The sequence below is a fragment of the Oryza brachyantha genome, chromosome 9, assembly GCF_000231095.2.
Source record: "Oryza brachyantha chromosome 9, ObraRS2, whole genome shotgun sequence".
Classification (NCBI taxonomy): Eukaryota; Viridiplantae; Streptophyta; class Magnoliopsida; order Poales; family Poaceae; genus Oryza; species Oryza brachyantha.
In genome coordinates, this window is record NC_023171.2 from 9,884,312 (window position 1) to 9,945,259 (window position 60,948).

Here is a 60,948-nt window from a genome sequence, read left to right on the forward strand (position 1 = left end):
CGATGGATTAATTAGGCTCAAAAAATTATCTCGTAGTTTCCATGCGAGCTATGAAATAACCTTTTTGCTAAAAACAAAACAAGGCCTCTATGCGCAGCGCGGCAGTTCCGGGCAAACGAAAACCGTTGTCCGGCGCACGACGAAACGCGCGTGAGGTCTCGACAGCGCGAACGGCAAAAGCGAACATGAGTGGGCCGGTCGAAATCGGCGGCCCAGCCGCCGCTACTGCTGTGCCTTTCCAATGGCGTGGCATACTCCCAGATCTTTTTACTACTATTTGCCAAACACATGCAGCAGTGCCAACTAAAGAAAAATTAAAATTAAAATTTCAATATTAAATTTAAAATTGATTTTAGGGTTTTTATCGTAGTTTATTTTTTAATACTGACTTTTAAATCTCAAAAGAATATATGTACAAAAATTTTATTTATAAATTACTTATTATTTACAAATATATCGTTTGACATTTTCGGATAAAACCAAATGATCGGGCCACACCCGCACGTTGGTTACTCCGACTCCGAGGCTGTGCCGTGTGTAGTGGAGTAACAACAACGGGGGTGCAAAGAAAATCAGCATGGACTTGTGACAATCGTCCAAATGATCTAGTAATGTATAAGAGCAAGGTTAATAATATAGCCACAAGCTGGCTATAAGACTTTTTATAGTCTTTTCTTAGCCCACCCATATACTAGTTAGCTCTTCATCGTTAATGCAGGATCCACATGTCACTCTCACAGAGTTTCTTGGTTCCTGTGTCTGAGCTGGCTACAAGCTTACGGTCTGTTTATACTCTCTCTCATCCACATAAGCATATAGCCAGCTTATAGCCTGCTATTATACTTTGCTCTAGCCTTTCAGCTGCTGCAGATGATGTTACTGGCCTACTATTATAACAAGGCTCCGAGATTCCTTCTGCAATCCTGCGATTTGGCAGGCAGTATCCAAAGAACACATGGGCACCACACAGAAATCATCTACAAATAAACCACGAGGAAATAAAGAAGGGAATGTTGCTCACAGAACATGCTTAGATTCCTTTTGGAAGACATCAGATCGCTTCTTTGGCCCCTATGCTCAGATCATTAAATTTGTAGTGTTATAATATTATCTTTTTGCAATACGATACTTCACCTTAAATATATAATTTTATGATAAAGTTAGTGCTAAATGTATATTTTTATAATATAACATCTGAAATATACATTATTATAATGATTCAGTGAAAATACCTATAGTTTTTTAAAAAAAATACTCATATATATATATATATATAATTAGTTTTATTTGTGCTGTCAGTTATGTAGAGGTCGAAAATATTAAGTATCATCTGGCTATACTTGGCTGAGATTAATAAAGATTATATTATTGTTTTAAAACAAAAATTTATAGCTAGAAATATTTATATTTTTTGTGCAGTTTTCACGCGTGCGAGATCTAGCAGAAGCTACACAACAATCATATGCAATGCAGCAAACAACATCTCTACGGGACGGGGGCCCAAACCAAGACACGCACATCACACACACACGAGACAGTCGTTTTCTGGCTCCCTCCGTCGTGCAGCCGAGAGGACGGCTTTGCGTTGAAAACGAACAGCCGCAGGCACACACAGCACATGATCCAACCCCCAGTTTGGAGTGGGCAGCGAACGAGCAGTACAGTACGACACAACGACGGGCAAACAGACAGACACGCAGCTTCTCCCGGCTCCCAAGTGCTTGATTGATAAGATTAGGTACATTAGCAGCCTATAAATATATTTTAAGATGATAAAAAAGCAGTGAGAAAAACAACGGACTATAGATTTATAACCAGCTGTAGCACAGATTCTAAGACACGTATATGTATGATGGGTTTTGCTGAATATTAATTGTGTAGTATATGACTATATTATAAATTGGCTATTAAGTTAGCTATAGACTGCTCTAAGTATATAAACGCTTTTGCCAAAATGCTTGCCGGATTTTGATGCCATTGGATGGCACTCGGCATCCAAAGAACAAATCAAGTAGCATATTAGCAGGAGCATCCAATTTCAGAGCTGAGCTGTGAACTATATACTTCCTCCCCTATTTGATACATTTGATCATTAGATCTATAAATAGGTTGACACATTTGATCGTTAGATTTATGCATGTTTCACCATTTATTTTAATTTTAAAAATATATTATAAAATTATGTTATTATGATTTGATTTATCGCGAGAAATAAGAACACTTTAACATGACTTATGACCGAGGCATAGAATCTAAATGCCAATCACATTTGAATAAAAAAAGGTGCAGTATAATTCACTTGTCCACTTGTAGACTCCCCAACAACTCCGCCGGCTTGCCTCCAAGAGATATCATCGAAAAAAGATATGTTACCTTTTGTACAAGTAAACAAACAAAATATATATCCTTGTTCCCCTGCTTTCAAATACATGTCGGGCACTCGGGCAATGTTAGCATTTTCTGTTTCTTCTCTTAATTACAATTTGTAACAGAATTTATACACACATTTCTTACACGATAATTAAGGATAACACCGATATATCTGTAGACACCCGGATTTTAACACCATTTAATATTTTTCACTGTATGCTTTTATTCTAGTAAAAGAAGTTATACTTTCTCCTTTCTCTCTTAGTCATTATGTAGATATATTTAAAATTACTCTATACATTGAACTAGTCAATTATCAAGAGAATCAGCATGTTTTTTATAGTTTATATATTTAAAAGTTATTTTAAAAAAATAAAATTAATCCATTTTTATAGTTTATAATAGCTAATACTTAATTAATTATATGCTAATAATATTTCTCGTTTTACGTGCACCATTAATTCCAAACCCAACACCTCCTTCCGTACGCGCCCACATTCTTCCTAGCCAAAAAAAAAAGCACATTCTCACTAGGACATTCCTGATAGGATCATGTCAGGAGTATATTAACCAACAGTGCTATCTCTCACTTGATTTCAGGAACAAAATCCTTATTGCCGGAGAAAAATAGCTCAAGAGGAGGCACCTGTTACTAATAAAGCCTAAAGCTAATGCAGGCATCAGGAGGGATAATCAAGGACATAAAAATGAAGACAAAGGGAAAAAGAATTCTTTTTTGTGAGAAAGCTCCTTTCTTGCATTGCATCATCCCCTGTGAAAAGTGCCATGGAGATGTCAGCAAACAGGGGAAAAATTTTGAACATTTTCTCGCTTCCCTCCCCCTCGCTTCACCGGCTTGCTTTTGGTCACAGCTGCTTCTTGGCCTCCGTCTCCTCGTCGTCCTCTCCGGCCATGCCGCCGCCCTGCTGCTCCTTGCCTTCCTTGGGGCTCTCCAGTGCCCTCTTCTCTTCCTCTTCTTCTTCCTCTTCATCATCGTTGTTGTTGTTGTCGCTGGTCACCTTCACAGCCGTGGATGGGCCGCTCTCCCGCCGCCGCTTCTCGGCGCGGGCCTTGAACACACGGAGGAGCTGCTCCATCGCCTCTTTGCTCCCGCTCCGGCGGTTCTTGATCAGCACCTCGCTGACGTCCGCCGGCGTGATCTCCGCCGCGTCGATCCACGACTCGAGGCCGGCCATGACGGCGCCGGTGTCGGGGTCGGGGTCGGAGAAGCCGAGGTAGTTGCGGAGGAGGATCTTGAGAGCCGGGAAGGAGCAGTAGCTCATGAAGATGTGCATGTCCATCCGGCCGGAGCGGAGCAGGGCCGGGTCGAGCTTCTCGATGTGGTTGGTGGTGAAGACGAAGATGCGCTCCGAGCCGCAGCACGACCAGAGGCCGTCGGTGAAGTTGAGCAGGCCGGAGAGCGTGATCGACCGCGCCGCCCCGGCCGACGCGTCCTGGTCGATGGCGCCGTCGATGCTCGGCCGCGGCTTCGGCGCCGGCGCCGCGGCGGCTCGGTTGGTGAGGTCGACGGAGCAATCGATGTCCTCGATCACTATGATGGACTTGGAGGTCGTTTTCATGAGCAGCTTCCGCAGGTCGGCGTTGCTGCCGACCTCGGTGAGCTCGAGGTCGTACACGTCGTAGCCGAGGAAGTTCGCCATGGCGGCGATCATGCTCGACTTGCCTGTTCCCGGCGGGCCGTACAGGAGGTACCCGCGCTTCCAGGCGCGGCCGGTGCGCTCGTAGAACGCGCTCCCGTCGGCGAAGTCGCGGAGGTCGGCCATGATGGCCGCCTTGCGGTCGGGATCCATGGCGAGCGTGTCGAACGTGCTGGGGTGCTTGAATGGCACCGGGTCCCACGGCAGGCCACGCGCGTCCATGGCGCCGCCACGCGCGTTGGTGTAGAGCAGCCGGTCCTGGCTCCGGCGGCGGATGTCCGCCGCCGAGGCGAGGATGTGGTCGAGGTAGGCCGGGAGCAGCTTGTCCCGGTCGCCGCGGCGGATCCGGAGCGTGAACCGGCGCTTCTCCTCGGGGAGCGGGCGCCAGGAGAACCCCTGCGACTGGCGCGGCGCGACCACGTGCTCCCACGCGACGGCAGCGCCGCGGAAGCCGTCGAGCACGCGGTCGCTGGCGGCGAGGCCGAAGGTGAAGGACGACGCGTTGTGCGGCCGCGACAGGCTGAGCCTCGCGCCCGCCGCCGGCGCCGCGGTGCTGCTGAGGTACAGCTGCACGGCGTCGTAGATCTCGTTGGTGCTCATCCCCTCCGTCTCCGTCACGTCGAAGTAGCAGTAGGGCGAGAAGGCCCGCGTCGCCCGCCCCAGCAGCCTCGCCACCGCCGCCCGCAGCTCCGCCGGGAACACCGCGTGCAGCACCCCCTGCAAGAACGCCAGCGCGCCCATCAGCGACGCCAGCGCCGTCCAGTACTCCCTCATCCCCTCTCCCTCTTCCTTGCAAGAACAAGAAAAGCTCGCAACTTTGGACACAAACGAGCCTTTCTTGGATGATTCCCACAAGAGATGAGGAGGCGGATGATTTATAGGCGAAGAAGCCGGAGAAGCTGAGTTGTGACAATGCAGTTGCAGAGCAAGAGGCCTGCAAGGCAAGGTCGCTATCAATGGAGGAGTGAGAGAGACATGCCACAGTTTGTTTGCCTTTTTTTTTTGCCCTGAAATTATTAGCAAGGGGATTCAGGGATTGGATATCGTATCGGACGTTTCACAATATTGTAAAGGATTTTTATACACGAATGAAAAATCGAATTTCATGGCTCGGTTAGAAATCCCGAGAAGAATCTTTTGAGCCTAATTAATTCGTCATTAGTGTATATGGGTTTATGTAACACTTATGATTAATTATTAACTAATTAGGCTTAAAAAATTCGTCTCAAGATTTCTTCCAGGACTATATAATTAGTTTTTTATTTCATCTATATTTAATACTCTATTTACATATCCAAAGATTCGATATTTTTAGAGGAAAATTTTTGGAACTAAAAGTAGCCTCAATGCATGGAGGGAATCCTATTATCCACGGCCATCCATGCATCAGTGCAGGAGATGGACGGAGACAAAGATGCAGATACAGATTAAGGGGGTGTTTCGATCCTAAGATTTTTTTAAGTCACTGTCACATCGAATGTTTAGACACTAATTAGAAGTATTAAATATAGACTATTAATAAAATCTATCTCATACTCTGGATTATTTCACGAGACGAATCTATTGAGCCTAATTAGTCCATGATTAGCGAACATGATGCTACAGTAAACATTTGCTAATCGTGGTTTAATTAGGCTTAAAAAATTTGTCTAATGAAATAGCATTTATTTATGCAATTAGTTTTGTTATCAGTCTATATTTAATACTCCTAATTAACGTCGAAACATCCGATGTGACAAAGGACTAAAAAAATCTCTGGATCCAAACAGCCCTTAAGGAGATGTTTAGATGAGGTTAAACTTTTTAGCCACATGTCACATCGGATGTTTGGACACTAATTTGAAGTATTAAATATAGACTAATTAAAAAACTAATTTTATAAATGAGTGGTAATCCGCAAGACGAATTTTATAAGCCTAATTAATCCATAATTAGAGTATGTTTACTATAGCATCACATAGGCTAATCATGAATTAATTAGACTCAATAGATTCGTCTTGCGAATTAGTCCAAGATTATAGATGAGTTTTATTAATAATCTATGTTTATTATTTATAATAAACATCAAAACATTCTATAGACAAAGGACAAAAATAAATCCTTGTCCCAAACACCAAACACCATGTAACATATGCTAGCAGTACCAAGAGAGATCTCCTCGAGTTGAGAGAGAGAGAGAGCGGGGAGATCTTCTTCCTAGCTGTAGACTTGGGAAGGAGATACGCTGATATGAACCGGTACAGTGTTGTCATGATCTACTGTGGGTAGGCTGCGTGTGGGCAGGTTGAGACCCGGAAGCCAGATGTAAACACAAAGAGATACAACGAATAAAAGAAGAGACTAAGGTACTAATTTATATCTAGCTACAGCATAGACTCTAAGACGTCATATGTGTATGATATATATGACCATATATTAATATTTTGTAACCAACTATTATATCAATTGGCTATTAGATTGACTATAGATAAATTAGAGATAGTAATTGGTTATACTCCTATTGAACTTGCTCTAAGAGCAAGTATAATAACAGATTGTAGGCAAGCTAAATGCTCATGTGAATGAGAGGTGAAAAAAAGTGGATTGTAAGCTTATGTGATTTTCAATATAAGTTTCATGGAGATGATTACTTAGAGTGACATGTTATCTACAAATATTTAAAACAAGGATAAAACATCCCTCTCTAAATGCATAGTTTCATTTATTGTTGTTTACTAGGTTATATGCAAGACACAAGCTGTCTAGTTAACTGTGCATACAGGGTTCATCTTCATAAAATTCATTTTATCTCACTCTTCATTAATACGTTGTCACATCATCAAAAATGTCTACATGAACCCTATTTATTGTCTATAAAACTTTCATTGGGACTGGCCTTACAGCCAGCTTAGGCACAAACCAAGAAGCTCTTATAGAGAGACAATTAAGTCCTGCATTAATGATTAAGAGCTAAACTATTATATGAATACACTAAGAAAAGACTAAAAAAAATCTTATAACGAGCTTGTTGGCTTTCTCTATCCTTTTCGTACACGGGGCATTGCTGCTGACACTCGGATTTTTTCCCCCAAGGTAACTGGGTCACACGTGGCCATGAGTTGTTTTTCTCGGATGAAAGATAAAAACAAAAGATTCAATTCCTAAGAGCAGCTACAATAGCAGGCTATAAGCCAATTATAAGTATATTTTAAAGAGATAAAAGGAAAGAGAGAAGAGAGGTGTGCTACTGATTTGTAGCCACCTGCACACGGACTTCAAGACAAAATGTGTATATGACATGTGAGATCATGTATTAATGTTTTGTAGGTAACTATTGTATGAATTGTCTATTAGTTTGGCTGTAGATAAATTGAAGCTAGTAGTTGGCTATACTATTGAACTTGCTCTAAGAATTGGAGGTTGCTAAAGAATGAAATAGAGAAAAAATAAAGAAAAATTTGCTATTCCCACTAGTTACATAGAGAAAACATATGAAAAATTTTCATTATGGTTTGTTTTACCGCTTTTATTTTTGAGTTGCTATATATATATGTGAAAAAATTTCCTTCCCTTTTTCTTCTAAAAATCAAAATAAAGAAAAAAAATAAATTTTAGTTTTTTTTCTTATTCTTAGGGGAACTTTCATGTATGTTCTCGTTATGAATACAGGAGAGAGAAATAAGTGGAGAAAGATGCCATAAATTAGAGAAAGAATGTTATGCTACAACTTCTAAGTATTTGTGGCTCAATTAGGTAACTGTTATCTAGATTAAAAAAATTTAGCTTAAAATAGGGAAAGTTAGGAAAGATGAGACTTATGTACCATAGTAGGATAAACCGTAGTATAAGTTATATAAGTCTAAATATTATGCCACATTTAGCTTAATCTTATGATATGTGTAGCCTTACACTTTCCTAAGAAATAGGAGTACAAATTAAAGATGCTCTTGTACTAGTAAGCTACCATTTGAATTTTAAAACATAAATTGGTAGTTGATTTTGAGATTTTTTTTCATAATTTATTTTTCACCCTTTGCTTTTAAATCAGGAAGAACATGTATCTAAAAATTTTTCATGTAAATTAATCTCATCCTTTTGCTTTTGCTTATGCTTGTAAGCTAAAATTTGAATTTCAATCTTACATTTAGAGTTGATTTTGAAGTTTCTTATTGTAGCTTTTTTTCAGTCTTGTCTATTTGTTCGCTAAGAATACGTATATGAAAGTTCTATTCCTAAGTTATTTTTTATTCGCAAATATGTCAGTTTGGCTTTTTCATTCGAGAAGCAAAAAAGATGACCCCTTAGTTTTTAATCATTAATAAATTGGTATCCTTATGCTTAATTTTAGTGAAACAATTGTCGTGTTTAGAGTTATTGAAATAAAGGATTGAATCATAAATTTATTTGGAACTTCTATATAATGGATGATCCTCACTCTTTTCTCTTATTATGCTATGGCTTTTTCCGTTGTTACAAAGTTGGCGTGTGGGTAATTTAGTGTAAGGCCTCCCATAAGATATAACGATTCTGACAAAACAAAATCAAGTTACACATCGAAATGGTGCAAAAAAAAACTCAGTTTAACAATTGGAAAGCTTATGCATACCTTCTTGGGAGCATAATATAAATTTTCGTGCATACCTTGCTCGGGAGAATAATTCAAATACTCCCTCCATATTTTTTTATGACGTCGTTGATTTTTAGGTCTACGTTTGACCATTCGTCTTATTCAAAAAATTATATAATTATTAATTATTTTGTTATAATATGATTTATAATAATAGAAACTTTAATTATGCATTATAATTTTGCATATTTGGGTATAAATTTTGAATAAGACGAATAATCAAACGTGATTCTAAAAGTCAACGGTGTCATACATAAAAATATGGAGGGAGTATGTTTTACTACTATATGCTACTACCTCCTTATTTTCATACACGGCCGTTTAGGATAAACTAATTAAGTACAAAATTTTAATTGTCTTTTCTTAAATGTTACTCTATCCATCCCAAAAGTATATTCTTGTAGTTATAAAATATAAACATTTCTATGCGAGTTTCAACATGTACATGAATGGGGAGATGTCTAGATTTATTTTGTAAGTTGCACAAAAAAAATACGTATATTTGATTACAGTGGATGGTTATTTCTAGCTCTAAAATTTTCTGGCAAACTTTAGCTAATTTTCCACTTACCTCCGTATCTTATCGAATCATAACTATACTCACCCTCAGAATCTTCCCTAATATAATCCATCTATTTTAGTACATATATGTGATAATGTGAATAAGTCTAAAACTAAATATACTTATATTTTAGAACAAAGTAAGTATTAAAATGTTGAGGTACTAAGATTGCTCTCTCTTCATTCTACCGCTCTGAATTGCAATGTTCTCATAAGCACACTTGTATAAACTTTCCAGCTGTACATTTCGAAACAGAAAGAGAGAGAGTGTGTGTTTCTTCACCATTTGAGCAAGTTCAATCCTATAGCTAGCTGTTGGCTATTAATTGTATATAGCTAACTTAATAGTCAATTGATACAACAGTTATCTATAAACATATATTACACAATTAATATTCGGTCTCACCTGTCATATACACATGTGTATTAAAGTCCGTGCTGTAGCTCGATATAAATTTATAGCCCACTGCTTTTCTCTCCTCTATTATATCGCTAAAATCTGCTATTTTGTACAAGTTCTAAAGGAGCTAGCACAACTAGAATGGTTGATTTGTCTTGTTTTGAGAAAATTATACTACTACTCGTGGTTGAAATAGCATGTCTCAACTGCACCACGAAAAACTGAATTTTTTTCACAAACCGTGTATGCAGTCAATTACTACTGGGCGATAAAAGACGACCTTGACGACAATAATTCAATATCATTAAATCGTCGTTGTGGACTGTAAACCGAAAGGAACTGGCCTCCTACAGTTTGGCGTGTTCCATTTCGCCAATGTTACTCCATTTCGGATTGCAACTCACGCCAATGGTTAAAAACGATGTTCTTTTCGCTTTTGTTTATATTTGTAAACCAAAATTTAAACTTTTAACTTTAAATTTACAGTCAATTTTAAGGTTTTTATATCATATTTTATTTTTCAATCTTAGCTTTTAGATCAATAAAAACACACGTATAAAATTTTTATTAAAAACATTTTTGTTTATAAATATATTGTTTGGCTTTTTCCTATTCTACGGCACACCTTACAAACGTACTGTTCAGTCAGAAAAGAGGAAGAAAATACGAGCGACGTGCCTGTGTGTAGGTACACATAAAAGCCATGTATACTTTTCAAATCCACAAGTAGGGTAATAAGCCAAAAAGAAAAAAAAGGTTTCTAGCAGCACGAAGCGATTTCATTTTGACGTTCCTGCAACTCGGAAGATCAGAGTGACCGTACCCAATAATGCAAAGGTGCATACACACATCGGTATCAGTCAGCAACCATGGACACATCAACAAGTTGCAAGTGCGACGTTTGTCGTACCAAGTAGCTCATGTAGCAACATCAAGAGAAGATCACTCATAAGGACATACAAAGATCACTCGAGGAAAAAAACGCAATAATATATTTGGGAAAAAAATAATATATATATATATATATATATATATATATTCTTACTGACCCGAAAGCAAGTAATGAAATAAACTACGATAGAAAACTCCCTAAAATCAACTTTATATTTAAAATTTGAAATTTAACTTCTGGATTTTAAGAATAAACAGAAGCGAAATAATTAGACTGCAGATCTGTGGTGTAGCACGGTAGTTTGAACAGTCACCCAAATTGTTTTCACGTAAAGTCCTCTGCCTATCCTCTTTCTGTAGTATGTACTCCCCTTGTTCCCTAATTAAATATATTCCTAGCATCCCAATGCAATTTTAATCTTAGAGATAAAATACTCCTTCCATCCTAAAATTTTAATTTTGGGGGATGGAGGGAGTAGGAACTTTTGCATTTAAAATTTGTTTCAAATACTCTTGCTCCATAATTATTTTTATTTGTAGCGATCTAAACTTATCCCACAAGGATTTCATTTATATAGGGATATCGTCAATTTAGCCAAAGCAGGCACAATTAACCAGAGTCTAGAAAATACGACCAAGAATACTAATAAAGGGCACCATAGTTATTTTTGCTCTACTTATATTCTCCCCTTCGTTTTGCGTAAAGTTAACTTTTAGGATTTTGACTAATAATCAAGCTAACAATATAGGAGTACATGGTTTTTGGCATGCATGCAGTACCATTGGATTCGTCTAAAATATTTTCTTATGATATTAATTTTATAATTTTTCATCTGCGTATTTGCAATACAACACTAGCATTGATTTCTACATTCTCTACTGACAAGAGACATTACTCTTTCAATACAAACATGATTAATTCATATCTAAATTTAATATTTTATCAGTTCCCATCAAGTTTTAGAAGTAGCATAGAAAATATGACTCAGGCAAGACCAATTATTATACTCTTTATTTATTTACTCATTTGTCATATTACTTTTTTCCTATACGACATCATTTAGTTCTACACACATATAGCCATAATCCTATTCATTGCATTTGTAAACGATTAGGTCACAGTGAATGTAAAAAAGCTAATGTGTCTTATATAATGGAGAAAGTATTTTTTTGTCAAAAATGATTATAAATGAATTATCCTTGGAATGGTGGGAATGTAGAAAGTTCTATAAATTAAATAGACCCGACTCCATATGTAATTAATGCAATAAGCTATGAGAACCATGATTCACTTTTCAACCAAGTAGAAGTTTCCACTACTGAAATTTCCTACATATTTTCCACGCTTAGGATGTCTAAGTGGAGTTTAATTTGCATTTAATAGGGCGTCACGCTTAGGATGTCTAAGTGGAGTTTAATTTGCATTTAATAGGGCGTCAGATCAGCTAAACGAATAATATTGTAACGAAATTAATATGAGAGAAGATTTGTTCATGGGGTTTTATCAGGATAAAGCAAACCCAACCGCTCATCCAAATTCTCTCATCCATATTATCATTTGGATGACCATTTAAGATAGATTCTCTATTCATATCATGTATCACAGAACATCCATATTATATCATCCATATATATTTTGTTAACATTTTACAGCCAACTTATCTCATATTAATATTGTTCTCTACCCTTGTGATTGGATGTGTTGAGATATAGATGGAGAATAGAGAATATTCCTATTTAGATGTTCCCTTTTTAATATGGATGATGGGTAGATGATCTGCTGAAACATTTTTTACTATGACATCATCTATTTTTAGGATGGATGATAGAATAGATAATTTGTTGGGTTTGCTAAGCATGGTGGGCATTGTTTTGAAGCCGATGAAACATAAATGAAACAACACTGACAGCGAAAAGTTCCATCTAAACATGATTTTTGTGATCCCGTGCGGAGAAGCTGAACATATACCATGTTTTTAGAAGCTAGGACATGTTATATACAAGTGAATGCATAATTTATATGACACACTTTTATAGTCGTATGGAAAGATTTATTGCTGTGACTAAGCTATAAAACTGTAAGATGACACTATGCGCTGAGAGAGATTGTTTTATCCATCAAACAAAAAAAATCTGACGTGACAATCATGGAAGTGGGAGATGAAATTGCGCATTAAGATTGACCTAAACTAATAATAATATCCCCTGTTTAAATGTACCCACCTTTTCTAATCCACGTGTCTTAGGTCTCAAATTCTTATATTCAGAATCTAATGGAGTAGTAATTATTTTAAGAAAAATTGTACTACTAACGAGCAGCGATGTTTTTCAGTTGATCCGTCGGTTCCGTTGTAGATTAGTGAAAAGGGCAGGACGTCTTTTCAATTCCACGTGACAGCATAGCACAGTTAGATGGTTCGGGAAAAAAAAAGACTTATTTTAAATCCATCTCACATCGAATATTTTGATACTAATTTAAAATATTAAATAGATTAATTATAAAACTCATTCCATAAACTTGGGGTTGTTTAGATGGGGCTAAACTTTTTAGCCCCATGTCACATCGGATGTTTGGACACTAATTTAAAGTATTAAATATAGACTAATCAAAAAAATAATTTCATAAATGAGAGCTAATCCGTGAGACGAATTTTTTGAGCCTAATTAATCCATAATTAGCAAATATTTACTGTAGCATCACATAGGCTAATTATGGATTAATTAGGCTCATTAGATTCGTCTCGTAAATTAGTTCAAGATTATGCATGGGTTTTATTTATAGATTACGTTTACTATTTATAATAAATGTCCAAACATCCGATATGACTAGGGGCTAAAGTTTAGCCCCTAGAAACAAACACCCCCTTAGACTAATTCACGAGACGAATCTATTGAGCCTAATTATTACATAATTAACCTATGTGATGCTACAGTAAATATTTGCTAATTATGGATTAATTAGGCTTAGAAAATTCGTCTCGTGAATTAACTCTCATTTATAAAATTAGTTTTTTTATTAGTTGATGCTTAATACTTTAAATTTTAGTATCCAAACATCCAATATAATATGGGCTAAAAAATTTTAGCTCCAACTAAACACCCCTTAATACTGAAACGGCTGCTTCGTCGCTCGTCAGCGGATACATGGATGGATGCACGTACTTCCGTTTTGAAGAACGTGGGCATGCACACACCACTGCCCCAGAAAACAAACGACATTTTTGTCACATGTTTAGCGGTATTCCCACCGTAGAGAAACATTAAAACGTCGTATTTATAAATAAAAAATCAATTATAAATAAATTTTTATATATGTGTTAGCGATTTAAAATCAGAGACTGAAAATAAACTACCACGAAAAACTACTAATATCATATCCTCAAATTTAAGGTAAAAGAATACTACGTATAAATTTTGGCTTAGAACGTACACTAATTATGATCGAAAGATGATCCGGCGAATCAAAAGAACTGACACGGCAGGACTGCGTGCATGCATGCACATGCACAGGGCTAAAGCCATCAAAGCATGTACAAACTATATTTTATAGAGATAAGAGAGTAGCAGTGAGCTATAAATTTATAGTCAGCTGTAGCACGAGCTTCATAGGTGACAAGTTACTACTCCCTCCGTCTCAAAACAAATCAACTTTTCAGGTTTTAGATGATCTTATTAAAAAAATTTACAATTTAATAATTTTATTTTTTATTAGATGATAAAACATGAATAGTATTTTATGTGTGACTAATTTTTTAAAAATTTCTTGAAAATTTTTTAAATAAGATGGATAGTCAAATGCTCGACACAAAAACACAAAAACCGAAAAGTTAATTTTTATGAGACGGAGGGAATATATGTTTTATAAATAAGTATCGTATAAATCAACTATTAGATTGACTATAGATGATTTAGGACTAGCAGTCAGTTAACTTGCTCAGAGAGGTCGTTCTCTATATATTCTCATGGTGGCCAAGCTTGCCAATGAACCACAAGTGTTTACTTCTAGAGGGTGGAGAGTAGGACGATGATTGATGAGAGAAGGGCATCCAATCCAAACCAACAGGCACAACAGTGCAGTGCAGACGACCGAATCTCTCGGAGCAGAGACACCACACCTCTATGCATACTGCTTGCTGCGGCGTAGCAGCGTCGAGACATAGGATCCCTTTAGGCATTCATGGGGGCTCTGGCCGGCCGGCAGGCAGGCAGGCCGGATGGACCACCTGCACGGCCGGCTGCTTTCCCGGCCACGACCGCCTTCTTGCGTCTGTACTACTGCGGCGCGCTGCCGTGGCCGCGCGGTGGCCCGTGACCGAGGAAGACGACGACGCAGGCAGCTCGCTCGCGCGCCTACACACGTACTCCACTATTCTTTCATCTGGCAGGTGGGTATACCCGTATGTATGGTGGTAGTACCTTGTACGGTCGCAGTAGACGTGCATTGCGACTGGTTCGTCGTCGTCGTCGTCTTCACCGAAGCGGCGCTATAGCTATGGCGATCGAGGCGCGTTGTGCATGCATGCCGCTCTCTGCCGCGGCGTGGTCCATCCCTCCTCTGCGCGTGCGGCGGGGCTCAGCTGCGCCCTGGCGGTGGCCTGGTGATGCGTGGAATTTTTTTAAGAATTAATATTATTTTAATAAAAAATCGTAAAAGTAAATGAAATCATAAATTTACGAGAATATCTAACAGCGAGTTCGACAGACCCACCATCCGTTCGACTGCTGAGCTAGCCGAGCCTATCGAACTGCCGCAGTTCGATAGGGGGCCAACCAAACAGGGGTTGTCGAACTGCAGCGCTGTCGATCTAGTCCGATCCCCTCCCTAATCGACTACTGATCGTTTGATAGAGTCATATCAAACTACGGCAATTCGACGGGACCTAAATTTACGATTTTTCACATATGACCTCTAATTTTACAATATTCTATTAAAATAATATTAATTCTCAAAAAATATTCGCTCGCTGCTCCCACCCTTCCACGGCTCCACATCGTCGCTCATCGAATCATGGATACATCTCTGAAGCAGGCTGCAGTGAGCACTACAGTGAATCGGTGGTCCAGGCAGCTACTACTAGCCAGCAGCTTCAGCCGATCGAGGATTAATCATGGCCCTACATATAACCCAGAGCTAGCTGTATCCGGCTGCTCTCCTCCAGCCGGTCGCTCTCGTTCACAGTGCGCGTCAGGACACGGCCGTCTCACACAATGATTGGCTGCTCCCGTTTATCCTTTCTTTTGTTCGCATCTGCGCAGTGCCGTGGTGGGCGTCTATTGTCTCCGTTCAAAGATTGATACTCCCTCCGTTCCCTAATAACTTCATTTTTCATTTTTACGTGTTCAACTTTGATCATTCGTTTTATTTGAAAATTTTGTTAAAAAACTAAATTTTGTTAAAAAACTTAAAAAATTAGTCATGTATAAAGTACTATTTATGTTTTATCATCTAGTAACAATAAAAACATTAATCGTAAAAAAATTAAATAAGACGAAGAATTAAAACATTGTATCAAAAAATAGAAAAAATGATCTTATTTCACGACGGAGGTAGTATAGTAGTAGGTTGTTTAACCGGGGTTGGAGTAATAATATACTAGCTATGTCCCATAATATATGAGATTTTGACTATTCACTTATAATTTTTGATCATTCGCCTTATTCTAAAATTTAGTGCAAATATAAAAATTTATAAGTAATACTTAAACTACTTTTAATAATAATAAATATAAACAAAAAAATAATACTATCAATTTTTTTAATAGATGAAGTGTACGTGGGGATGAAATGGGAGTACTTTTGAATATAAAGTAATTGATGTAATCTATGAATAATACTACAAGATATAAATATTATAATGTTTACATTTTGAAATGGACAGTAACGGGGTGATTGTTTTTTTGTTATTTCACAGAAAAAAGAAAATGACATATTTACAAACGAAAAATAGTTTTTAAATAAAACTTTTATATATGTATTCTTAACGATCTAAAATCTAAAACTGGAAAAGAAACATCGATGAGAAAAACCCAAAAATGGTTAAAAATTTAAATTTTATCTTATAAGCATAACCATAAATATATAAGCACAAAGATAGGGGTGTAAGCTTTTCCCACTAGCATTTAACTATTTGTGCCCATATATATATATATATATATATATATATATATATATATATATATATATATATATATATATATATATATATATATATATATATATATATATATATATATATATATATATATATATATATAACATATGGATTTGTAACTCACATATCAAAGATGAAGGCAATCGTTAAACAAGAACCATATGTAATATTACCCTATTTTAAATTATAAGCATTTCTATATTGTTTATGTAGATTAAGAAAACGTTAAAATATTTTATTTTTAGTTATTTCAGTGGTTATTTTTTGGATTTTGAATTGATTAGATTTTCTTTCTAAGCATCTGGTTGACTCTGAAATCTTTGTAACGACGAAAATCATATGAATTTTGTATTGTGGTATAAAATTTAAATCATATAAATGATTAAATTTTAAAACATACTGCCTCCACCTCATAATAACTTTATTTTTTGTTTTTCCGTGCAAAAAATTAAAAAAAATAAGTCACCCATAAAGTATTATTTATGTTTTATCATCTAGTAAAATAAAAATATTAATCGCGAAAAAATTTCAAATGAGACGAAGAGTAAAATATTGTATGAAAATACTGAAAAATGATGTTATTTCAGGACGGTGGTGTTAGGAATTAACACTAAGACACACGAGGTCTCTCCACTTTTAAAACTGTGATCCTTAATATTTGGTACCGTGAAATCATGAGAGATCCACCACTGAGATCATTGAGATCATTGCTGCACCATGGATGATCGAATGCATATCCGTCCAGTGTGGCAGTATCGGGACTGTGGATCGATCGATTGGGTGCTGCGCGGCAGGGCTTGGTGCCGGCCGGGCCGGCTGATGATGATGGATTCCTCGTGGATCGATGCCAAATCGATCATCCGCGCGCTGCGACGCACGAAGCGAGATTGTGCGCCGGAAGATGAAATGATTCGCCTGCACCTGCGCGCAGCACGGCAGAGGCGCCAGCAGCAACGGACCAGAGGATCATCAGAGGGGCAGAGCAGAGGAGGAGCACTACTACGAGCCGGAGGGTCGACCGGAGCCGGGTACGTAGCGGAGCCGGAGCAGGATGAGTCGCCATGGATTCGTGTGATGGGGGCATCCGAGGAACGGGCGCGCCGCCGCGTCGCGTGACCGGGTCCGTCGCGGCCACGCGGCGGCGGGAACAGATGGGAAGTCCAAGAAAGAAATGGCACACTTTAAAGTCCTCCGACTATCAGTCGAATTTCACTTGCGTACCGTAAAAATGGATATATGTCGTTGTCTATACGTCTATTGTCCTATGTTGTGCTACCCCGTCCCAAAATAACTTTAATTTTTTACTTATTACATAACTACCAGCCCAAAAGTCAAAAACTAAGATATCAACACTTTGTCAAACACAATTCAATTATCTCTTAGTACTTTATCTACTTCTAAAGCATGTATTCCATGTTTTAAAAATAAAACCAATACAATAATTACTCAGAAATAAATTTATTTTGAAATAAATTAAAATGACTAAAAATGACCTTATTGTAGGATGAATGCAATAGATGATTTTGACTAATGTGACGCCTACGTGTGTTGTTTAATGGTTTCCTAGCTCGAAAAAAAGTTAAAGCGACGAAGAAATAGGTAGGTCCTACATGTAATACTCTAAAAGAAAATATAATGGGGACCACATGTCATCATCTGTCCTCCCACTTCTCTCTTCTTTTATCCCTCGTCTTCTTTTCACTGGACAAGGGCACTGTATAGGTGAAACGCGCGCCAGCTATGGAGCGCACGGTGGGGCAGCAGCCAGTGAGACCTAAGCAAAGGGAGGCAAAGGTGGGACGGCAAGTGGCGACTTCCACATAAGCGCACGAATGAGAGCAGCAGCCATCGGTGAGCGCAAGCGTCGTCGTCCCCTCGGCTGTTGCTTATCATGTCGGTTGCTTATGCATCGTCGTGCCGAAGCCGAAACGAGCTACCGTTTAGAGCTCAAGCTCATCCAGCCTAGGAGAAGACACTGCCGCCTCCTCCTATTCCCATCTTCGTCTTCCACTGCGTCTGGTGAGGAGAAGAACGACGATACCGCAATGCGGTCAAGCTCGACGTCCTTCCCCTGTCACCGCCTCCTCGCCTTGTCTTGTGCCTCAGTTGGTGTCGTAAGTAGGGCTTTCAACAAACCGAGCTTGAGCGACCCCGCTTGTCTAGGCTTAAGCTCGACACAAGCTCGAGCCGAGTTCAAATCAAGCCTATCAAACCTTTGAGCTCTTAGATAGGCTCGACTCGAGCTCGGTTTTAGTATATAGTATAGCATATTTTGATGATATTCTTTGATAAAATCAATAATTTTAAATCAATCATATCAAATAAATTATAAATAAGATTAAAATTAATATATTATACCAATACATCTTAATTTATTATTTAAACATATAATAATTTATTCTTAACCTACTTAGCTCATCAAATAAAAACTAAAAGTAGCATATATGTAAGGTCGTAAAAAGCTCAAGCTAAGCCATCAAGCTTTGGATCAGGCTCAGGCTCAACACGTTAGGAGCTTGGGTCAAGCCCAAAACAAGTTTGAGAAGAGCCTAGCTCGAGCAGAGCTTCGAGCCTTTTGGACAGCGGAGGCGTAAGCCGCCGCCTCCAGCGGCTCCACATCGCCCTCTCGGCACCTGCGGCACCGTTGCAGGTCCAGGTCCAACCACCTATGATCGTTGCTTGCAGCATCTCCAACTATTCCGTTTGCGTCAAATGAATCGAAGCGTTTGTCCAATGAACTTTTTCCGTCCAGGAAATTCCTTCGCTGTTCCGGGCCGTGTTTTGTGGGCTAAATAAAGCCTGGGCCGGTTTGGAGGGAGGTGGAGACGGTGGTTCGCCGGACGCATAAGCTGGGCCAGATGGGTAGGCAGAGAGGGGAGAAACGGTGGGCTAGTCGCTTTCATCCGCTTTCCTTTTACTACGGTGGCGACAGGCAACGGGACAGCAAACCAAGCTGCAAGAGGACAAAAGTCAAAACATGGACGATTTGTCACTCACAAAGTTCGGATGAAACAAAGTGTTTCGTATTTGGAAGGAGTTTTTCAAAATTGTGATTTTAGTGTCCCAAAAAGCTTCGATTATGGTTTAGATATACGACGTATTTCAAATTCGAAAGGTCCTGGTGATTTGAAACTTTTATATTAGCTAATGTTGAAGAAGCTTGTTCATCCGCTTGCTACATGATGTGACACGTGTGCAATCGTTGTAACCGTTTGCCTTGGCTCAGCCCCGCTGTCAGTTCGCAATCAGATAATATACCCAAATACTAATAACAAATCCCAGAGAAAGAATGTGGATTGCGTACGCTACCATACATAGCGCAATCAACCAACGTCGCCTCAACAATATTGAAGAAAAGAAAAAACAAAGAGAATATACAAAAAGAAAAAAGAAAAGAAGAAGAAGAATCGATATGATCGATCATGGCAAGTGGTAGAGGACGGATGGCTGGAGGCCGGCGGTGACGTTGAAGTAGCGGAAGGCGGCGGCCCACCGGCGGTTGTCCTTGAGCATGTGCACCAGCACGGTGTCCGGGCGGAAGTTGTCCATGTCCCAGTTGAGGTCGTACATCCGCGGCCGGAGGCTGTAGCGGTTGGTGCCCCGGCGGCCGATGTTGAGCCACTTTCCGACGAGGAGGTCCTCGGGGCCGTGCGTGTCGTTGTGGCGGAGGATGTCCTCGTTAGTGGACACCCAGGCGGCGACGTCCCAAGAGACGACGTAGCCCATGCCGTGCATGAACTGCATCGGGTCGTCGCCGACGGCGAAGCCGTAGCCGAGGTAGACGTCGTCGCGGGGCTTGGAGCGGAGCTCGCCGACGAGCGCCGCCACGCGGAGGTACGTGTCGTCGTCGGTCTTCATGACGTAGTCGTAGGGGTTGGCCGCGAAGAGGCGCGGCACGGAGGAGAGGTACTCGTGCGTCTTGCCGTCGTTCATGTTCTCGGTGCAGTTGAGCACGAGGATGTCGCCGTGGCGCATCGCCTCCAGCGCCACCAGCTGCGCGTCCACCGGGTCGGCCACCGCGCAGAACACGAAGCGGACGTCCACCTGCGCGACGCCCGCGGGCACCGCCGGCTGCAGCGCGTACGCCAGCCGCACGATGTTCCGCCGCTCGTACCGCTTCGGCGTCGTCAGCACCCCCACCAGCAGCCGGAGCTCCGGCCGCGAGACTACCTTCTTCGTCTCAGCAGCAGCCCCTCCCGGCGTGACAAGGTAGCCGCCGCCGCCGCGGCAGAGCACGCCGAGGGCGTCGTCGGAGCGGAAGTGGGAGGAACCGAGGCTCGGAATGACGAGCACCATGGCGAGGAGGCCGAGCGGCACCAGCAGGAGATACGGGGTGCAGAGCAAGGCGGTGGTCGGGAACGCATGCGACGACGACGACGACGAAGCGGTCTTCATCATCAAAAACCTCGCGGGCGCGGAAACAAAAAAGAAAACGAGGAAAAGGCACGTGCCCCACTCCCCGCGTCAGTCGAGTTATAAACCGGCGCGAACGCGCACTCGCTTGGCGAGGTGGGACTATTTCTCACAACTTCTATTCCACTCTCGTGCCAAAAGAAAGCGTCGGTGGAAGGAAGGAAAGGAGCCAAACCATGAATCTTCGTGAATGAACGGATAGGTGCCGGGGCGGAGACGGGAACTCGTCGTGGCATCATTGGGAATAATTCTTTGAAATTTTTTAATAGAACAAAACCAAACAACATATTTATAGTTGTAAAATAACCTGTGAATAAACTTTTACATACGTAGGCATAACGATCTAATAGTCAGAGCTAAAAAATAAACTTTGATTAAAAAAAACCTCAAAATTAGCTTCAAATTTTAGTTTAAAATTTTAAATTTTAATACATAAATGAAAAGATACTTAGTCGAGGCTGCAGTCATCAACGGCGACAAGGAACCCTTGCTCCATAAGTTTATTACTGGATAGTTTGGGGCTTGTCTGGTGCCACATGACAGGGGATGTTTCAACGGCCAACGCCGTGGTAGGTGGCAGACGGCCGGAGCAAACAGGGATGGCCTTCGTTGCCATGGAAGATTGGAAGGACAGATCAGGGGTACATCGAGAATTCGCAAGGGATCCGACTAAAATACCAAAGTACAGCGAAGAGCAATCGATCAATCATTCATGCAGATTCGAGGCATCCATGACCGTCCAGCAATGCATTGGCGTGCTTCATTTTGGGTTCAGGGGCGGCTGCGAACTACAGGAAGGCTTGTCGGCTACTACTACTTGCGTGATAGATATGCCCGGTGTTTGACTGTTCGTCACATGTGTTGGCTGTATGATCGAAACTGAGATCTCACCAAATTATTATACTATGGTGCTTATCTTTGGTTTTTTTTAAAAAACAAAATGATATATTTATAAACGCAAAAATTTGTAAATAAAATTTCTATGTATGTGTGCTTAACGAACTAAAAGCACCAGCTAAAAAATAAAATATAACAAAAAATTTAAGGCTGAATATAAATTTTGGGCTTACAGACGTAAGAAAAAAAAGATAAGGGTGCACATAGGGAGGTCATCTGGCGGGTGCTTTGGCTACGGTCTGTTTGTTTGGATAGATTAATGTTTTTGGGACAAGTATTGAATGTTACAAATGAATAAATTAAATATTATAAAATAGTATTAAAAAAAAGATAAATGTAGAAAGTTTTTACGGAAATCACATTGTTTATAATTATATGCCGCTGAATAGAATGATCATGTTGAGCAATATTTTCTTTAGGGACCGTCTTCTCTAAAATTGGACAGAAAATCCTTCTAAAAATATGTCAAATATAATTGCAATGTAACTAGGGAATAATATGGTATGTTAGTGAAACTTCGTCCCCCCCCCCCCTCCTCTTGATCTCAGGACACATCAAACTGTAATAGATTGACAGGTTTACCCCTCTAAAACAAGTTAATAAAGGTTATTTAGCACTTCCATTTTCTTTAGTGATTTTTTTTTATTCCATGCAACCTCAAAATGTTGAGGGTTAATTCGCAGCATATTACTGCACTGCTTCTATTGAACGGTTCAAAATAAATTTTCCGGCAGATACGGTGTTGACCTTGTCTCTCTATTTTCCAATCATAAAATTTAGACCTTTTCGACATTGAAAAAAAAATTAAGACCATTTCTTGGTACGGGGTGTGTTAAGTATGGCAAAGCCGGTCAAACATATACAGTGAAACCACCTTGTCTAGGCTTTTGTTGCCAGGATAAAACCTGAATATACGCTTGACAAAATCTACTTCAGTTACGTTGTCGGTCTCAATGCATAGTTTTATGGTATAGTTATTAAGACTATAAACTAGATAACCGAGCCTGAGAAGTTTCGTGTGGATGACTCTCATCTCATAAAACTCCCTCATTTAATGACCCTGCCAAGTTAACAATTTTGCTAATGTGACATCCTATTTAATGTGTATGACACCGTATAAAATATGTATTGAGACTGGCCCTATAGACTTACTGGTTTAGTTTTGTACCAATGACAACAAATCCTTCGCCTAATTAAGCTAGGCCATGAGCGATGGCACCTGGGGAGCTAAATGCATGAGGTCGTCGATTGTGATATATGTCCAGGCTTAATTCTTGTGAGCTCAGCGGACATTGGCCCAGTCAATTAAGGTTAAGCACATCTTTCACTATTTTTATGTACTTTTCTCTTCCCTATTGAAAACCACTGGTTGAGTGAGACCACCAGAAGCAATCGACCTGGGAAACCCAAAATCTCAAAAATTGTTAAGGCACCCTCTAAAATACTTCATCACCTTCTTCATTTCTGATTTTTATCCAAAATGAGTTAAACCAAAAGAAACCATCCAAGTTTGCAACCTTTTAAAATTTTATTTGAGAGGTTACAACTTGGAAGCATTCATTTCCACGAGGAGTACAAGCACATTACAGAGCTTAACAAGCAGAGCAAGCCGATTCCAATTTGGAGGCTACTCGCGAAAACTGTTTTTAGCACTCGGATGATACATCTCAAACAGACCACTTGCCTCAACCCTAATCGTAAATCATATTGGCAGTTTTGATAAATTTAATCATAAATCCTTCACGCACGGACTCGCAATGTGCAGTAAGTTATCAATCATGTAATGCACCTATCACTATTATGACGCGATCAACGGCAGGTCCACCCCTGGTGATCATCACCAAGAAATCGAGCAGCAGCCGAAAGCGAATTAATTTGATCGAGTCAACCGAGGCTCGCGCGCGGTGTTCGTCGATCGATGATCCGTTCGTGCACCGCACGACCAACGCACGAATCGAGTAACTCTCCAGAGAATTGGGGAACAATTAATTAGCTGACATTAATCGAACAACAGAGAGAAAAAGAAAAAAAACAAACAATTGTGGATGCAGAGGTGAGACTTGACAGCGATCATGGTAAGTGGTGCGGCTTGATCCCGGCCGTGACGTTGAAGTAGCTGAACGCCGCCGCCCACCGGCGGTTGTCCTTGAGCGTGTGGACGGCGATGGTGTCCGGCCGGAAGTTGTCCATGTCCCAGCTGAGGTCGTACATCCGCGGCTTGAGGTCGTAGCGGTTCCGGCCGCGTCCGGCGAGGTTGAGCCACTTGCCGACCATGAGGTCCTCGGGCCCCTCCGTATCGTTGCGCGCGAGGATCTCCTCCGCCGTCGACACCCAGCTCGCGACGTCCCAGGAGACGACGTAGCCCATGCCGTGCATGAACGGCATCGGCTGCCCGCCCATGGCGTAGCCGTAGCCGAGGTAGACGTCGTCGCGGGGCTTGCGGCGGAGCTCGTCGACGAGCGCCGCCACGCGGAGGTACGTGTCGTCGTCGGTCTTCATGACGTAGTCGTAGGGGTCGGCCGCGAAGAGGCGCGGCACGGAGGAGAGGTACGCGTGCGTCTTGCCGTGGTTCATGTTCTCCTCGCAGGCGAGCTCCACCACGTCGCCGTGGCGCATGGCCTCAAGCGCCACCAGCTGCCTGTCCACCGGGTCCTCCACCCGGCAGAACACGAACCGGACGTCCACCCGCGCCCGCGCCGCCGCCGGCTGCAGCGTGTACGCCAGCCGCACGATGTCCCGCCGCTCGTACCGCTTCGGCGTCGTCAGGACGCCGACGAGCAGGCTCAGCTCAGGCTTCTCCTTCTCCTCCTCCTCCTCCTTCGCCAAGACGGTGTAGCCCTCGGCGCCGGCGCCGGCGCTGCGGCGGGCGCAGAGGTCGACGCCGAGTCCGTCGGAGCCGACGTGCGCGCCGTTGAGGGACGGGAGCAGGAACACGACGGCGGCGACGAGGAGCAGCGCGAGCGGGGCGAGGAGGACGTACGAGCTGGACGCCGGCGCCTTCATCGCCATGGCTGCATGCAATGCGCGTCGCGGCAATGCACACACAACACAACTAGCTAAGCTGTTATACGCACTAAGATAATCTTGAGCCGGCTTGCGTAATCAAGAATTCCATATGAAATCCCAACGACCCGCTTGATTAAGTAAACAAATCGTCGAACAGCTGAGAAGACAAGAGTTCCTCTCCTTCAGTTCTAGCTTGACGTGATGTTCCGGCCAGTCAGGACTCGCCACGTGCAGTAATAAATATTTCTCTCTCTCTGTTTTGCTTTTTAAATTTCGACAGAGACGGCTGCTCTGTCTCGTAATTGACACAAAGGTTAAGTATATCGTGAAACGAGCCCGTATATTCCATAGAGGATTAAGAGCAGTTACAATAGCAGACTATAAGAGCAAGTATTATGGTAGACTATAAGTTGGCTATAAACTGATGTGTAGGAAAGAGATAATGAAAAAGAAGTGGGGTTGGTTCATGCAAGAGCTAGCTATACACTAACTCTTAAAAAAATGCATTAAATGCAAATGTAAGAGAAAGAAATAAGAGATAAAAATTATAGCAAACCTTATAGCCAATCTATTATGTGTTAACTATAATATAAATTTATAGTTAGTAAGTTGGCTTTATTATTAAACTTACTCTAAGACTATAAGCCAGCTGTAAACATATTTTAAAAAGATAAGAGGAAAGAGAGAAGAGAGGTGGGCTACTAATTTGTAGCCAACTGTACACGGGCTCTAAGACAAAATGTGTGTATGACATGTGGGACCATGTATTGATGTTTTGTAAATATCTATTGTATGAATTGACTATTAGATTGACTATATATAAAATTGAAGCTACTGATTGGCTATACTATTGAACTTGCTCTTAGAGGTTTTGCAATGGCACGTCGAGCTGTCGATGGTTCAATAATGGTAGCTGAGGTCAAAGGAAGCGTGAAGTGCCTGCGAAATGCACGCCTCGCCTCTTCTCACCGGTGAATGATCGGAGAAGACGATCAAGCTCTGACCTAGAACAATAATAATGCAAGGCCGTTCTGAATAAACGACCTAGTAGCGTCCAAAGATAATTTTACGGGTAAAAAATTTATAATTCTAAAATAAATGTTATAAAATAAATCATGATAAAAATATCACAAAATCAACTTCAAAATTAAAATATGATATTCAAATTTTAGTTTATATACATATGAAAACGACGGGAGCGTGTATCTATTTAATTTTGGTCGCTGAGTTGCCGTGCTCGCACATGCTGATGACATGCTTTGATCGATGGTTCATGCCGGCTGAAAGGCACGGCCTACCAACACTGATTCCAGTCCATTCCATCGATCGGTATCAACCACGGAGACATCCTTGTTTCGTCTGTGAGGCGTGTGATCGAGTCCCGAGCTCTTTCGCTTTTATTTATGCTTATAAATTATTTTTTATCGTAGTTTATTTTTTTAACCTTAGTTTTTAAATCGCTAAAAATACGTGTATAAAAATTTTATCCATAAATTATTTTTCGTTCCTAAATATGTCATTTGGAATCATTTTTATTATTTTCTGCCGGTTCAACCGGGTGTCGCTTCGATCGGTTTCTTCCGGCTGCTCGTCGTCGCTGCTTCTCTTCTCGGCTAAGTAACCCGTACTGCTGAGGAACAGAATTATTCCACGGAGAGGAGCCCGTTTTCAGGAGCGTTTGTGGAATTGAAAGCAATTTAGCTGCTGCGGTGCGGATAGCTGCCGTGGAACATTCAGAGACAATGGAGGGATCGCTTTTGAAGTTGCTCGTGTAAATGCGTTTGCGTAACTGCGTTCGCGGACCGAAGTCCATTCAGCGCGAGCGATTTTGCCGGTTTTCACGATAACCAGTTGGTTACCGACAAAAATAGGTGGAATTCGGGGAAATGTTTTTACCGACTTTGAAAATTTTCTAGCTTGGCTCGATACTGGAGAGGTTTCTCTATTCGATTATTGAAAATCACCTAAAAAGGTTGATAAGGCAATTAGTGTCATATTTTTAAACCCTGGTTATCAATAGGATTCACAAAAAACAACCGATACTGCTAGGGGAAGCAGGGTGTTGCTATCTCAAACATCGGTATAGTAAAATCTCTTTTCTTGACCCTCTTCCTCCATAGATAAGACGACTTTGGCCGCGTTCGTGCGAGCCACTAAGATATCTTACCCTTCTCGTTTTTCACGTTCGTGCGAACTGCTAAATGGTGTAAAAATTTTATATAGAAAAGTTGTTTTAAAAAATCATATTAATATATTTTATATTTTTTAATAATTAATAATTAATTAATCATGTATTAATTTATTACTATGTTTTTCGTGCCGAATAAGTTAACTTAGCCCCTCCTCTCACGAATGTGGCCTTCGTTGTCTTAGGTGGGAGGAAGAGGGGTTAGACATCTCCAGTTCCCTTAGTAGTACTAGTTTAATTGGACTAGTTTCATAGTAGGGTCCATTCCATTCTTTTTTAGATTTCATTAATTTATTGGTCAATAGTTTTTAAAGCACTTAGGTGGTGTTTAGATTGAGAAAATTTTTGGGAGAAGTGTCACGTCAAATGTTTGACCGGATGTCGGAAGGGGTTTTCGGATACGAATGAAAAAACGAATTTCACGGCTAGCCTAGAAACCGCGAGACGAATATTTTAAGCCTAATTAATCCGTCATTAGCATATGTTGGTTACTGTAGCACTTATGACTAATCATGGACTAATTAGACTCAAAATATTCGTCTCAAGATTTCTTCCCTAACTATGCAGTTTTTTGGTTCATCTATATTTAATGCTTTATTTAGGTGTCTAAAAATTTGATGTAATGTTTTTGGAAAAAAATTTAGGAACTAAACAAGGCCTTAGATCTTGATGAGGCAGATCTTTTGGGAGGTGGATGGTTTATTTGTCATGGTTGAAGATAGCACATATGGTTTCGACTATGGCTAGAATGGGTCATGTAGACAACTCTAAGTCTTGTACATCACCAATTCCATGATTTGTCTCCTACTAGCCTTTGGCACCATCTCCACCATCATGGAGGTGTGTTGGGCGAATGACGCTGCAGACAGCAGAAAATTTATAGTTCTCCTCGGCCATCACTATCCTATTATACAGGATCGTATATGAGGTTGTAGTTGACTCGCTAGGATTACCATGATGGGGATCTGGATATACTCCATTGTGTGTACGCTACTTTGGAGACCACATGGAAGGAGATGGGCTAGGATGTCATGGTGGGCTCCTGCAGGTAAGGAGAACAATAGCATCAACGGCAAGCTCAAGATGTGGTTCAACCTTGTCATCGAATAGAGGTCTGGCTGTGGTATTTTAAGACATAGGGTTCGGTTAGTGATAAGATGTACATAAAATGGTTTAGCAACAAGAAGGACACATGAATTTTTACATAGATTTAGGCCTTATCAAGTAATAGCCCTACTCCGGTTGATTATAGTTGGTTTCACCGTCATATCAATCTCACATTAATACACCATATAAGGAGAAAACACATCAGCTCAAAAAAGACATAATCGGCCAAGTTCAAATAATTTCTAACTAAATTCTACATTTTCGACAAAATTTGTTGAATTTCAATTGTCAAAGGTTCTCATGAAAACCGTAATTAAAGTGCTCACGTGCAATTTTTGAATGCCACAGCAATTGTACACGCAGTCTCGTTGAACTGGGCGTGCTCGAATCATACCCCGTTTCTCTTTGCCCTACGTACTGTACTCTTTGTATTCAGATGCTGTCAAGTAGTGTCACGAAGTACCGGGTACCGGTCCAGCAGCATCCAGGATTATTTATGGATGAAAGTTGGCACATTTATTTGAACTAGTGTCTGTTATGGATTATTTATGGTCCAATCTACGTCCCGTCCATCTTTACGGCTTACAAGTAGCAATACTTGACTTTTCCGTTCGTATTTATGCTTACGAGCTAAAATTTTTAACATTTAAAATTTAAATTTAAAGTTGATTTTGAGGTTTCATCATAATCTATTTTTAAGATCACTTAAACACACACACATATATATATATATATAAATAATAGGTTTTAACTGTAGGTTATTTTTTAATCATTTTTCATGTATGCATAATATAAGCATAAAGATAAGCGACGTGAACCAATACAATAAAAAACGATTTCGCATTAATATCTTCTCGCTTCTTTTGTTATGGTATGGAAGTCAAAGCTGAGTAATAAAAAATAATAAACTTTAAATTAACAAGGGCTAATAAACTGCAGCTCGAATAACTCTCATGTCCGTTTGTTAGCTTACAGGCATAGGCGCAATTTGAATTTAAAACGTAATTTGTAAGTTGTTTTGAGGTGGGCTTTGGATAACCACTAACAGCATGCATGCTCCTTCTGTCCTGAAAAAAAAAAAACAGTTTCTGAAGTAGACATGAATGTCCATCTTTTAGCGCTTGTGTGCGTCTTAGGGAAGGAAAACCTGGGGCTTGTTTGTTTTACTGAATAAGCATAAGCAAAATAACTTATTAATAATTAAAGAAAAATTATGTGTAAAACTTTTATAATGTGTTTTTAGTGATCTATAAGCAAAATGGCTTTTTACAGTCCAACGTACCTCGCGGTACCAATTCTTGACAGATTCAACGACTGGTAAAGATTGGTACCACGGGGTACCAGTTATATCCTTAATGTAGTACCGCATGATAAATAGAGGTGGAAGGATAGCAGAGTAATTTCACGTGCCAAGATAGAATAGGGAGGCGGATGGAAGCAACGAGGCACCACGGGGTCCACGGGTGACGGAGACGGCGAGGCGACGAGCTGCATAAGGCAGAGGAGGAGCTCGTTGCTCACCTGCACGTAGCCTATGAACCTCTGGTGAGGTGCCGCGGGTGGCGGGGACGGTAAGGGGACAGGATGGACGCTTCAGCACCTCCACCTAGCCGACGAATAGGCTGTACAACCAATAGAGAAATCCGTCGAGGGACACCGGCGGCATGCCGACGAGGAAGCTGGCACAGCGTCGACGACATCACGACATGCTCGGCATTGAGGTTGTCGATAGTGAGTAGCTCCCGAACGGTGGTGACGAAGGCAGAGGAGTGGTGAGGCACCGTGGGTAACGAAGGCGGAGGAAAAGTGGCTGGAGGTGGTGGGGGCGGTGAGGCGCCGAGGGCGGAGGGGCAGTTGGCGGCAACAGCGAGGCGCCGGGACCGATGGAGGCGGTGGGGCCGGTAAAGCATTCTACCTTTTATTTTTTTCCTATCACACCCTTCGAAAATTGACGACTAAATCTGTTTTGGTGTCTCGAGGTATAACTTGTTGGATCATAACAATGCTCATAAGCAAAAGACCGAAAAATAAAATACATAAACAAATCATAAAATCAACTTTAAATTTAAAAATTATATATTGGCTTGTAACCATAAACATATATCGGTGAAAAAATAGTGGGTCTGTTCTTCCGCCGTATATTCCCTTCCTAATTTGCTAGGGGACAAGTCATGCATAATAGTTGGCATCAAGCCATGTGGCAGCCTAACCAGTGAGCTGCAACACAGCCGGAGATCATCATCAGTTGCAAATCTGTCGTGGAGAGCTAGCGCACCCATGTTTTTTATTATTATGCTTATGCTTATAAACCAAAATTTAAATTTTTAACTTTAAATTTAGAGTTGATTTTGATGTTATTTCATTGAAGTTTATTTTTCAGCTTTAGCTTTTAGATATATAACAATACATATATAATTTTTTTTTCATAAATTATTTTTTATTTGCTTATATGTCGTTCGGTTAATTTTTTTCATTAAAAACTCAAACAATCACCACCTAGTAAACAACACACCTTGCCATCTGAACGATAATCAATATCGGTTGGCGTTGGTCAGGACACATTCTGTGGTTCATCCTTTTTGCTCCTAAAAAATTTCCGGTGGCCCTGTAGGGGTACGGGGTACCGTAGAGACCAAGTGGGTGGCCGATATGTTACCTAGTGGTGTATGGGCTGGTCAACTTGTACTCATATGTACTCTAGACCAATCGATTTTATTTTCGATGTAACTATTCAATACTCATACTTGTATAGTCGGTGACTGATAGCACCATATCGTTCCTGGCAACTTATACTGCAATGTACTACGAGGCAGGCCTGCCAATGGATCTCGATCCAATCCAAATCCACTCCAATACATCTTTTTACTAAGCTAGTCTACCAAATCAACTCACCCTAATTATTTTTTATTAGAACCCAATCCAAATCAATCCAACTTCAATTTTAGTCCAACCCACACCAAACCATTTAGTTAAAATGGATTCAACCCACTCTAGTAGAATGGATGCGCTCATTTGGTAGGTATGAACTAAAATTTTAAAACTCGCGTTCACACTATAAAAATTTATCAAAGTTGACTGAAATTTGGTGGGATGATTTATTATGTGTAAGAGCAACTTTATATAAATTTTGATCAATTTCTACATGTAGGTCCCACGTATGTCTATTCTCTTCTCCATTAGCTACCCAATTAAATGATCCATTTGCCCTTTACGGGTTAAATCAATTTAAAACCTAAAATCACCTAACCAAATCCAGTCCTTACCAATCCATCTATCTCTATAACCCAACTCAATCCAAACCATTTGAAGTAATAATTCATTTGCACCCAACCAAAGATAATCTAAATTAAAACCCAACCCATTTAATCAATTTTCTTCCAACCCATTAGCAGGGCTAACTACGAGTCTAATAACACGTACATTTTGTCACCGGATTCTAGCTGTGGTCTTGCAGAATGGATGGCTTTATTATACCGGCGGTGGCGTTGAAGTGCCTGAGCACGGCGGCCCACCGGTGGTTGTCCTTGAGCCTGTGCACGGCGATGGTGTTGTGGCGGAACTCGTCCATGTCCCAGTTGATGTCGTACATCCGGGGCTTGAGGTTGTACCGGTTCTTGCCCCTGCCGCCGGCGTTGAGCCACTTGCCGACGAGGCGGTCCTCGTGGCCGTGCGTGTCGTTGCGCCGCAGGATCTCGTCGTTGGCGGACAACCAGGCGGCGACGTCCCAGGAGACGACGTAGCCCATGCCGTGCATGAACGGCGCCGGGTCGTCGTCGCCGACGGCGTAGCCGCGGCCGAGGTAGAGGTCGCTCCGGGGCTGGGAGCGGAGCTCGTCGGCGAGCGCGGCCACGCGGAGGTACGTGTCGTCGTCGGCCTTCATCACGTAGTCGTAGGGGGCCGGCGCGAACAGCCGCGACACGGCGGCGAGGTACGCGTGCGTCTTGCCGTCGTTCATGTTCTCCGCGCAGTCCAGCACGACGATGTCGCCGTGCCGCGCGGCCTCCATCGCCACCAGCACCGCGTCCGCGGCGTCCGTCACGTCGCACAGCACGAACCGCACGTCCACCCGCGCGGCCTCCGCCGGCGGCTGCAGAGCGTACGCCAGGCGCAGGATGGCGCGCCGCTCGTACCGCCTCGGCGTGGTCATCACTCCCACGAGGAGGCGGAACTCCGGCTCCCTCGTTGACTCAGCACCTCGCCTTACACCGCCGTCGTCGGTGTCAACGGAACGGCAGCGCGGCACGCCATGGAGGCAGCCGGAGAGGACGTAGGACGGGACGAAAAAGCTCCGGCTCAACGACAACGCCATGGCGACGAATCCGAGGGGCACAAGGAGGAGGCACAGCAAGCGAAGTGAGGTGACCGGAAAGCGCGGCGGCGTGGGCTGCTTCATGGCTCCTGACCGCGCGAGGTCGGCGAGGACACGAACGTGCCGTGGGCCGTGGCCTGTGTTTCCATTGCACCCCTGTATATCCAGCTTTATAAAGAGGGCATTTTCAGAAAAAAAAAAGTCATATAACATATTTAAAGATAGATAGTAATTTGTAAAAAGTATTATATATCTAAAAGCCAAAAATATTATGAATTTCAGTGTGTGTGTATATATATATATGAGAGAATTTTATTACTTGGTTAGATATTTGTATTTTCTTGCATGCCACTTAAATGGTCATAAAAATAAAAAAATATAAGATAATTTAATATGAGATATATCACTTCATAAATATGAAATTTCAAATTCGATTCCTATGAGTTATAAAAAAATTAAAATTGAACTACAACATGCACATTTAAATTTATTATTTTTGTTAGATCTTATATTAATCTATTTTTTAATATAATGACAACAATTTAGCTGACATATAAGATATGATTGGATATTCAATCAAATGTTTTCTCATATAGATGCATTGTGACAAAAACAACTCATGATGTACTCCTACGTACACCAGTACTCTGGCAAGCTGGAAAAAGATATATATACCAGTTATTGTGATAAAAACGTATGATGAGGGATGAATGGCCAAGCATCGTGTGAGTTTGGGTGCCTTTTGCTGCAATTAATAATATGCCCGTATAGATTAGTGTGTAGATTGAGCATGAAAAACTACATGTAACCAGCTTTTCGATTTTTGAACCGCTTGTTTATTTTTTTCCTTAGATTTTTAAGGTATGGTCGTTACGTGCGTCCCACAAGATGGACGGATTGAAGTCTTATTTCATAATATAAGATGTTTGACTTTGGCTGTGTTCGGCGGTTGGTATGTGGTGGGTTAGTTATCCGACGCGGAAAACATAGTAATAGATTAGTACGTGATTAATTAACTATTAATTATTAAAAGTATATAAAATAGATTAATATGAGTTTTCAAAACAACTTTCCTATAGAAAATTTTTACAAAAAGTATACCGTTTAGTAGTTCGGGAAGCGTGCGAGCGGAAAACGAGGCGTATTAGATAACTAGCCGGATGTATCGAATACGGCCTTTTTTACTTGCAATGTTTGATTATTTATTTTATTTAAAAAATTATAGAAATATCATTTATTTTGCTTGTGACTTACTTTATTATCAAAATAACTTTAAGCACAACTTATCAATTTTTATATTTATAATAAATTTTTGAATAAGACAAATGATCAAATGTTACAAAAAAAATTCAAACATCTCACGTTATAAAACGGAGGTACTATTTATTTTTTATAATATACTCATGCGTCATAACAGACGTATATAGCCATATATACAGTCGACAACTAGACTGCAGAGGCTCATCGAGAAAGAATTAAATAGTTTCTTTTAACAAACCATTTGAACTTTTTACTAGCTGTGCAAGCGATGTTTCACATACTTTCATAATATAATTATATCTCTAAATATTTAATTAGGAAGCAACATGCTTTCATAATATATAAGTATATCTGTAGATATTTATAAGCTTATTACTAAAATATCAGTGCCCAGAATTTGAATATGAATAGAGAAAATGCTTCCCCATGTTCAACCAAAAGTCAGGCATTTGTGTTACGTACAGGGTTTTAATTAATTGCGTATCGTGACTATCGCAGAGATAATCACCCAAGCCGTCAGAACATGGTAACTATATGCCATGGTTTTGTTAGCAAATATCATGAGAATTAAAATATTTATAACGGGGAGAGTACGAAATAATGAAGGAAGAAAAATGCCCAAATTAAGCTTGTGTGGCAGGTCACTTTGAACAGATCAGAAGATTACAAAATGATGCTGTGGAGTGAAATTTTCGCTAGTCATCACCTCCAGTTGCTTCGGATCGAGACATATTTGCAACTTTAAGTGTACAACAATTAAAGAATACAAATCACGAACCGTAGTTGACTCGGCTCGCCAAAAGATTAAAAAGAAACTTAAATTGTGGTAAACTCATGACGAGATCAACTTATCATCGCCGGGGAGAAGTTGGCCGGAGCCGGACGGCTTGAGGCCGGCGGTGAAGTTGAAGTAGCGGAGCGTCCTCGCCCAGCGGCCGTTGTCCTTGAGCTGGTGCACGGCGATGGTGTCCGGTATGAACTCGTGCGAGCACGGGTGCCACCCGGGGAAGTTGTACATGGCCGGCTTCACGTCCACCCGGTTCTTGCCCCTGCCGCCGCGGCGGAGCCACGAGTAGAGCGTCCGGTCCTCCGGCCCGTCGGTCTTCCCCTCGATCTCCGGCGCCGCCGCGACGATCCACTCCACGAGGTCCCACGACAGCACGTACCCCATGCCGGACATGTACTCGTTCGACCCGCGGACGTAGTCGCACGGCACCATGCAGCCGTAGTAGAGGTCCTGCCGCGGCGCGCGGCCGAGCGACTCGGCGAGCTCCGGCAGCCGGAAGAAGGTGTCGTCGTCGGCCTTCATGACGAAGTCGTAGGCGCGGTCGCCGAACAGGGGCGGCACACTGGAGAAGTAGGCGTGGGTCTTGCCGTTGTCCATGTTCTCGGGGCAGTCCAGCTCCACCACGTCGCCGTAGCGCATCGCCTCCAGCGCCACCAGGACGCGGTCCTCCGGCGAGCCCAGCCGGCAGAAGACGAACCGGACGTCGACCCGCGCCCTCGGCGCCACCGCCGGCTGCTGGAGGGCGTACACCGTCCGCAGCAGGTGCCGCCGCTCGTACCGGCCGGGGAGTGTCAGCACGCCGATCAGCAGCCGGAAGTCCGGCGCCGCCCGCACCTCGCCGCCAACGACGACGACTGCGCCGTCGCGCACCGTGCCTGATCCTGCGACGCCGCCGCCACCCTGGTCACCACACGCGGCGGCGCCAGCGGCCAGCGACGCCTGCAGGGCGAACTCGTTGGGGTAGACGACCAGGAGAACGAAGGCGAGGAGAGCGACGGGGAGCAGGAGGAGCGCCGCGGCCGGGAGGGCCGGCCACCGCTGGTTGGGCGCCGGCGGCAGCCCGTGCGGCTTCATTGCAGAACACGTAACACGTTGTGCGTGGCGCCCGAACGAACGCCGGTTTTGGCAAGAGAAACACACCCTACTATAGCTGCTTATATGCAGACCATGCAGTGGAGTTTATTAACCACTATCTTTTGGCCTTTTGCGCGAAAAAAAATCTAATCATATATTTATAAATAAAAAATTATTTATACATGTGTCCTAACTATATAATATTGAAGTATGGAAAATAAACTACATTGAAGAAAACAAATAAAAATTTAAGATTAAAAATTTAAATTTAAACGTTGAAGCAAATATAGTCAGTGGCGAATCTAGCTAGCGTGATTAGGGGGGTCTGAATATGTTAGATAGAGTTTTAACCCCTTCTATTGATCTTACCGTAAAATTTTAGAGAGGATCTTCGTGAAGACTTTAATAACTTTAACGAGGAAGCCCCACGTTAAATCCGCTCCTCTATAGTAGACTTTAAACAAAAAAGAGTATGGATGTATGGAGTCAAGTAGTAGAGTGGAACTGTGGAAGCGTCTGCCGCGTGACAATACCATGCATGCATTGGTGTTCGACTTTGCGTGCCATCTCTGTCTTGTTTTGGCACCAACCATGAGACTTGCTTCGCCCAGGCACAAAACTATTTTTTGCGCCCTGGATTGCCGGGGGTTTCCCATGTTCCGATTCCTCCCGGCCATATCGCTTGCATGATCTATTCACAAGTAGTAGGAGACCACGCATCTAAACTTTTTATGATACATGTCACCGTAATAATCGTGTGCATCAACGAATCTAAATTCCACAAATTCAAATTCAACTTTTACAAGTCGTATATTCCGCAAATTCAAATTCAAATTCAACTTTATTATTTTAAAAAGTAATAAAATGATTACTATAAGATATATCATTCCATAAATATATATATATTCAAATTCAACTTTTACAAGTCGTAGAAAAATAAATGAAACTGAAACTAAATTTGCGCATCAACAGTTAAATTTATTATTTTAATTACACCGTGTATAAATCGAATTTAAATAATATATTTCTGGAATAATATATGTCATTAATCTATTATGTATAATGTATATGTTTTTTTTACATGTGTCCGGATAGAAACGGGCCGGGCCAAAAGATGCAAACAGCACTCGCCGCACGGCCCGAACCGCGAAAAGTCGTAAACGCGGAATTTTTGTTCCCACGCGATTTCCATTTTTCCCGCCCGCGCGGCGCGCTCCCTCCGCTCCCGGAAAACCAAACGCGGCGATCCGCGCCTCCACCTGCTGCGCCAATAGCAGCTCGCCTCTGCGCCATCCGACGGCGCACGCCGTCCCCCTCGCCGCTCACGTGGATCACTCGCCGATCCGACGGCTTCCCGCTCTATATATTCCACCCGCTCCACCGGTTCCCCTCCCCAGCATCCAAATCGATCGCCGCCGGAGTCCCCAATTCCGCCGCCGCCGCCGCCTCATTCGTCGGATTGAGGGGGGTAGAAAGCGTGCGGAGATGTCGGGGCGCGGCAAGGGCGGGAAGGGGCTGGGGAAAGGAGGCGCGAAGCGCCACCGGAAGGTGCTCCGCGACAACATCCAGGGGATCACCAAGCCGGCGATCCGGAGGCTGGCGAGGAGGGGCGGCGTGAAGCGCATCTCGGGGCTCATCTACGAGGAGACCCGCGGAGTGCTCAAGATCTTCCTCGAGAACGTCATCCGCGACGCCGTCACCTACACCGAGCACGCCCGCCGCAAGACCGTCACCGCCATGGACGTCGTCTACGCGCTCAAGCGCCAGGGCCGCACCCTCTACGGCTTCGGCGGCTAGGCCCCCAAGAACTTGGTTTGGCTTCAGATATAGTCCCGGTGAAATGCCGGTGAACTTTGTTATTGATCGCATTGTCATTTTGGTAAGTCTAGTAGAGAAGTCATTGGAGTATAAGATTTCTACAGTCCAATAAAAAATATCTTGAAATTATAGTATTTTACGGTACCAAATTATCGTTGATTGTTGGATTTAATAATGTCTATTCTGTTCAGCTAGGTTTAATGGTAGGAAATGATTTTGTAATATGATGTATCGGTATCGGCTGGTCAAATTAGTTGGAGGGTTGGATATGGGCACGTGGAGAGTCCAATAGATGGATTGTTGGAGATGTTCTTAGCATCTCTCCTTCGACCCTGCAGTGCCACTCTTCTTGTACAGGAATAATTAACTTTTTACACTCTTAAAAATGGTATTAATATATTTGCTACTGGGCTCACATGTCATAGACTTATGAGGGTTAATATGTCATAGACAGCGGGTAACAAATATGTTAGGTGTCATTTTTAATAGTGGTAAAAATTTAAATGCCCCCTCCTCCTCCAAGTCCTCATCCTTTGGTATCTCTGAACCGTTGTTGATTCATGTAATTTTTGTTGCATCTCTAGGAATGCTGATAATTTTGATCATGGTACAGACTGGGACCAAGACCTAATTGGTTGGTCTTAACTCTTTTGCAACGTAAATTGGTTTCCAGTTTTAGAGTACCAAACTTTCTCTACTGAAGGCTGAGAACGAATTAATTGGTCTTACCGAATGTCCACTTCTAAGGGAGGGAGTACATTCCAAACGTTGAAACGGAAGGAAAATAAATGCCACAAGTAGTAACATTTTGAGAACAAGATAATTAGTCACACTTCATTACTGGTTTTGAATGTAGTCTGGCTTTGAAAGAGGTACTCCAATCTACTACAGTAAATTTTACAAGTATTTTTTCAATGCCAAATGATTTCATCACCAATATTTAGCAATGAATTAATAATGTTTGTACTAATGATGATTCAAACAAGCTCATAACGTGTTGGCACAAAAAAAAAATCTCGACAGCGGCCTCGTTACCCCTTTTGCTCAAAAGTCAAAAACATCCGTATCAAACAAGGTAGATGGGGTCAGTTTTACCAATTTTTGAGGGTTCAGCTATATAAAAGTTTTTTATCTGACTGTTCTAAAGCAATATTTTCACTTTGTAATAGTTAATTAAGTTGTTTATACTCTCAAATAGTTTTAAAAAAATCAGAAAAACCAAAACCTTTAATAAGAAACCAAGATCAGAAATACCTTGATGTTAGCAAAATGGCTCGTAGCCTAGTGGTTACAAAGGTCTTAGTAGCACTTGAGATGCCTTGACTCCTTGTTGGAGCAAATTTTCCTTCGGATATGCTGACCAAGCTTCGTAGTTGCTCATAGGGGTGGGGTTTGCGTGCGTGCGAATGCCTTAGTGAATTTTCCTTCCAGGATTCTAACGGCGTTTTGCTTTTAGGCGACAGGATATGCCGACTATGCTTCGTAGGTGCTCATAGGGGTGGGGTTTGCGTGGGTGCGTTCTTATGAGAGAGTGTGTATGCGTTGTGAGCGTCTATATTGTACTGTGTTCTAAAAAAATACCCTGATGTTAGAAATAATTGGTTTCCACGTTTAATCTTCACATCCAACAAAAATACATCCTATGTATCTTCGAAAGAACATGTGTGGTATAGTTTCCATGATACATGCTATACTCAAATATAGTCATGGTAAAAAGAAAAAAAATTCATGTACAGTGTACAAAACCACATAATGCCAGCCAGTATACTAATTGCAAATGAAAACTAGGCACACAAACGCGCATATATATATGAACAGCTGATCGAGTTCATGCGTGCACCTCGCAACATTTTCCACTCAGCCAAGCCGAGATCACCGGCCATGGATCCAATCCAAGCAAAAAAACCCTACCTACGTACGTACGGGGTGCGATCTTTTCAGGCGAAGAAGTCGTACTTGACCGGCGTTCCGGTGGGATCGATCCATGGCTTCGCGTGCAGGAAGTTCTCGACGGTGAACTTGGTGGCGTCCGCCTTGCTGATCACCTTCTTGTAGCCCGGCCAGGCGACGCGCCCCGCCGTGTCGGCGCCGGGCCCGGTGTTGCCGTACTCGGCGTAGTAGAGCGTCTTGAGGGCGAAGTCGCCGTTCCACGGCAGGTAGCCGGCCTTGTCGATGATCGCCGGGATCTCGGACTCCATGACGACGGTGCGGGAGAACTCGCGCCAGGGCCGGCCGAGGTAGTTGCGGATGGGGGGCAGCTTGGCGTCGGTGAGCGCCGTCTCGGCGTTGAATTCGCACTTCTGGAGCACGAAGCCCGTGGCCTCGCGGCCGTCGGCGCGGCCCTGCGCGGTGGCGATGTTCTGCTGGTTGGGGAGCGGGCGGCGGAGCGTGATGATGCAGTTCTGGAACACGGCCGCCGCGTCGCCGAAGATGAAGTCGATGGTGCCGGAGACGACGCAGTTGCGGTAGAACTGCGCCTTGGAGTGCGCGTACAGCGTGTCCTGGAACCCGTCCATCCAGCAGTTGAGGAACACCGACTTGTCCGACTGCACCAGCAGCGCCACCGCCTGGTGCTTCTCCGCCCCCGCCGTGTTCTGGAACCCCATCCCGATCGCCATGAACCCGTCTCCTTGCGCCGCTACGTACGAACCCATCGATCTCAGCACATCGATCGACCGTTACATTCAGCAGCGTCAATGGCGGGAAGATGTATGTATGTGTGCTTACTGAAGGTTGCCGACTTGAAGGTGGTGATGCCGTCGATGAAGTTCTTGTTGCCGGTGACGACCGACTTCCGGGCGCCGTCGCCGTAGACGGTGACGTTCGCCATCTTCTTGGTGATCGTCACGTACTCCGCGTACACCCCCTCCTTCACGTAGATCACGTACCTTCCGGTGTAGGTCTTCGGCATGGCGGCGAGCGCCTCGTTGATGGTCTTGAACTTGCCGCTGCCGTCCTTGGCGACCACCACGTTGGGCGTCAGGTTGTTCTTGAACCCGCCGCCCTTGAGCACCCTCCGGTCGCCGTCGGGCACCCACTCCGGGATGCCGTCCTTGGCGAGCGGCGGCTCGCGCTGAGGTTCCGCTGCTGCTGCTCCGTCGTCTTCGTCTTCGCCGGCGAGCAGCCGGCGTTTGGAGAGCTTGAGCGAGGAGAGGAACGTGGAGGCCTTCTCGATGAGCGCCAGGGCGTTGCTGGTCAGCTCCTTGCCGTTGATGAAGGAATCCTTCACCTTGGCCTTGAATTCGTCTTCGGGGAAGCCGTCGATGCAGGTCTCCTGGTGCGCGATCACCGCGCTCAGCCAGACCCGCAGCTGGAAGCCCTGCTTGGCGAGGCCGTCCTTGCCGGCGCCGTCGATGCCCTTGAGGGTGCGGTTGAGGTCGTCCATGGCGTCGTCGAAGAGCTCCTTGCAGTCGGCGACGGCGGCCTTGACGCGCGGGTCGGTGCTCATGATCAGGTCGGCGCGGTCGAACGCCTGCGAGACCGCGTCGCCGATCACGCCGACGGCGGTGCGGATGATGTCCTTGGGCGACGACGCGCTGGCGTTGGCCGCCTTGCCGATGCTCTTCTCGCAGGCGTCCTGGAAGTCCGTCTGCGCGCACATCACCTTGATGCTCTTCGACACGGCGCGGAGGTCGGCCGGCGAGCCCGAGCCACCGCCCGGTTTAGCCTTGGAGCCCTTGGAGCCGGACTCCTCCTTCTCGGAGTTCTTCCCGCTGTACGTGATGGCCGCGGCGCCCATGACGATGAGGATAATGACGATGGACACGGTGCCGGCGGCGATCATGATGCGCCTCCGCTGCTGCCGTGCCTTCTCGGCGCGGCGCCGCTCGGTGAGCGGGCCGAAGTCGCCGAACGCCGACGACATGGCCTCGCCGGACTCTCCCCCTGACCCCTTCCCTTTCCCCCTCCTCCTCCTCCTCCTCCTCACTGGCCGCTCCTTCTCCTCTCTCTCGCACACTCTCTGCCTGACATCACCATTGGCAGAGAGGAAAGAGGAAGAAGGCGGGAGGCATTGGAGAGCGGGGGTTCACTTTGACGTTCCCGGGAAAAAGAAGGGCCCGGAGACGATTGTGGAAGCTATGTTTAGAAGCTTTTGGCATGCAACAATGGCCGCCGGCTTAATGACTAGTGGCTATTCTTGGCCGGCCGCCGCTCCTCCGCCATTTTCCGTGCATTGGAGGGGTCAATCTGCTCCCTTAGCTGCAGGCTGCAGCTAGCTTCTTCCTGAAAATTATGGAATACAAGAATACTTGTGCGTCAACTGAAAAAGAAAGGGGACGGCGGTATGAAGGCTGGCTACGGGGCGGCGGCGGCGACACCGCCATGCCGCCGGAATCGGCGATGGAACCTGAAGGTTTACTGCTCCCTCCGCTCCATAACGAAAGATTTGCAATGTTTGATCATTTGTTCTATTCAAAAAATTATGAAAATATTATTTATTTTACTTGTGACTTTATTATCAAAAGAACTTTAAACATGACTTATCCTTTTTTAAATTTATACTAAATTTTCGAATAAGATAAATAATCAAACGTTAAAAAAAAGAAAATCAAATATCTTCCGGCGCAGCTGCACCAATTACATTTCTTGTATTCATATTCCCGTGCTTGTCCCAGTACGCGGCGGTGAGGCTGCGATACAGGACAGTCCGTTAGCCCAAATAATCTAAGTTTAGGCTTATAATTAAAAAGTCGATAATACCTCTCTAAATTTCTACTGCTTCTAATATCGTTAGCAGTATAATTTAATTCTATGTATTCGATAATTAACACCGTTGATTAAATTCTAATGTCAATAGAGAATATCAGAAATAGGCTCCCGCTCTATTTCTTTCACTTATACTTATCTTGTTTGTTTCGTTCCGTCCCAAAATATTGTGATTAAAATTATAAATCATAATATAAGCATTTTGCACCGAATGCTATTATTTTAATGATTCTCAGGACTCCTAAGCTAATGAGATGCTTGGAAGGAGAATCTAATCAATTTAAAAATAAACAATACACCACCAAAATAACTAAAAATAATCTATATTAAAGAATCTAGAAATGGTTATATTTTTGTAACAGAGGTAGTAATAACTAATATATAAATAAAAATTTTCCATTTATGTTTTATCAATTCACTCTCAAGTTTCAAAATACAAATTTTAACTTAGAGCAAATTTTATAATAGAGGTAGATGTCATTTTAAAAATAACTCATTAATTAAGAGGTAGCGCATACAACACATCACCTCTATTCTTTCTCTCTCTTTTTCGCTTAGTGATTATGTAGAGATTACCCCTTATACAAGGGGTGGCTCATTCTCTCTAGTATATTCTCTTCTCTACCTTATCTTTTAACCCTAAGTGGCAACTTGGGGTTTGTGTTAAGGAGCTTAGGCCACCTCAAATGGCTATCTATAAATTATCTATAAAATATACTATATATTTTTTTAATAAAAGAGAGATAAAAGCTATCTCTTAATCAAGAGATAGTCTCTTGCACATATTTTAATGTCAAATGAGAATGAATTGTAGGGTTATTTGTATTATTAGCTATTTGCTAAAAGCTAGATCATTGAAGAAGTTGTCTTTTAGAATGCTTAGAGATATAATGCTATCTTTATTATTAGAGGTGGTCTTATAGTACTTGCTTTTATAAGCAGAAACATTATAGACCTGTGCCAATTGGATTTTCGGTAAGTGTATTCGCGTCTTGGTGCGAGTATACGGTAGAGAGAGAAGAGAGGATAAAGTCATAGTGTTATTGTTTTGTGTTCACAATGTTAACTACTCTCCTTGTCCCAAAATAATATCATTTTTACCTCTCCTTTCTATTAAGGAAAGTTCATCTTTGATTGGAAAAGCAGGCAATAGATGAATTGAGTATCAATTTATTCAAGTACCAATTTTTTTTATTATTTTAAAATTACTAAACATGCTGAGATTATTTTAGAATAAGCCACTGTGCTGAAATTTTGATAAAAAACTACATATTTAATACTACATAAAGCCAACAGTGAAAAAACACAAGGGCATCATTATCTATCTACCCCTATTCTCTCTTTCTGAATTTCTAGAGCCGAGCAAGTAGCTAAACATTTTCAGACCACCTTTAGCTCCCAGTGGAGCTAGCTCCCACTGGAGTTGGAGTTTAGAGTTAGGAGTTGGGAGCTAGAGCTCTACCAAACATGTCCTAGATAAAGCAAGATAGGATTATATTAGAGTGGGATAAAGTATATATAGTGCATTCTAATATTTTTGCTTTTGCAGTAGATATTATATTATGCTTTACTGACTACTTTCACTACATTTGTATTATTGCTTTTGCCATTGAGCACGGTTTGGGGGAAGTAGATTTTACACCCTCGAGAGGATGTCCCCTCATTTATTGCACGTTCTCGTCATCAAAATATTTTTTAAAAAATGAAGATAGATTAATATAAGATATATCACTACACAAACATGCAAGTTTAAATATGACTTCTATAATCCATAATAAAAATAACAAATATGACTGTGAGTATACGTATACTATTTAGAGTCCAATTTGTTATTTTTGTTATGGATTGTATAAGTCATATTTGAATATGTTTATGTAATGGTATATCTTATACTAATCTATCTTTAATTTTTTTAATTTTTTTATGACTATTTAAATAGCGCTTTTGCTATTTATCAGGTGAATGAAATTTTTTGACACTGTCAGTCAATTTGTTGGCTAGTGGATTCGCTCCAAGATTGGTGTACGAAACAGGCTCGGATCAGGCTGGCAATTTTCCGGTAACGGGTCATATTTTTGCCCAGCCCGCTAACTCGTTGCACCTGTAGCATTGTTTTTTGTCTCTGTCAGAGGTCGTCGTGGGGACGGTATTGCACTATTGCGAGCAGGAAAGACAGTTCGGCGATTTTCCAGTGCGCCGTCGATTTCATTCACCTTGGTGTTGTTAGCATGTAATTCATCGATTCCCAGTGATTTGTCGTTAGGTTGATTGGCAGAGAGAGGAGGCCGGGGCAGGGGTTGTAATAGATAATGTGCATTTGTTTATAGAAAAATTTTGGCTGCAATTGGGAGTGAAACACACACTTTTGATATTATGCAGACGACTGAAAATTTGTGTTTTGTCAGTCGATCACTCTGGCTGTTTGATCTGAGTCTCACGATCTATGTTCGCAACAAACTTTGGCGTGTTGCTAATCAAGCCCGAATCTGTTACGAGTCCTGGCCCCTTATCCTGTACCGTCCATGCGTGTTGCTAAATTTTGCACTCTGTCCCAATAATTCTTCATTTTAATCTATTTTTTTTCTATTTTTATTAGTTATTTGATTTATTTTTCTTTAACTGTGTATCATAGGATAGTTGCAAAATGTGTATATTAAAATTACACAAACGGTAAACTATAGTTGCACAATATAAAAATAAGTAACTTTAGCATAACCAATATACAACTTTATTATAAATTAAGTGCAACCATAGTTTATATAGATAGTTTATATAGGTTTAGTAGAATCGACTTAAATCCTTAAAAATTTCAGTCAAATAACTTCTAACCAGACCCTTTAAATATTACTCCCTCTATCCATGATCGTCATATTTAGTCTTGGCACCCAGACCAAGAAAAACTTATGTGCTTATATTTCATTAATGGTCATGGCTAATCTACATGCAAAATGAAAAGTTGGTGCTGCGGTAGTGGACGCTACACTCCTGAGACACCATGCACATTGACACAATGGCTAATCTGCATGCAAAATGAGAAGTCCAATGCGCTGAACGAGGCACAGTGGCTGGGTAATGGCAAATGTGACGATCATTTGTGGAAATATGTTTTTTTTTATACGCCTATCAAACACACATAGCTAGAGGGAGTATGCAATAGAGGAGATAATATCCTTAAGGTATTTGAATACTTTCGCCAGTTGGGGAAAGCATTTTGGCTGCAGCTGAAGCATTCATTATTGGGCTGTCGTAGCTGCCCATCGGTTGCCTCAACCCATATAAGACGGCCCCGCCCAGTTCATAAGCCGGCCCAACCTGTTGATTGTTATGGTAGTACCTTCGTCCTTCGTCGCTTCTAAGCGAGCGCGGCGAGGTTGCTCGCCTGCGCCGCCGCAGTCGTCACTTTCTTCCTCGTCGACGGCGAGCTATCCTATCTCGCATACCCGCCGCCACCACAAACTTTCCCCGAGTAGGCTGTCTGTGTACGTACGCTTTGGTATGCAGGAACAACGGAACAAGATCGAAGTGTTAATCCCCTGACAGTCTGCTCAAGCTAATATGCATCTTGCATGCACGCATCCAACGCGTATAGGAGTCAGGACGCGTCCAGCGGGCAGATATCCAAATCCATGTCATTATCAGTGCAGCAAGATCAGGGTAACAGGCGGCTATAAATTGAGCTCATCTATCTCATCCTCTATCCTAAAAATAGAGTATGAAGACTATAAATTGAGCTCCAACAGAACGGTTATCCTATCAGATGTCATCCATGTTAGGAGAAGAGAATCGTTATATTTGGATGATCTCTCCATCCTCCAAAGAGATACAGAGGATGCCATATATAGATAATCTGTTGGAGTATAGAGAGATATAAAGCATGAAACTGTTTTAGATGATCATTCAAATGAAGATATGGATGACCAAATTTAAATGAGTTGATATGGATGACCAAATTTAAATAAGTTATTGTGGATCTTCTTAATTTGTAAACCTGCTGTCGGGTGATCATCGATCTATCTCATCATCTGAAACGCCACGAGCAAGCGTTTCAGTTTCTATATCAACCTTTGATCGTACGTGAAAGCTTCTTGCTCATATTTTGTTTTTAGATTTGCAGTAAAAACAAGTGTTTTTAGAGAAGATTTTCTCTGAAGTTAGAGCATCTCCAACCAACAACCTAAATTAGACTCTCCAAATACTTATTTGGTCACTTCCATTTCATTTGGCTAGTCAAATTCGTCTTTTACTCCAGCAATCTCTCCATCCTGAGTCTCCCACACATCATCCTCTGCTCTTTCCTTTTTTTTCTCTCTCCCTCAATCTCCTCTCTTTCCTTTTTTTCTATTCTTTCTCTCTCCTTTTCTTCCTCAGCATAGGCAACTGGAGGAGCGGCGCGGGAGGCGGTGGCAGAGGCATCCAGCGGCACGGCGTGGCGCGGGAGGCGGCGACAGAGGGAGGCCGGGCGCCGCCGACGCGGCGCGGCGCGACGACTCCCCGGCGGCGGCAACCCCTCGGCGGCCGACGCGGCGACGAGGCGGCGCGGCGCCGGCGTGGGGCGACGACGACACGGCGGCGGCTAGAGCTGGTTCCCCGGACTCGGCGCCGACCCCTCGGCAACCGGCGGCCGGCAACGGCGGCTCCCCGGTGGCCGGTGGCCGGCGGCGGCGACTGCCCCGGCGTTGGGAGCAGCGCTGTGTAGTAGTATAGTTGTACTGTAGCAGTGTAGTAGTACTACTGTGCGTGGGCCCACGGTTCGCAAGTGTACTTTGGCCGGCAAAATTTAGCCACTGGTAGTAGTGTTTTGACTAGCCGGATGATTCGGCCATCCGGTTGGCTAATATATTGGAGAATAAATTTTAGCCTAGGTTATTAAATTGTAACTTGGAGAGCTATTTGCCCACTCCGTTGGAGATGCTAACTTACAACGCCGAGCCTTCTTGCCTGCTTCAAGTCTTCTGCATCGTCCAGCTGTAAGTACAAGAGGTGTGTTGCATCGATCTTTTCGTGTTTGGCCAAAAGTGAAAAGGTAAAGGAGATTCGTGCCTACTTATTCCGTCCCAAAATAAATTAATTTTTCACTTTTTATCTTTAATTTTTGATTCTTCGTCTTATTAAATTTTTTATTGATATTTTTGTTTTTATTAGATGATAAATCATGAATATTACTTTACGTGTGACTATTTTTTTTTTAATTTTCTAAATTTTTTTCAAATAAAACGGATGGTCAAACGTTGGATACAGAAATCGAAGAATTCGTTTTTTTTACGGAGAGAGTACCTTTTGTAGTCTGGCGATTCTCTGGAGGTGACAAGTGAGCGGCAACTTGGCGAATTCATGCAGCAGAATACTAGCTAGCAGTGTAGCAAAAGTAGCGCCTAGCGATTACTGCACAATTTGGAGAGCAGAGGATGATAAAAGCTTATTAAACACTTATTCGTTTTCGGAGGAAAAACATTCTTAAGGATTGGATTAGCTTAAAACCATTCGGTTCATATGAATGAAGTGTATGAAAAACAAAGAAAAATTTTCTTTTTTACAAGTTGCAGAGAGAAAACGTAAGAAAATTTTCATTCACTCAAATCTCTTAAAAAAATCATATGAATTGACGTTATCATACATTTTCATTTATCCACTTTTCTATTTCTATGAGTTAAAATTTGTCAAACAGAATAAGCCCTCGGATTTAACATGGTTCATAAAACGTATTAGAGCACGAATACAGATCCTGACACCGTATTGGTGCGTCGGAAAGCAAATGCAGACAGCTCGAGGAGAAAATTCTAGATCATGTGTGATGTGTGTGATTAGGACTGAAGGATTATCTTGATCAACGGGTGATAACGCACTCATTTGACCTTTTCCCGGGATTTGCTGAGGGAAAGAAGCATGGTTAGATAGTTAGATTCCACAAATGCCGCCGCACTACGAACCCGGCCGGTGTTAATGGCTACTCGCTAGACATTCTCAGCGGTTCGTTGAGAAACCTAATTTGAAGTATTAAATATAAATTAATAAAAAAACTAATTTCATAAATGAGTGTTAATCCACGAAGCGAATTTTTTAAACCTAACTAATGTAATTAGAGTATGTTTACTGTAGCATCATATAGGCTAATCATAGATTAATTATGCTTAATAGATTTGTCTCGTAAATTAATCCAAAATTATAGATGGATTTAACTAACAGTCTACGTTTACTATTATTAATAAGAGTCCAAATATTCGATGGGACAGAGGACTTTAGCCCTCTGTCCGAAAACAGCCCTTAGTCTCGTCGTCTCGTCGTCTCGCTGAAACATGATCGGTTTTAGCAGAGAAAGCAAGGGCATCATGAATGAGCTAGCTAGCTTTCTCACTTCCACAAAAACCCAATCAGTACTAGGTAGCTAGACACAGCACATCTCCATTGCTCTCAAATCCCCAGCAGCATCAGTTGCGTCATCGTCATCAGCACCTGGCCCCAGTTGCACAGCACGTCCCTTTCCGGTGCAAATTCTACTTATAGTATTAGAACTAGTCTCGCTAAAAATGTTATTTTTATACTTTATTAATTAATTGATTATTACTATTTTATAATTTTGTTTTTTCAATAAAGAATTAAAGATTTTAAATTTCTACTACACCTAATATTGTTAGTAGTATAATTTAATTATAGTCGTATGATAAAAATAGATCAATGGTGTCGATTAAATTATATTGCTACTAGAATGCACCAGAGACGGACCCTTCAGAGCAATATTCAGATGAGAATTAGGGGGCGACCATAAAAAAACCAAACGATATATTTATAAATAAAAATAGTTTATAAAAACTCTTTTATTTACTTATTCTTAGTGATCTAAAAGCAAGCTAAAAAATAAATTTTGATAAAAAAACTTTAAAGTCAACTCTTAATTTAAAATTGAAAATTTAAATTTTAACTTATAAGCATAAACAGAAAGAAGAAGATGAGATGCTAGTTTTCATGTTTGTAAAGCATTTATCTAAAATGACAATTAAGGGAGTATACAGCTAGGAGTGATAAGTAATTAGAGCAAGGTCAATAAAAGAGTTAACTACTAACTCTAAAATATTTCCATATTATTTATATAATAGTTCTACATAAACATATATTATTTTATCAATATATGATCCATCCCTTATACACACTCGGTATCTTGGAGCTCGTGCAAGCTATAAATCTGTAGTCATTTTTTTCTTTCCTCTCCCCTCCACGTAAACATAAATATTATGTAATAATTTTTAAAATCCGCTTACACGATTTGTTATACTCGCTCTCAGTTGTGTGTGTGGACAATGAGTGGCTTTAAATACCCATCACTCCTCTACCCCTCACACACCCTCCTCTCTCTCTATAACCAATTGCAAAGAAACTAGAGAGAAGAACAAGAGGCTAGCTCGGCTTTGGTGAGGCGCCGCGCGCCGGCCACCCTCCTCCCCCCGGGTCTCCATCCACCATGCTTCCGAGGAGCCAGAGAAGCATCTTCCATCTCGGGGAGGAGGGTGGCGACGACGAGCTGCTTGGCGCCGCCGCTGATGACGGCGAGTACAGTACGGTGGTCAGCGTCCATCGCCACCAGCAGCGCCCTGCGACCCGACGGCGAGACGGCGGCGGCGGCGCCGTCGTCGTCGGGCTGCAGATCGTGCTCGACGAGAAGCACCAGCCGCAGCACCGCGTCGTGCTCAAGCAGATGGTCTGGCCGCCGGCGCAGGCGCGTCGCCGGAGGCGTCGTCCATGCAGCTTCATGAGGGCGTGCTCCCTGTGCAGGCGGGAGCTCAGCCCGGACAAGGACGTGTACATGTACAGGTAAATCACGCCGACGATACGGCGATCGATCGATCGAGCGGCAGCTAGCTAGCTAGAGCTCGCCTGAATTCTTGGGTGGTTTTCTTGCATGATGCAGGGGTGACCAGGGGTTTTGCAGCGAGGAGTGCCGGTGGCAGCAGATCTTGACGGACAAGAAGAGGGAGCAGGACGCCATGGCCAAGAAAGAACGGCGAGACCAGCATCAGCATCAGCGTCAGCACCACCACCACCACCACCGGCTGCCGCGGCCGACGGCGGCGGCGATCCGCGGCAGCTCGCCGAGGAGACTACTGGCCGTAGCCTAAGCCTAGCACACAAGCGAAGCGTACAATATACTTACTTGTGTGAGACTGTGAGCCATGTTTGGATATGATCGAATCAGTCAGAACGAAAATTTTCTACTGAACTATCTGTAAAATATGGAGATCGATGTAGTTAACAAGAAACTTGATGAGAGGGAGCAGCAAGGTACGTATCGAGTAATCCGAGGCAAATTTAAGGGAAATGAACAAAAAATGAAATGTTTGGGAAAAAAGAAAATCTGCAGGCTTTCATGGGTGTAAGTTTGTAACTGATTCTGGACATAAGAATCAAAGAAGTTAAAAAAAAAGCTGCCATTCTTGCGAGTTAAATCAATTATATTTTAGAGGATGCGATTGATTCCCAGTCGAGTAGTAACTCGTGGAATAATTCTGAACACAAGTATACCAAGTTCTGATGAATCATTTGCTTCGAGATGCCGAGGTGCCAAAACGAAGTGGGGTGAGGGGGAATTGAAAGGATGGTGCTGTGGCATCTAGCTAGCACCTTGATGGGGAGACAGTGAGACGCCAATCGAATCGAGGTGGAATCTTCTCTGCTGGAAAAACGACTAACAAAGATTACAAGCGGCCAGAAGCCTTGATCGATGGAGCAGCCAAACCAGACAGCGATCGCTGCGTTAGTGGCTTAGCGCCACTAAAATTTTGCACCCAACGCTCGATCTATTTCAGAAAAAAAAAAAGAAACTAATGGTAAAATTTTGTAGTAGAGCAAAGAGTATTAATTGAGTTACCTGCATCGACTGGTTTAACCCAAAAGCTTAAACTGATGAGGAAAGATGAGTGATTGGATTATTGTAAACACTTCGCATTGTGGCTCACGTAGGATATTTAGTTGCATGCTTCAATCAGTATACAATTCAAAAGCTTAAGGAGACGAAGGCAGGGAACTCACCAATATTCCACAAATTAGGGTCCTAACTTGTAAAAAGGTTGTGCTTGGGTATATCCCCTCTTACCAATATAAAAGAAACTCATAATGTGACACTACTATTTCCATTTGCATAGTTAGCACTCATTCACCTATCAATCAAATGCCTTTTTTGCAAAAGAAGAATGTAAGTAAATACTAGAAAGATACCATACTATCAAATTGTATTGCATCCTAAGTATAAGTCTAAACTTTCATTCATCACATTTTAATAATTCAACAAATATTATTGGTCAAAATGAAGACATATAAGTCAACAGTGACACCATTCACAAATGGAGGAGAGCAGTGAAGTTACATTTAACTTTGAGAGAATCTACTATATGTTATATGTCATTTAGTTTGTCTAAGTTCAATGATTTGTCATTGACATTGCATATTTCTATAATATATCATTGAATTTACCAATTTTTCTACACTATACCATTGAACTGAGTACTTTTCTAAAAATACTCAAAATACCCCTATAGACATACAATGTTTAACGATTGATTTATTCCATTAGAAGTTTTAATAATTTTTTTTTGTGAAACCTCCTTACACAGTATGGAAGTTTGTGTGCAACTTTCATTCTTTTCATTAATATTTTTATAAATTATAAATTACCTGTTATATGCTATATAGGATATATTTTGTTTTGCCATCATTACGCAAATTGTGTTTTCTATGCTACATAATATATTTTTGTGATACCATCTTTTTCTGTAAATGATTCCTCTATTATTCCACATGGAAAATATCTTTTAAAAAATTTCAAAAACTTAAACCATATTAAAAAAATTTTATGTCATGCATGGAGACTACACAAAAAAATATTTTCTGAAACTTCTAATGGGGCTAATGAATTGTCAACCCACATACTTATAAAATGGCATTTTGAGTTTTTTTATAGAAAATATCCCTATTGCAAAAATTTTTTATAAACTTAGCGGTATATAATAGAAATATGCAATGCCAGTGATAAATCATTGAACCAGGATGAATGCGGTGGTATAAGTATAGAGTTTACTCTCTTTTAACTTTGCACAACAAAATGTTACGCTAATTAAGCTGTTGCGTAAGTTTGACTGAAAGTGGGCGTCAAATAATATGATTTTTTTTCTCAGGACTGTTTAATATGACCTTGTTAGTTTTTGGCAGAAGCGTTCTCAAAAAAAAGAAAAAAGTTTTTGGCAGAAGCTTTTTGCATCATATTTTCCTTCCTTTTCTTTTCACTCGTATTCGAACCATCAACTTAGTGCACCTGCAAATTTGCTTTAAGTAGCTTTCAGATAGAGCGTTTCTGCAGGTAATGGAGGGGCAAAAAAGAAAAGAAAAAGGACGATCACATCTGTTCCCGTAGTGCTGTGTGAATAGCATGCTACATGTAGATAGGTTTCTTAATGTTTTCGTTAACAAATTAACTTTCCCGGTGTTGGAGACAACATGGCAACGTAGTATTTAACGACTGAAGCATTTCGTCTCATGTATGTTTGGCTAAATCATGGGCTAATCTCTTATTTCAATGAAAATAACACTCGTCATTTCGTTCAAAAATCATTGGGTAATCTGAACTTTTCATTATGAGAGGTTACAGAAAAGTAACCTAAAGGCTGAAGCTTAATTGATTTTTTTTCCTAAAAGGATATTAATTGATTCGCCTGGTTTAAGTGGGTTCAGTTAGTTAAACCTTAAAACATGACTAGTGAAGCAGATTTTTTAAAAAAAATTGTACAAAAGGAGCTGACTATCTTTGAATTAAGAACAAAAGGATCGAGAAATCCCCAAATATAGAACCCGTGGCTACATGAGTTACATTCATTCGAAATTCACCTGACATGTCCATATTGATTCTTATGAAAATCGAACTGTATTTATATGAAAATTAAACAGTTACTCCGAATGTTTCAAACGAATCCATGAAAAATGAAATAAACGGAGTAACACTTTTCTTATCTGCTACAGAGACCTAGACGTGGTATTTTGTTCTAGGCTGAATAGCTAACAGATTTACGAGTAACGTTCGAGGAAGCAAACAAACGAATAAACTGCTACTCCCTCCATATTTTATATATGACACCGTTAACTTTTAGAATCACGTTTGACCATTCGTCTTATTTAAAATTTATATCTAAATATGCAAAATTATAATGCATAATTAAAGTTTCTACAATAATAAATCATATTATAACAAAATAATTAATAATTATATAATTTTTTTAATAAGACGAATGGTCAAACGTGGACCTAAAAGTCAACGGCGTCATATAAAAAAATATGGAGGGAGTATAAAATTAAAAAAACTAAACATACATTAGTATTTTGATAAATTATATAAAGGTTTTTTTTTTCAAAAATGTGTCGTTTACTCGTTTAGGAAAAGCACCTACTAATCCATCCATATTAAGCAAAGAAAATGAAAGGCTAAAGAAGAAATTTTCAGTTAGGATCATTAAGTTCCCAAGTTTGCAAATAATAACCGAGTGCAAATTCATCGGACTAGTAAACAGACTCTTATCAGGTTCCAATCTAAAACTGCGAAATTTTGCTGTTTCAGCTAAAGTAGATTCAGTGAAATTTCAAGTGGTTTTCGGTGATTAAAAAAAATCAAAATCTTCAGATCCGGCGAAAAATATCATACCGTTTGGAATCGGAATCTAGCATTCAGTCAGAAAAAAAAAGTTAAACGTACTCTGATTCTTGTACACCGTAACCATATTTGCATATTCCTGGTGCGATTTGATTGGAAATTAACGCTGACAGAAATCCGGACTACACAAATACTGCTAGTCAATTCATAGGATCGCTATTAATTTATGGTGTGTGTTAAATTACGGAAAATATAGTGCACACAAGGGTTTATACTGGTTCAGATGCTCGGCAGGAGATAATATCATTCCAGTCTATAGATTGAATTGTATGAACAAACAACCATATTCCTCGGCAGGGTTGATATGTGTGAGAATAACACGTATCATCCCTTCGTCGCCTCACTAGAGCTACTCCCTTCGTATTATTTTATATGACATCGTTGACTTTTAAATTTATATTAATCATTTGTTTTATTAAAAAATTATATAATTATTAATTATTTTGTTATAATATGATTTATTATTATCAGAACTTTAAGTATGCTTTATATTTTGTATATTTGGATACAAATTTTAAATAAGACAAACTGTCAACTGTAAATTTAAAAGTCAACGATGTCCTATAAAAAATTATGGAGAGAGTACCTGACTCTGGGCTGGGACATAGGGAAATAAATCTAAGGTTTTCATAAATAGCTAAGTAATAAATGACGATATTCCAAACAGCGATAACCTTGTATATGTGGACAAGCGTTGGATTGAACCTACTCGATCCATCCACGGACGCGGTAAACTAAGCTCAAAGATTTTAATGCCAGTGACCCATGTACATCACGTTACTCACTTCCTTTAAAATATAAAGCACTCATTCCACGAAACAAACTTTTTAGCACAAATTATATGAATATTTGTGGCGTTAATCACTTTATATTTAAATTTCTTCAAATCTTACCTTACCTATCCACCCACCTTCAATTGTTCCTATATTTTATATTGACGAAGAGACAATCTTAAAATATTTATATCATGTAACAGAATAAAACAGTACTATACTATAGCACACAAAAGTTTTAGTTGCCAGCCGCCCGGTCTCATTCATCAAAAAACCCATTTCTCCAAGCAAGTGTTTTTAAGTAGTCAAGTGAACTTCCACTCGTTTATGTTTATGGTATATCATCTAAATAGTCAATAAATTATGATATTAATATTATAGATTAATATAAAATATATAACTAAGTTCAAATTTAACTTCTACGAGTTTAAAAAATAAAAGGTATATAACTATGACTGATTGTATAGTAATTTTGGTTTAATTTATTATTTTATAGCTTATATAATTCGAAGTAAAATTTAAATGTATAAGAGGCGTAACTGCAAGTTTAAATTTAACTTTTATAAATTATTTTTTTAAAGTAATATACCATAGATAAATTTTAAGCTTACATGTTTATTAAGTTTATTAAGTGATATATCTTATATTAATATGCTTTATTAGTTTTTTATTATTATTTAAGTGATACTAGATTGACGCTCCACCTATGCGTAAAAGAAAGGTTCCCCATTTCACCTCCCAATTTTGACATCAGCACAGCGGGCGGCGTCCACTCTTTTGCCGCACGTACAGCACTACAGCGGCAGCGGCGGCGCGAGCAAGACGACACGCATGTATTTTCGCGTCGGATCGACACGGGTCGGAGCCCCAAAACTCGGAGCCTTGTTCCCACCCGGGGCGTGGCACGCGCCCAGCTGCATGCCTACTGACCGCCCAAGAGAAATTTAAAATTTCGTCGCTTCAAAATATATCACTCGCTATAGATGGATTCTTAGAGATCCAATAATAAATCTATTACGAATATTTGGCAAAAAGTTTGCCCCCACCGCCTAAGCTCCATGCCCGACATAACTAAGCACTAGCTTAGCAGCGGCAGCAGCAGCAGCTCCTCCTCTCTTCTTCCTCCTCCCGACACCACTGTCACCAGGCTAGCTAGCCCGTTCCCTCTCTCTCTTCGTCTCGCCGGCGGCGGCCATGTCCTACAACAAGACCCCCTCCATCACCGCCGAGACCATCAACTCCAAGGTACTAATACGTTCGTTGCGTGCGTAGGTATACATGCTCCATTCCTCTCTCCATCGACGACGGCATTGTCATTCATCTTCGTATTTGCTGCAGGTCAGGATCTTCACCTACGAGCCCTGTGGGGAGATTGTCAGGCACGCGCGGGTAAATCTTACACACTGCTCTCGTGCATTTACTTACTGAACCATACATACCAAATTAAAGCTGCTAACAAAGAACTCAGTGTGTACAGTGTACTTCTGAACCATACCCAAGGGGTTAAAAAGGAAAAAAAAAAACTTGGTGTTGGAACCACAAAACCACGAACCCCTGCCACTGCTCTAGCAACTGAGCTATTTCCAGACCAAAACTGACGGTGTAAAAGCAAATGTGTTGATGACAGTGTAAACCTCTATTCTGTTTTGTATCCTATACTTGCTAATACTCCTTATGCGTTTGAACAGGGGTTAGAGCAGGAGATATACGAAAATCCAGGCTCTCTCCCTTTTCAAGAGGTGCGTTTATTAACCTTGCAATACACATGTTTTCCTGCACATAAAGTAGCAATGCATCATTAGGTACATGTCAGTACATAATATTTGTAAAGCCTCTGTCTAATTAATTGCTTTCCTGCAGATAATATACTGCAATCTTGGGAACCCCCAGGCTCTTGGCCAGCGACCGATTACTTTCTTTCGCGAGGTTTAGCATTCTTAAACTCTCCACACTTCAAATTGATTGAAACAGATTATATACATTTCTGCTTCACGGCTCAAATTACTGCGTTCAGGTTCTTTGTCTGTGTGACAATCCACCTCTCATATACAGAGATGAAGCTCGTGCATTATTCAGGTTGGCCTAAATAGGCAATCAGTCAAACCTTAGCACGTATTGCTTTCGTTCTATTTTGAATGCAATTTGTTTTAGTTTTGTCCTAAATCAAAGTTTTTCTCAAGTTTTAGAACAATAATTAACATCAACAATGCAGTATCGAGATTATTTCTTTGAGAATTTTAATTGAACTAATTTGATTTTGTAGATATTGGTGTATTTTTCTTTAAACTTAGTTAAACTTAGAGAATTTTGACTTGTGACAAAACTAAATTCTTATAATATGGAACGTAAGGAGTACTATGTATCAAATTCTTGTGAGGTAATAATTTTGGCAAAGAATTGACCGATCTTGTTTCAATCTACGAATGCAGTCCATGTGCACTAAAAAGAGCCAAGAAGATTGTTGAATCACTTCCTGGCAGACAATCTGGTTCCTACACTAGTAGTCAGGTAGTGTAAATGCATGCTTCTATTGTTTTGTTTGGAAAATGATTGGATTAACCCATATTTAACATATCGCAACCAAAAAAGTATTTTCAGTTGGTGTTGTCATACGAGAATTTTTCAACCTTCTGCATTCCGTTTAATTACACGGTTGGCACTTGTTGGTACACATATCAGGGAGTCAGAAGTTTGCGTGAAGCCGTTGCTAATGGGATATCTGCCAGAGATGGTTTTCCATCAAGACCAGAAGACATCTTTCTGACAGATGGAGCAAGTTCAGCAGTAATGCTCTGCATTTCCAATCTCCATCACGGCGATATGATACTTGATCTATGGGATATTTTCAACTTTCCCTCATTTTCAGATCAACTTGATGATGCAAATACTCATCAGGTCCCCAGAAGACGGCATTTTGTGCCCGCTACCTGATTATCCGTTATACTCGGCTTCTATTATTCTTCATGGTGGAACCATGGTATGGTTCTAACTTTTAGAAATAGGCAAGCAGCATTGGGATTTTTCAAGAAAATACGCAGTTTCTCAAACTCCCAATAAACACATTTGGGAGTATCATGCAAAAACAAGCTACCGAGCACTAATCCACCAATGGTCGACTGGCTAAACTGCCTCGCTTAATACAGTTTTTTTTTCCTTTTTACTACCTTTCCCTTTTTCTTCTTCTGTAACTCTTTCGCTCGCCATTAATACAATGGTTATAAGGTAGTCTCTCTGCTATGCAAGAAAATAACACATGATCTGAATTGACTCAAAGGTACCATATAATCTTACTGAAGATAGTGGTTGGGGGCTTGAAATTTTCGAAGTCAAGAGGTGTTTGGAGGATTCTCGTGCATCAGGTTTGACTGTTAGAGCCATGGTAGTCATAAATCCAGGCAATCCTACTGGACAGGTGTGCTGAAATTTTATACCTTATGTGCTGATAGAATAATGATGATCATTTTAGAAGTTTATTGTCGCAAACCTTTCATTATCTAAAACATCTTGCAACCTTTGTCGCAGGTAATGAGTATAACAAACCAGGAGGAGATTGTGGAATTCTGTAGGAAAGAAGGTTTGGTTATTCTTGCTGACGAGGTTCGCACTTGCTGGTTTTTTGATATGTCAAATTAGACCCGTCGTGTAAAAAACTCAGTTATACCGAGAGGTAATTGTCTTGCAGAATAGTTATGTAAATGCATTTACAGGTATACCAAGATAATGTCTACACAGAGAACAAGAAATTCAATTCCTTCAAAAAAGTGGCCAGGTCACTTGGTTACGATCACAATGAGCTATCTATTGTGTCATTTCACTCGGTTTCTATGGGTAGGTCTTCATTTTTCTACCTGAGTTTTTTTTTTCCTCAGAATGTTCTCTTATTCATTTCTGAACCTATCAGGATACTATGGAGAATGTGGCAGAAGGGGTGGCTACATGGAGATTTGTGGTTTTGGAGCTGATGTGATGGATGAGATTTACAAATTGGCATCTCTATCAATTTGTCCCAACATTGCTGGTCAAATCCTTATCAGCCTTATTATGGATCCACCTAAGGTTTTCCAAAAGATACTTCCTTCGCTACAATTTTCATCTTTAGCATATTTATTTCTTCATATTTTTTTTATACAATAAAAGTAATTGAGGGAGGTTTGGTGAGATTTTTTATCCTGGTGAAATTCTCCATTCACTTCAGTTACTTATAAATTTTAAGAAACATGATTTTTTTTAATTTAAGGGAGAACCATAGAGAACTTATTACACTTTGAATTAAACACACACCAAGGACATTTGTTTTAACTGACTTGTTGGTGAGTTTTGCAGATAGGGGATGGATCTTTTGAGACTTTCATGGCCGAGAAGGAAGAAACTTGTTCATCTCTAATCAAGCGTGCTAAGGTAAGGAACAAAAATATATGCATCACCAGATGTATATCATATATCCATATTTGCATCACTCAAGGTTAGAAATCAGAAATTATAAAAACAAAAAAAAGAAATCAGAAATTATGTGCCTAGAAAATCGTCTTCTTTCCCACCAGGACTAAACGGATGCATATATGCACTTTATCACCCTCTTCATTTAGCTTCTGTTTGTGCTTATAAGCTAACACTTAAATTTTAAACCTTAAACTTAGAGTTGATCTTGTGTTTTCCATATTTTCTTATCTTTGTTTTTGTTTTAGATCGTTAAGAACACGTATATAATAATTTTATTTATAAATTATTTTTTATTTACAAATATGTTCTTTAGCTTTTCCTAAAAAAAGCTAAACAATCACCCCTATAATAGGACAACGGTTTCCCACGCTCTAGAGGCCTAGTGAAGACCTCTTATCATTTCTCTAGCATCTAAAATAAAGTTGCATAATCATCCCCCTTATACCTCAAAAAGAAGTTATGGTGATTTTGTTTTAACCTTCTCTATAGGCTTTGCACAAGGCATTTAACAGCTTGGAAGGCGTGTCGTGCAACAAGTTCGAGGGAGCCATGTACCTCTTCCCACTGCTGCACCTTCCACCATTGGCGATCAGCGCGGCGGAGCAGGAGGGTGTCTCCCCTGATGTGTTCTACGCACACCGCCTCCTCAGCGCCACGGGGGTAGTCGTTGTCCCAGGATCTGGATTCCATCCGGTCAGAGAGCTTCTCTCTCCCGAGAGCATTTTCCAGTATCTCGTCTTTTTATTTATGTTTATACTTATAAATCAAATCTTGAATCTTCAACCTTATATTTGGAATAAGTTTTAGGTTTTTTTCATCTTAGTTTATTTTTTAGCTTTGGTTTTTAAATCGCTAATAGCACATATATAAAAGTTTTATTTGTAAATTATTTTTCATCGTAAATATATCATTTGTTTGAAAAAAAAAACCCATCACCCCCTTAGGTCTGAAACTGCAATTTTTGCCTGACATGGTTTGGTCGACCTCCTGTCCTGCAAGATCTCTGGGAGGTCGCACATCCGGTGCACGATCCTCCCCGACGAGGAGAAGATCGCGGAGATGGTCCCCCGGCTCCAGGCGTTCCATGAGGCGTTCATGGACGAGTTCCGTGGATGATGCCTGCCGGCGATGAGCTTATTAATTAATTATATGCAAACAGAATGGCATGCGCCGTGGAAGCAGTTTTTTAGCACACCGAAATCTTCAGCGGTGTTTGATGAGTTTGTTGCGTAATTAGGTTGTGACCTGCTGCTGCTGCTATATTGCTGCAATAAACCAACTACCCTTTTGAGGAATAACCCCTATTTGTAGGGCGTTGCATCTTTTGTTCTTGGGCACTGCATGTTTGTTCTTGATAGAAGTCCACCGTATGCACAGATCAGAAAAGGCATTACATTTGGAAAAAGGACGGCCTGCTGGAGATATATTATTGTAACAGATTATTTACTTTATTATAGGGATAATTTAAATATTTTTAAAATAAAAATAACAACTAGCCAAGAAGATGTGGTCTAAGCAATGCTGTAGAAAGTTTTTTAAGGGAAACACATTTTGATAAGCATAGAGTAGTTAATCTACGGCAATGGCTATGTTCTTTTACATATGAAAGATAGATTTTTTGTATATTTATTTGATGATATACACGACATAATTAACTATTATAAGTTGTTGTATTCTTTTATTATATGAAAGAGCGGTATTAGCTTGCTAGAATTTTATTTTAGAAAGATGAGATAATTATCTTTTACATGAAAACTTACAAACGCAGCATACAGTTCTGAAAACATACACGTAAGAACCAAATCGAGTAATAATATACACAGAACATACACGTAAGAACCGAACCGAG

General features: G+C 41.2%; 9 protein-coding genes across 9 annotated transcripts; 3 read left to right on the top strand and 6 right to left on the bottom strand.

Annotated features, from left to right (window-relative positions):
- Nucleotides 1-2,804: 2,804 nt before the first annotated feature.
- On the bottom strand, nt 2,805-4,886 carry LOC102716718 (AAA-ATPase At4g25835-like). The gene has a single exon (XM_040527380.1). The coding sequence runs from the start codon at nt 4,800-4,802 to the stop codon at nt 3,237-3,239; it is 1,566 nt and encodes a 521-aa protein (XP_040383314.1). The 5' UTR covers nt 4,803-4,886; the 3' UTR covers nt 2,805-3,236.
- A 15,034-nt stretch (nt 4,887-19,920) lies between these two features.
- On the bottom strand, nt 19,921-21,138 carry LOC102716999 (beta-1,3-galactosyltransferase 6-like). Its single transcript, XM_040527723.1, has one exon. It carries the CDS (start codon nt 21,033-21,035, stop codon nt 20,058-20,060), a length of 978 nt encoding a protein of 325 aa, XP_040383657.1. The 5' UTR covers nt 21,036-21,138; the 3' UTR covers nt 19,921-20,057.
- A 2,788-nt stretch (nt 21,139-23,926) lies between these two features.
- On the bottom strand, nt 23,927-25,040 carry LOC102721578 (beta-1,3-galactosyltransferase 6-like). The gene has a single exon (XM_040527720.1). It carries the CDS (start codon nt 24,954-24,956, stop codon nt 24,018-24,020), a length of 939 nt encoding a protein of 312 aa, XP_040383654.1. The 5' UTR covers nt 24,957-25,040; the 3' UTR covers nt 23,927-24,017.
- A 6,302-nt stretch (nt 25,041-31,342) lies between these two features.
- Nucleotides 31,343-32,684, bottom strand: LOC102717277 (beta-1,3-galactosyltransferase pvg3-like). The gene has a single exon (XM_006661200.3). The coding sequence runs from the start codon at nt 32,639-32,641 to the stop codon at nt 31,685-31,687; it is 957 nt and encodes a 318-aa protein (XP_006661263.1). The 5' UTR covers nt 32,642-32,684; the 3' UTR covers nt 31,343-31,684.
- Nucleotides 32,685-34,649: 1,965 nt separating this feature from the next.
- On the bottom strand, nt 34,650-35,678 carry LOC102717550 (beta-1,3-galactosyltransferase pvg3-like). Its single transcript, XM_006661201.2, has one exon. The coding sequence runs from the start codon at nt 35,676-35,678 to the stop codon at nt 34,650-34,652; it is 1,029 nt and encodes a 342-aa protein (XP_006661264.2).
- Nucleotides 35,679-37,081: 1,403 nt separating this feature from the next.
- On the top strand, nt 37,082-37,901 carry LOC102721861 (histone H4). The gene has a single exon (XM_015841055.2). The coding sequence runs from the start codon at nt 37,164-37,166 to the stop codon at nt 37,473-37,475; it is 312 nt and encodes a 103-aa protein (XP_015696541.2). The 5' UTR covers nt 37,082-37,163; the 3' UTR covers nt 37,476-37,901.
- A 1,184-nt stretch (nt 37,902-39,085) lies between these two features.
- Nucleotides 39,086-41,521, bottom strand: LOC102717825 (pectinesterase-like). The gene is made up of 2 exons (XM_040527685.1): nt 40,224-41,521; nt 39,086-40,134 (listed from the first exon to the last, which is right to left on the bottom strand). Exons 1-2 carry the CDS (start codon nt 41,359-41,361, stop codon nt 39,434-39,436), a joined length of 1,839 nt encoding a protein of 612 aa, XP_040383619.1. The 5' UTR covers nt 41,362-41,521; the 3' UTR covers nt 39,086-39,433.
- An 8,030-nt stretch (nt 41,522-49,551) lies between these two features.
- LOC102718107 (FCS-Like Zinc finger 6-like) lies at nt 49,552-50,768 on the top strand. Its single transcript, XM_015841052.2, has 2 exons — nt 49,552-50,006; nt 50,104-50,768. Exons 1-2 carry the CDS (start codon nt 49,657-49,659, stop codon nt 50,309-50,311), a joined length of 558 nt encoding a protein of 185 aa, XP_015696538.1. The 5' UTR covers nt 49,552-49,656; the 3' UTR covers nt 50,312-50,768.
- A 5,085-nt stretch (nt 50,769-55,853) lies between these two features.
- On the top strand, nt 55,854-60,424 carry LOC102722143 (alanine aminotransferase 2-like). The gene is made up of 15 exons (XM_006660588.2): nt 55,854-55,904; nt 55,998-56,048; nt 56,348-56,398; nt 56,520-56,585; nt 56,674-56,735; nt 57,089-57,167; nt 57,339-57,443; nt 57,526-57,636; nt 57,934-58,071; nt 58,182-58,256; nt 58,367-58,487; nt 58,561-58,715; nt 58,983-59,057; nt 59,589-59,792; nt 60,099-60,424. Exons 1-15 carry the CDS (start codon nt 55,854-55,856, stop codon nt 60,213-60,215), a joined length of 1,461 nt encoding a protein of 486 aa, XP_006660651.1. The 3' UTR covers nt 60,216-60,424.
- The last annotated feature ends 524 nt before the right edge of the window (nt 60,425-60,948 follow it).

Bases quoted from the DNA above. Each gene is read 5' to 3' on its own strand.
- LOC102716718 (XM_040527380.1), bottom strand. From the start codon at position 4,802: ATGAGGGAGTACTGGACGGCGCTGGCGTCGCTGATGGGCGCGCTGGCG.
- LOC102716999 (XM_040527723.1), bottom strand. From the start codon at position 21,035: ATGATGAAGACCGCTTCGTCGTCGTCGTCGTCGCATGCGTTCCCGACC.
- LOC102721578 (XM_040527720.1), bottom strand. From the start codon at position 24,956: ATGGCGATGAAGGCGCCGGCGTCCAGCTCGTACGTCCTCCTCGCCCCG.
- LOC102717277 (XM_006661200.3), bottom strand. From the start codon at position 32,641: ATGAAGCAGCCCACGCCGCCGCGCTTTCCGGTCACCTCACTTCGCTTG.
- LOC102717550 (XM_006661201.2), bottom strand. From the start codon at position 35,678: ATGAAGCCGCACGGGCTGCCGCCGGCGCCCAACCAGCGGTGGCCGGCC.
- LOC102721861 (XM_015841055.2), top strand. From the start codon at position 37,164: ATGTCGGGGCGCGGCAAGGGCGGGAAGGGGCTGGGGAAAGGAGGCGCG.
- LOC102717825 (XM_040527685.1), bottom strand. From the start codon at position 41,361: ATGTCGTCGGCGTTCGGCGACTTCGGCCCGCTCACCGAGCGGCGCCGC. The intron at 40,135-40,223 runs GTAAGCACACAT...GTTCGTACGTAG, and splicing joins CTTCAAGTCGGCAACCTTCA to CGGCGCAAGGAGACGGGTTC.
- LOC102718107 (XM_015841052.2), top strand. From the start codon at position 49,657: ATGCTTCCGAGGAGCCAGAGAAGCATCTTCCATCTCGGGGAGGAGGGT. The intron at 50,007-50,103 runs GTAAATCACGCC...TGCATGATGCAG, and splicing joins AAGGACGTGTACATGTACAG to GGGTGACCAGGGGTTTTGCA.
- LOC102722143 (XM_006660588.2), top strand. From the start codon at position 55,854: ATGTCCTACAACAAGACCCCCTCCATCACCGCCGAGACCATCAACTCC. The intron at 58,257-58,366 runs GTTCGCACTTGC...ATGCATTTACAG, and splicing joins TGGTTATTCTTGCTGACGAG to GTATACCAAGATAATGTCTA. The intron at 58,488-58,560 runs GTAGGTCTTCAT...TGAACCTATCAG, and splicing joins ATTTCACTCGGTTTCTATGG to GATACTATGGAGAATGTGGC.